This window comes from Opisthocomus hoazin, chromosome 1, assembly GCF_030867145.1.
Source record: "Opisthocomus hoazin isolate bOpiHoa1 chromosome 1, bOpiHoa1.hap1, whole genome shotgun sequence".
In the NCBI taxonomy this organism is placed as follows: Eukaryota; Metazoa; Chordata; class Aves; order Opisthocomiformes; family Opisthocomidae; genus Opisthocomus; species Opisthocomus hoazin.
The window spans coordinates 413,100-483,552 of record NC_134414.1 but is presented as its reverse complement, the minus strand read 5'-3'; the positions used below and the strand labels follow the sequence as shown (position 1 = coordinate 483,552).

Sequence of the window (70,453 nt, the reverse complement as noted above, 5' to 3'; positions counted from 1 at the left end):
AGGGCAGCATGGTGCCTGCGGGAGGGCTGCGCCCGGCTCTGGAGATGCCTCAAGGCCTGGTGGAGACACCGCTGCCGGCCCCGACACATCTGATGCTGCAAGCCCCCGTGTTGGCAGCGATGGTCCCACAAGGACAACGGGTGCCCCTACCACTGAGCGGCCGGGGCTTGCGAAGCTCGGAACCCGGAGAGAATCCGCTCCGGAGGACTCCAAAGGAGCAGCTCCATGGCGTCGGGCAGGAGCAGCCCCCGGGCAGGGGCAGGAGGAGCCCGGTGGAGCTGGAGAGGAGGAGCCCAATGGAAGTGAAGAGGAGCAGCTCCATGGGGCCGGGCTGGACCAGTCCCACGGGGCTGAAGAAGAGCAGCCAAAACTGGACATGAGGAGCCCCATAGGGCCAGGCAGGAGCAGGTCCATGGGACCGGCCAGCAGCACCCCGGCACAGACTGGACCCCGGCAACGACTGCCCACGGGCTGACCCTCTCCTCATGTCCTGCCCCTGCCCGCGCTGCCCAGACCTGCCCGCCGGCCGAGGTCAGGGTGCTGCCCGTGGGTCCCACTGGAGGGGCCAGGGTGCAGCGGGGTCTCTTCCCTCTCCTCTGCAGTGCCAGCACGAAGGCGTGGAGCAGGGAGCGCCTGTCCCCGCGGACCCCGCTGGCCTCCATGGACTCCCTGGCCACCCTGTCGCAGAGCAGCTCCATTTCCATGGGCTCGCTCTACTCCTTCCTGGACCCTGGCCCAGAGCGATGGCGGAGCTGGCAGCACTCAACCACTCAGAAGCCTCCTAGTCCCCCAGGACTGTTGGGGGGGTCAGCTGGGGAGCCGGATCCAGACCGTGGCCAGGACCCCCCACTGCAGCCAGTGTCAGGGACAGAGCAAGAGCAGATCTCCAGGGTCAAGGAGGACAGGGCACAGAGCTCCGCAGAAGTGAAGCCGCACCCCAGCAGCCCCTCAGCCATGACCATGGGCACGGGGCAGCTCGTCCCAGAGCTCATCCGGGCCAAGCAGGTGTCAACAGAGCAGCAATGCAAGCTGCTGCAGGCACTGCTGGCCCGGCATCGAGGGGGAGCAGGAGATGGTGTGGGAGCCTGCGGTGGGACCCCCCCTGGGGAGCTCCCATGTCCACCCACCAAGACAGAGGAGCAGGTCCAGCTGCAACAGCTGAGGGCCAGAGTGTGGCCCCAGAGCCCTGGAGCACAGCTGCCATGGATTGACGAGGACGTGGACGAAGCTTTGGATGGGGTCCTACACAAAGACAGAGAAGCGGGCCCAGAGACCCTCAGCTCCATGGAGGTGGAAAGGTGTGGCAGCATGCCACAATATGTTACGGCAGTCAAAAAGGAAGCAAGCACAGCAATAGAAAGCAGACAGAAGCAGAAGCACTTTACTGGGTATCCATAACATTTTTATATTCCCTTCTCCCTCACCCCTTGAATCTCATTGGTGAGGGTCTCTTGGCACGCGGTTCCTTTGTGCTTCTGATTGATCATCTTGTGTCGTTCACCCAATCTTCACGCTTGGCTAGCAGTTGGGGTCTGGCATCCTGTTTCTTTGTTCCTTTCCTCCTGTCCTTCAGCCACAGCTGCACCCCTCGAGGTACACCCTGGACTCCCCCATCCTTCCACATTACCCACCAGGTGCATGCAGGTGCTTGAGCAGAATCGATCCCGTGGATAGGTTTTCCCTGTCCCGAGGAGGGAAGAGCCCAGACTGTTTTTCCCGGCCAGTTCCTTAGATGTGTCCCAGGGACCTTCTCTCCTCCCACAGTGCGCAGGGGTTTGGGTCGAGCAGGTCCAGGCCGAGTGGCAGATTCCCTGGTGCTAGCGAGGCGAGTGGCTTCTGCTGAATGCGCCTCCCAGTGCTGGAATGTCCCGGCACCCTGTGCCTGTGCCCTGTACCCGGCACCCGTACCCTGTGCCTGCACAGCTCGGACTGCCCCGCGGTGTCACAAAGGGGGCCTGGCATGGCTCACGGTGTCATAAAGGGGGGTGTGCCTGCCTGCTATAAAAGGGCTCTGCGAGAGCAGGCAGCTGGCTGGGTGCTTCAGTCTGCCGTTATCTCCTGGTTGCCCTGCAGCGTTTCTGGAAGCACCTGGAACGTCGGGATGAACGTGGTGAGAGCCTGGGAACAGAACCGGAGAGGTGAGTGGCCCCAGCACCAAGCGCCCTGCAAACAGCCAACACCCCACGGCAGCGCTGAGCCGGGGCTGTGCCGGGGGCTGACGGCCGCTCACTCCATCTCCTCCCTCTGTAGATTCTCCCACTGCTAATGGAGGAGCGGTGAAGGCCATGCCGAGCGTGGAGACAGTGTGAGTGCTGGGGGAGTCCCCAAATCCTGCCCCAGACCCCTCTCCCCATGCCCTGCCCCTGCCCGCACTGCCCAGCCCTGCCCGCCGGCCGAGGTCGGGCTGCTGCCCGTGGGTCCTGGTGGAGGGGCCGGGGTGCAGCGGGGTCTCTTCTCTCTCCTCCTCTGCAGGGACAGCACGGAGGAGTGGAGCACAGCCCCGCTGGCCTTGCTGACCTCCCTGGTCCCCCTGTCACACAGCAGCTCCATTTCCATGGGCTCGGTCTACGCCTTCTCACATTCCTGGCGTGGTGCGATGATGGAGCCGCCGGCACTCAACCGCTCAGCACCCTCCCAGTCCCGCAAGCCTCTTTGCATCTCGGTGGGGCAGGCGGAGCCAGACCGTGGCCAGGACCACCCACTGCAGCCAGTGTCGGGGGCAGAGGAAGACCAGGACCCCGGGGACAAGGAGGACAGGGTACAGAGCCCCAGACATGTGCAGCCACCCCCCACCAGCTCCCCACACATGCCCATGACCATGGCGCAGCTCATCCCAGAGTTCATCCGCGCCATCCGGGACAACCCGCTGTCAACGCAGCAGCGACGCGAGCTGCTGCAGGCACTGCAGGCTCAGGATCAAGGGGGAGAGGGGGGAAGCAGGGGAGCCTGTGGTGGGACCTCCCCTGGGGAGCTCCCACGTCCCCCCACCAAGACGGAGGAGGACGGCCCTCTGGCAGTGTGGCCCCAGAGCCTCGCAGAAGACGTGCCATGCACTGATGACAACGTGGACGAGGCTGTGGATGGGGTCCTACACTGGGACAGAGCAATGAGCCCGGAGACCCTCAGCTCCATGGAGCTGGAAAGGAGCAGCTCCATGGTGTCAGGAATCAGCACCTCCACAGGGCAGAGCGTGAGGAGCCCGACAGTGTCAAAGAGGATCAGCCCCATGGCACCAGAAAGGACCAGTCCCAAGGGGCTCGAGAGGAGCAGCCCCACGGGGCCAGAAAGAAGCAGCTCAGAGGTGGCAGACATCATTACCTCCCTGGGACGACCGGCCAGCAGCATCTCTGCTGCTTCCAACAGCAGCACCCAGGCAGAGACCAGACCCCAGCAACTGGAGCCCACAGGCAGGGCGCATGGCCGAGCGGCCTGGTCTCCATGCAGGGCAGGACGGTGCCTGCAGAAGGGCTGGCGACGCCTCAAGGCCTGGTGGAGATGCCACTTTCAGCCCCTACGTGACCGATGCTGCAAGTCCCAGTAGTGGCAGCGATGGTTCCACAAGGACAAGGGGATCCCCTACCACTGAGCGGCTGGGGCGTGCGGGGATGGGAACCCCCCTGGGCTGCCCTCCCATCTGAATTGTTCAAATATTAAATGTTTTCTCTGTCCCTGGAGTCGTGGTTCATCCACCCATCTCGCGGCTGGGGGTGCAACCCCCTCAGTGCCCGAGCCCAGCAGGGACGGGCTGGCACCAGGCACCGCTGGCACCCACCAAACTGGGGCAGGGGCTGGCCGGTACCCCAGTGGGTGTGCTGGTGTCCAGAGGGACCTGGGGGGGCTGCAGAAGTGGCCCAGCAGGAACCTCACCGAGTTCAGGCACATCTCTGCAGGGAGGTGCCAAGAGGATGGGGGCCGCAGGTGGTGGGCACAGCCACGAGCAGTGGCAGCAGTTTGGGGTGCTGCTGGGTTTCTTGGGTGGTTTTGGGGTGGCGTGGGACCCTTGAAGGGCTAATTCTGACTGTAACTGCTCCACAGGGGTCACTGGTCAGTGAGGATCCATCTGGCCTGAAGGGCAAGGACACCCAATGGCAAGAAGGGGTTAAACTGGCTGGAAGCTGGGGTGCCAGGGACAGGAGGACTCCTTGCGAGGCAGTGAACTTTCCCTGGGTGCTGAGATAAGGAACAGCCTCAGCACTGTCTTGTAGCCGTCCTGGAAAGGGAGCGCTCAGGACCCAAGCTCAGGGGCCACCTTAGGGCAGCAGAGCTGGGCAGGAGGATGGACCTGGGGCTGGGCTGAGGTGCCCCATGCCCGATCCTCCCCCCCTGTCCCTTGCTGCACATCTCCTGCTCTCCCTTGGCCTCGTGTGGGCCTCAGCCTTGTGCTCCTCAGTTTTATGTGGGACCAGAAGCCACATGTGCGTAGCGTCTGAAGAATTTTCACGTGGAGTGGATCGAGTCCAAGCTCTCTCTTCTCATGGATGCCCACGCCTCCCCTTCTATCCCTTTGGGTGCACAGGCCTGTAGCTTTGTTGTTCCTCACAGAGAAAAGCTAAACTCTGAATGCTTTTCACACAGAGGGGATCAGGTCACAGCTCTGTCTTGTTGGGGATGCTCAAACCTTCCCTCCTGCCCCTTGCTGCACACCTCCTGCTCTCCCTTTGCCATTTACAGGCCTCAGCGTCATGCTCCCTCAGTTTTATGTGGGTCCAGGGGCAGAATGGAGCCTCTGGCAGAAAGCGCCTGGAGAGACTCCAAGTTGCCCGTAGGGTGCTGGAGTCGGGGATCTGGAGGATCTGGAGAAACATTAGCAGCACATGGAGGAGCTGGACTGCTTCCCAAGTGGTTGCTCCTGAAGCACAGCTCTTCTTGGCACCTCGATTGCCGGTGCCAAGCTGGGTGTCCAACGCGAGGGTCCCATCTGTCTGCAGTGATCACGCATCGCTGGAGTTCACAGTCCTGAGGGATGTGGGAGAGGAGTATAGTCAGGACCCTGAACTTTTGGGAAGCCAACTTGCAGCTCTTCAAACAGTCAGCCAGTCGGACCCCACGGGAAAGTGCCTGCAGGGACAAGAGAGCAGAAAAGAGTTGGCACTTCTTGAAGGATGCTTTCCAGAGAGCGCAGGAGCTCTTAGTCCCCAGGTGTAAGAAGTCAGGCAAGGAAGGGAGGAGACCAGCACGGCTGAGTCGAGACCTGCTGCTCAAACGAAAGGGCACGAGGGAACTGCACAGGCAGTGGAAGCGGGGACAGGTAGCTTGGGAAGAGTACCGGGATGCTGCCCGGTTGTGTAGGGATGAGGTCAGGAGGGCCAAGGCGCAGCTGGAGCTCAACTTGGCAAGGGATGCTAAGAATAACAAGCAGGGCTTCTCCGGGCATGTCAGCCAGAAATGGAAGGCTAAAGAAAGAGTACCCACCCCGCTGAACAAGAACGGTGACCTCCTATCAAGAGACGAGGAGAAGGCTGAGGTGCTCAGCAACAGTTTTGCCTCAGTCTTCACTGGCAAACTCTCTGCTCGCCCCTCCCCCGTCGATGGACTGCAAGGTGGGGACCAGAGGGGCAAAGCCTCTCCCTGCCAGCTTGGACTCATCAAAGAGCATCCCATCATCATGAAAGCCAACACCCCGGTGACAGCACCAGCCACGCAGCCAAGTGCTGAGCCGCATCACACACCTGCTCCTGCCTGCACCCCTTCCTTCAGATGCTCAGAGCAGAGCAAAGGACATCGTGAGCACCCACCCCCTCCAGCCGCAGCCCCGCAGCTTCGCACTCTGGCTGGATCCTGCCCACCTTCCCACTGGCTGGGTGGACACCAACTGAAGGTGACTGTAGGGAATTTAGAATTTTGTGTCCATCTTGTTTCTTGTTTTACATATGTGTAAGATAATCGGTGTTTCTGTGTATGTCGAGAGACTCCCTCTTAAAATGGTTCGGACTTGAGTCGTAGGAAAGTCTGAGGGAGGGAAGCTATTGGATAAGAAATGGGCATTTTTCCTTAGGAGGAGTGTATGTCACTGCGGCAGGGTGGAAAGTAGCCCTAGATTGGGAACAGCCTCCGGTTACGGATATAGTCCTTAGAATCAGCAACCAGGCAAGGGAAATCCCCTGCCTGGAGTGTGGACTTGCCTCTGGACTGTAGGAAGCTTGCCATCAAGCATGGGTGTTGTTAACGTGTAGGCTGTGTGGAAGAAGGTGGTATTGTGCGTCCAGTAGGCGGGGAGCAAAATGTTTGAAATGTCTTTTACAAAATCCGCAGTTTGATGTTTGGGAGAGTCCCAACAAGAGCCTGAGACAGCGAAGTGGTGTGTGGGAAAAGGCACCTAATCCCAGGGATCTGGGACGCGTGGACAGAGGACTGGGAGAAAACTATTAAACAGTGTAGAGAAATTTGCATGGAAGTTCATCAGGAGAGGAAGTAAAAAGGAGATAAGAATGGGTAACTCTCAGGGAGGAATTTTATGGAAGAGCCCTTTAGGTTGTGTACTTGCTCACTGGAAAGATACTGCTGGTACGGGTGGTACAGAGAATAAGAAAACCCTTATCAAGTATTGCAAGCAATGGTGTCCATTGCACAAGCCAGATGATGGAGAACAGTGGCCCCTTAACAGAACCTTAAATTATAATGTGTTATTACAACTAATGTTATTTTTAAGGAGGGAGGGAAAATGGGATGAAGCACCATATGCTGATACGTTCTTTACCCTCTGAAACCATCCTGAGTGGTGGAGGGATTGTGAGATGACATTACCACAAGACCCGGTGGTCCTCGCGTTGGAACGGGAAAGTAACAGAGAACAGAGAGGAAAATTGAGGAGATGCTGTTCAGCACGTAGCACAGGGCAGAGATGCCTTAAATTAGACAGGGCAGAGGATACCGAAGGAAAGGACCTACCAGAACACTACAAACCACCGGCTGAGATACCACAGAGAGACGAACGTGATTTGCAAACTCCTCCGCGAAGCCCAATATCCTCTCGCACTCGGAGAAAGGGGGAACGTACAATAACACAAGCACCCTTAAGGGAAGCAGTGGGACCAGAGGGAGGCCGTACTTTGATAAAGGTCCCTTTCTCCTCGTCTGACTTAGAAACATGGAAAAATACTGTAAAGAATTATCGCAGCGACTCTGTAGGGGTAACCAAACATTTCCAGTTCCTTATCAAACAACATAACCCCGACTGGAATGATGTCCAGCTGTTGTTGGACCATATGACGGAGACTGAGAAGCAGCTGATACTAAAAACAGCCCAAGATTTAGCAAGTGATCAGCTCAAAAATACCGGAGAAGACATCAAGGATGGTTTTCCATTACAGGTCCCCCACTGGGACCCCAACAGGGGAGCCCACAGGAAATTGCTAAATACATATAGGAAATGGGTCGTCAAAGGGATGGAGAGAGCAATCCCAAGAACCATCACCTGGTGAGCTTTATATGCTGTCCAGCACGGTCCGAAAGAAACCCCCTCGGAGTTTTTCCATTAATCACGGGACACTATGAGGCGACACACCCCTTTGGAGCCAGGATCAGAAATAGGGATCCAGCAGCTAGCGTCTCGATTTTTAGGCCAGTCCATGAGGGACATCCGAAGAAAGTCACAAAAGCTAAGGACAACGGACAGCAGAAACTGAAGAGAGCTTGCTGGACGAAACACAGAGAGTATTTAGCAATGGGGAAGAAGAAGATCGAAGGAGGGATAAGCCAATGTTGATGGCGGCGTTGCAGGACAGCAAGGGATTTAGAAATGAAGGGTTTAAGAGACCTCTGGAGAAAAATCCATGTGCATGGTGTAAGCAGAGAGGGCACTGGAAAAAGGATTGTCCAGAAAGGTTATAGAGGAGAAAAGGGATACAGGCGCAGATCAAGGAGGATTGACGGGGACCTGGGGAATCTACCCTAGCAGATCCACTGGTCGTATTAGAGCTAGGGAAGCCAAAACGGAACTTAGAATTTTTGGTCGATACCGGGGCAACGTTTTCAGTTTTAAATCAAACCTTGACACCTGTGGACGACGACTTTGTAACGGTAAAGGGAGCTACTGGCCAAAGTGAAAAGGCATACTTTCTAAAGCCTGTCAAATTCAAATTAGGCAAACAACTAGGGGTACATAAATTTTTATATATGCCCGATTTGCCAAGGCCACTGTTAGGACCAGATCTGTTGGAACAATTCAAAGCAGAAATCCGATTTGACAAAGGGAAAGTAGAACTCCAGTGGGAAGCGAACAGCTAATTGAAGTTTTGAGTTTAGCCCTTATAGATGCCCCTGTTGACGCAGGGGTGCCTGAGAAAATTCAAAATCGGGTATATCCAGGAGTATGGGCTACGGAAATGCCAGGAAGAGCGAAAAGCGCTTCCCTGATTGTAGTCAAAGTTCAGCAGGGAACACAGTCTGTAAGAATTAGGCAATACCCCCTCAGAATGGAAGACAGGGAAGGAATTCGACCAGTAATTGAACGATTCATCAAATACGGACTATTTATTGAGTGTGAATCGGAATATAACACTGCCATTTTACCAGTTAGAAAACCGGATGGTAGTTACCGAATAGGACAAGATCTTAGGGCCATCAATATGATTGTGGAGGACTTACATCCTGTCGTAGCAAACCCTTACACGTTATTAACCAAACTGACACCTGAATTGGCCTGGTTTACCATCCTGGACCTAAAAGATGCTTCCTTTTGCCTCCCATTAAGTCCAGAAAGTCAGTTGTTATTTGCATTTCAATGGGAAAACCCTCACTCTGGGAGAAAGACGACATGGACGGTGGTGCCACAGGGCTTTAAAAATAGCCCCACTCTTTCTGGAAATCAATTAGCCAAAGACTTGGAACAGTGGGAATGACCTCATGAGGCGGGAACAGTATTGCAGTATGTAGATGATTTATTAATAGCCACTGAAACGAAGGAGTTTTGTATAATATGGACAGTCAGCCTGTTCAATTTCCTCGGACTTCATGGCTATCAAGTCTCTCCACAGAAGGCCCAAATCGCTCAACAACCGCTGAACTACCTTGGATACCAGATAAATGCGGGCCAACGAACATTGGGAACAGCAAGAAAAGAGGCCATCTGCCAGACCCCACCACCACAGACAGCGAAGGAGCTCCGCACCTTCTTGGGAATGACGGGGTGGTGTTGCTTCTGGATCTAGAACTATGGACTCTTGGTAAAACCGCTCTATGAACTATTAAAATCTGATAAAAAGATCCTCATTTGGAATGAGGAAGCAGAAAAGGCATTCCAACAGCTAAAGAAAAAGCTAATGGATGCCCCGGCTTTAGGACTGCCAGACACTACTAAGCCCCTCTGGTTATTTTCTCATGAGAAGCAGGGACTTGCCCTGGGAATCCTAGCGCAGAATCTGGGACCACATCAATGGGCAGTCGTGTACTTCTCTAAGCAGCTGGATGAAGTAAGCAAAGGCTGGCCTAGCTGCCTAAGGGCAACAGCAGCAGTGCTATTAAATATCCAAGAAGCACCTAAGTTTACCCTAGGCCAGAAGACCACGGTGTTGCTATCTCCTGCTGCGTCGGCAGTATTACAAGTGAAGGGGGGACATTGGCTCTCACCACAAAGGTTCCTTAAGTATCAAGCTATCCTGGTAGAGCAAGATGACATAGAAATAGTGGTTACTGACATTGTCGAGCCAGCATCTTTCCTCAGCGGGACCACAGGGGAACCAGTATCGCATGACTGCTTGGAAGCGATCGAAGCAGTCTATTCCAGCCCACCTGACCTAAAAGCGAAGCCGCTGGAAGATGCTGAAGATTCCTGGTACACGGATGGAAGCAGCTTTGTTCAACAAGGTGTCCACAAGGCAGGATACGCGGTAACCACTACGGATCAGGTAATCGAGTCAAAAGCCCTTGCCCTGAGCACCTCAGCTCAAAAGGCAGAAATAATAGCTCCAACTCGAGCATTAGAACTAGCCAAAGGCAAGAAAATTAATATCTGGACAGATTCTAAATACGCTTTTGGGGTAACACACGCCCATGGGGCTGTAGAGAAGGAAAGAGGACTCCCATTTACCCAAGGAGAACATATCAAACATGCCAAAGAAATTCTTCAGCTCCTGGAAGCTGTACAACTACCTGAGAAAGTAGCTATCATGCACTGTAAAGCTCACCAGAGAGGGGACACTGCTCAACAGCTGGGCAATGCCATGGCAGATCCTGAGGCTGGAAGAGTGGCTGAACAGAGCGGATTGGGGGTGCAACCTTTAGTCCCAGGCGGTAAAATACAAATTGATTGTGAACCCAAATACTCTAAGGAGGACCAAAAATTAATTGAAGATTTGGGAGGAAAAACAGAGAAAGACAGGGGGGCTAAGACTCCTCAGGGTAAGATAAGAATACCATTTTCTCTCTTATGGGCTGTAGTTATGGCAGAACATAAGAAATCTCATTGGGGAACGGAAGCCCTGCATAAATATTTGAATCGGCTCATGGTTGCCCGAAATCTAGATACAACTATTAAACAAGTGACCCAACAGTGTGAGGTGTGTCTACAAAGCAACCCAAAGGTCGGACCTAAGGCCCCACTAGGGCAGATAGGGAAAGGAAACTATCCAGGGCAGCAGTGGCAAATTGAGTACCCACCCCGCTGAAAGAGAACGGTGACCTCCTATCAAGGGACAAGGAGAAGGCTGAGGTGCTCAACAACAGTTTTGCCTCAGTCTTCACTGGCAACCTCAGAGCAGAGGAAAGGACATCGTGAGCACCCACCCCCTCCAGCCGCAGCCCCGCAGCTTCGCACTCTGGCTGGATCCTGCCCACCTTCCCGCTGGCCGTGCCATTCGTGCCCAGGGGAAGCAGCCACAGCGGCTGACAGTGCCTGTTCCTCACAAGCTGGGGCCTCCTCCAGCCACCCCCCGGCCCTCAGCACCCGGAAGGCAGCCGGCGTCACGGCATTCCCGGCCGGGCCCACAGGCGCCTGCCTCGCTGCCCCTCAGCACAGAGTCCCCCTCGACGAGCCCTCGCCGCTCCCTCCCAGGGCTCCTGGTGTGGGCGGCCGCTACCGTTCCCCATGGCAGAGCTTGCTCGCAGGTGGGACCCCCACAACCCTGGGGAGCCCCTGTGCCGACCCCCCTCAGGACAGAGGTGCAGGTCCATCAGGGGTTGCTGGGGGTCACAGCGTGGCCGTGGAGCCGGGGAGTGGAGCTGCCGGGGGTGGACGTACACAAGGCTGCAGATGAGACATGGACAAGGACAGCAGCAGACTGCAGCAGCTCCGCGGAGCCGTGAAAAAACAGCCGGACGGGACCAACAGCGCAGAGCTGAGCAGGAGCAGCTCTGCACGCCTGCACAGAAGGTGCTTCATGGACCCAGGCAGGAGTAGCCCCACGGGGCTGGGCAGGACGATCCCAGTCGAAGAGACCAGCACCCCCAGCTACTTTTCTCTCGACTCAGCCAGGCCAGTCTCTTGCCTCCCTTTCTGGATTTCATGCAGCTGGGGATTGAGAGCTCTTCTCTATGGAAAGCGTCCCTAAAGATCTGCCAGCTCTGTTCTGCTCCCTTGTCCCTCAGGGCAGTGTTCCAGGGCTCCCATTGACTCACTCCTTGAAGAGCTGGAAGTTTGCTTTCCTAAAATTCAGGCTCCTTGACTGTACACTTTGCCTGACCCTCATCCCTCAGGACTGCGAACTGCACCAGTCCACTCTTCCCTAAGCCTGTGCCATTGCATGGGGTCGTTGTGACCATCCACCCAGTGAAGAGTACGCCTGTCCATGCCATGAGCTTGGACTCCTAGTTTGGGCAGCTGCCCAGCCCTGCCCGGCAGCCGAGGACGGGGTGTTGACCATAGGTCCCACCGGAGGGGCCGGGGTGCAGCGGGGTCTCTTCCCTCTCCTCCTCTACAGGGCCAGCACGGAGGCGTGGAGCAGGGAGCGCCTGTGCCCGCAGGCCCCGCTGGCCTCCATGGACTCCCTGGCCTCCCTGTCGCAGAGCAGCTCCATTTCCATGGGCTCCCTCTGCTCCTTCCCGGAGCCCTGGCCCAGTGCGATGGCAAAGCTGGCAGTGCTCAACCGCTCAGCACCCTCCCGGCCCCCCAAGTCTATTGGGGGGCCAGTGGCGAGCCGCAGACGGACTGTGACCAGGACCCACCCACCACTGGAGCCAGTGGCGGGGACAGCACAAGAGCAGGTCCCCGGGGACAAGGAGCACAGGGCACAGAGACCCATACATCTGAAGCCGACCTCCAGCATCCCCACAGCCATGGCCACAGCCACAGGGGAACTCATCCCAGAGCTCATCCAAGTCATCCGGGCCAACCAGGCGTCAATGGAGCAGCGCTGCAACCTGCTGCGGGAGCTGCAGGCCCAGCATCAAGGGGGAGAAGATGGTGGCACGGGAGCCTGTGGTGGGACCTCTCCTGGCGAGCTCCCATGTCCACACATGAGGAAGGAGGAGCAGGTCCATCTGAGAGTGTGGCCCCAGAGCCTTGGAGCAGACCTCCCGTGATGGACGAGGATGTGGACGAGGCTGTGGATGGTGTCGTAGACAAGGACAGGGAAAAGGGCCCGCAGACACTCAGCTCCATGGAGCTGGGAAGCAGCAGCTGCACGGGGCTGGGCAGGAGGCCTATGGGGACGGGCAGGTGCAGCCCCATGGAGCTGGAGAAGAGGAGCCCGACAGAACTGAAGAAGAGCAGCCCCACAGAGCACCAAAAAACAGCTCCATGGGACCAAGCAGCAGCAGCTTCATGGCACCTGACAGAAGAGGCTCTTGGCCAAGGACAGGAGAAGCCCCAAGGGGATCAAAAGGAGCAGCTCCATGGCACCGTTAGAAGCAGCGCAGTGGGGCTGGGCAGGAGGAGTCCAATGGAAGTGAAGAGCAGCGGCCTCATGGGGCCAGACAGAAGCCGCTCCATGGGACCAGGTAGGAGCAGCTTCATGGGACTGGGAAGCAGCAGGTCCGTGGGACCAGGCACGAGCATCACTATTGCCATGGAGAGTAGAAGCTCCAAGGGGCTCGAAAGGAGCAGCTCCATGGCTCAGTGCAGAAGCTTGGGCCTGGGCAGGATCAGCCTGATGGAACTGAAGAGAAGAAGCCCAACATGGCCTGGCAGGAGCAGCTCCATGGGACCAGCCAGCAGCATCCCCGCTGCTCTGGGCAGCAGCACCCAGGCAGAGACCGGGCCCCGGCAGCGGGTGCCCACAGGAAAGGCGTGTGGCTGGGCAGCCCTGGGGCTGTGCAAGGCAGGACGGTGCCTGCGGGAGGGCTGGTGAAGCCTCAAGGCCTGGTGGAGACGCCGCTGACGGCCCCAACGCAGCCGATACTGCAAGGCCCCGTGGTGGCAGCGATGGTTCCACAAGACCAACAGGTTCCCCTGCGACTGAACGGCCTGGGCGTGTGGGGCTGGGAACCCCCCTGGGCTTCCCTCCCACCTGAATTGTTCACAAATTAAATGTTTTCCCTGTCCCTGGTGTTGTGGTTCATCCACCCATCACGCAGGTGGGGGTGCCACGCCCTCAGTGCCCAAGCCCAGCAGGGACGGGTTGGCACCAGGCACCGCTGGCACCCACCAAACTGGGGCTGGGGCTGGCCGGTACCCCAGTGGGTGTGCTGGTGTCCAGAGGGACCTGGGTGGGCTGCAGAAATGGGCCAGCAGGAACTGGCCGACGACCTGCTGGCCACGCTCCTCCTAATGCACCCCAGAATCCCACTGGCCTTCTTGGCAGCCAGGGCACACTGCTGGCTCATGGTCAACCTGTCATCCACCAGGACACCCAGGTCCCTCTCTGCACAGCTGCTCTCCAGCAGGTCCGCCCCAAGCCTCTACTGGTGTATTGGGTTGTTCCTCCCCAGGTGCAGGACCCTGCATTTGCCTTTGTTGAACCTCATCAGGTTCCTCTCTGCCCAACTCTCCAGCCTGTCCAGGTCACGCTGAATGGCAGCACAGCCTGCTGGTGTGTCCACCACACCTCCCAGTTTGGTGTCATCAGCAAACTGGCTGAGGGTACACTCTAACTCTTCATCCAGGTCGTTGATGAAGAAGTTGAACAAGACTGGACCCAGTACTGACCCCTGCGGGACACCACTTTTTACCGGCCTCCAACCAGACTCAGCGCCGCTGATGCCAACCCTCTGAGCTCTGCCATTCAGCCAGTTGTCAATCCACCTCACTGACCACTCATCCAGCCCACACTTCCTCAGCTTCCCTAGGGGGGTGTGATGGGAGACCGTGTCGAAAGCCTCGCTGAAGTCAAGGTAGACAACATCCACGGCTCTCCCTTCGTCTACCCAGCCAGTCATGTCATCGTAGAAAGCTATCAGATTGGTCAGGCATGATTTCCCCTTGGTGAATCCATGCTGACTACTCCTGATAACCTTCTTTTCCTCCACTTGCTCGTTGATGGCCTCCAGGATAAGCTGCTCTATCACCTTTCCCGGGATGGAGGTGAGGCTGACCGGCCTGTAGTTCCCTGGGTCCTCCTTCTTGCCCTTTTTGAAGATTGGAGTGACATTGGCCTTTCTCCAGTCCTCCGGCACCTCTCCTGTCCTCCAGGACCTCTCAAAGATGATGGAGAGTGGCTCAGCAATGACATCCGCCAGCTCCCTCAGCACTCGTGGGTGCATTCCATCAGGGCCCATGGATTTGTGGACATCCAAATCACTTAAGCGATCCCTCACACAGTCCTCCTCGACCAAGGGAAAGTCGTCCTCTTTGTAGGCTTATTCTCCTACCTCCGGGGCCTGGGATTCCTGAGGGCCAGTCTTAGCACTGAAGACTGAAGCAAAGAAGGCATTCAGTAGCTCTGCCTTCTCCGCATCCTCCGTCACCAGGACACCCGCCTCATTCAGCAGCGGCCCCACATTGTCCCTAGCCTGCCTTTTGCTGCTGATGTAGTTGAAGAAGCCCTTCTTGTTGTTTTTGACATCCCTTGACAGCTTCAATTCCAGGTGGGCCCTGGCCTTCCTCGTCGCATCCCTGCATGCTCTCACCACGTTTCTGTACTCTTCCCAAGTGGCCTGTCCCTCTTTCCACATTCCATGGACCTTTCTCTTCTGCCTGATCTCCGCTAGAAGCTCCTTGTTTAACCATGCAGGTCTCCTGCCTCCTTTGCTCAATTTCTTTCTCAGGGGGATGCATTGCTCCTGTGCATGGAAGAAGTGCTGTTTAAAGAGCGACCAGCACTCATGGACCCCCCTGCCTTCGAGAGCCCTGGCCCACGGGATTCCTCCCAGTAGCTCCTTGAAGAGGGCAAAGTCAGCCCTCCTGAGGTCCAGGGTTTTGATCCTGCTTATCGCCCTGCTTCCTCCACGCAGGATCCTGAACTCGACCATTTCATGGTCACTGCAGCCGAGTCTACCTCCAGCCTTCACATCCTCCACCAGTCCCTCCTTGTTTGTTAACACAAGGTCCAGCAGCGCGCCTTTCCTTGTTGGTTCCTCCACCACTTGCATCAGAAAGTTATCGTCGATGCTCTGTAGGAACCTCCTGGATTGCGCCTGCCTAGCTGTATGGTCTTCCCAGCTGATGTCAGGGTGGTTGAAGTCCCCCACGAGAACCAGGGCCTGTGACTGTGAGGCTGCTTGCAGCTGCCTGTAGAAGGCCTCATCAACCTCCTCCTCCTGGTCAGGTGGCCTGTAGTACACACCCACCGTAATGTCACCCTTATGAGCCTGTCCCTTCATTCTAACCCACAAGCTTTCAACTTGTTCCTCATTTGCCCCCAGGCCAAGCTCAATGCATTCCAGTTGCTCCCTCACATATAGAGCAACTCCCCCACCTCTCCTTGTTGGCCTGTCTTTCCTAAAGAGTCTGTAGCCATCTATGACAGCATGCCAGTCATGCGAGTTGTCCCACCACGTTTCTGTGATGGCGACCAAGTCGTAGCCGTCCTGCTGTATAATGGCTTCCAGCTCCTCCTGTTTGTTGCCCATGCTACGTGCGTTGGTGTAAACACACTTGAGCTGGGCTGTCAATCTCACCCCTGGCCTTGGCACTCCAAGCCTAGGCTCATCCCTAGTGAGCTGGGCGATGTCCCCTTCCCCCTTCGAACCTAGTTTAAAGCCCTCTCAATGAGCCCCGCCAGCTCGTGGCCAAGAATCCTTTTTCCCCTTTGAGATAGCTGAGTTCCACCTGTCGCCAGCAGGCCCGGTGCTGTGTACACCTCCCCGTGATCAAAGAAGCCAAAATTTGACCGATGGCACCAGTCCCTGAGACACCTGTTAACCAGGTGAGTTTTCCTGCCGCTTTCAGTGCTGTTCCCTGCCACTGATGGGATGGAGGAAAACACCACCTGCGCCCCTGATCCCTCAACCAATCGCCCCAGTGCCCTGAAGTCCCTTTTGATGGCCTTGGAACTTCTTTCTGCGATCTCGTCCCCGCCAACCTGCATTACCAAGAGGGGGTAGTAATCAGAAGGCTGCACCAGACCAGGGAGTTTCTTCGCAACATCCCTAACCCGGGCCCCAGGGAGGCAGCAGACTTCCCTGTGGGATGGGTCCGGTCAGCAGATCGGGCCCTCTGTTCCCCTCAGAAGGGAATCACCTATGACAATGACCCTCCTTTTTTTCTTAGTTGAGGCAGTCGTAATTCTTGGGGCTGTCTGACTCGTTCTAGGCAACCCCCTGGATGGAGCCTCACCTTCACCCACATCCTCTGTGGCCGGTCCCTCACATTCCAGAGCCCCATATCTGTTGCTTAAGCTCCATGGTGTCAGGCAGGAGCAGCCCCGTGGAGCAGGAGAAGAGGAGCCCGACAGAACTGAAGAGGAGCAGCCCCATGCAGTCAGAAAAAAGCTCCTTGGGACAGGGCAGCAGCACGTCCATGGGACCAGACACGAGCAGCCCTATGGCCATGGACAGGAGGAGGCCCAAGGGGATGGAAAGGAGCAGCTCCATGGCACCGTCCAGAAGCAGCCCCGTGGGGCTGGGCAGGAAGAGCCTAATGGAACTGAAGAGGAGCAACCCCACAGAGCCGGGCTAGAGCAGTCCCAAGTCACTTGACCGGAGCAGCCCCATGGGGCCACAAAGGACCAGTCCCAAGTGGCTCGAGAGGAGCAGCCCCACGGGGCCAGACAGAAGAAGCTCCGTCGCAGCAGACATCATGACCTCCATGGGAGGACCAGCCAGCACCATCCCTGCTGCTCCGGGCAGGAGCACCCTGGCAGAGACCAGAGCCCAGCAGCAAATGCCCACAGGCAGGGCGCGTGGCCAGGCTACCCAGGGACGTGCAAGGCAGCATGGTGCCTGCGGGAGGGCTGCGCCCGGCTCTGGAGATGCCAAAGAGGAAGCCCATGCCGAGCGTGGACACAGGGTGAGTGCTGGGGGAGTCCCCAAATCCTGCCCCAGACCATGACACCGTGCCTGGCCCTGCCCGCACTGCCCAGCCCTGCCTGCCGGCCGAGGTCGGGGTGCTGCTCGTGGGTCCCGGTGGAGGGGCCGGGGTGCAGCGGGGTCTCTTCTCTCTCCTCCTCTGCACGGACAGCACGGAGGCGTGGAGCAAGGCCCCGCGGGCTTCGCTGGCTTCCGTGGACTCCCTGGGCTCCCTGGCCTCCCTGTTGCACAGCAGCTCCATTTCCATGGGCTCGCTCTACTCCCTCCTGGAGTCTTGGCCCAGTCCGATGGCGGAGCTGGCAGCACTCAACCGCTCAGCACCCTCCCAGTCCCCCAGTGCTGTCTGCGACTCGGTGGGGGAGCCGGAGCCAGACCGTGGCCAGGACCCATCACAGCCGCCAGTGTCGGGGGCAGAGCAAGACCAGGTCCCTGGGGACAAGGAGGACAGGGTACAGAGCCCCAAACGTGCAGCCACCCCCCACCAGCTCCCCACACATGCCCATGACCGTGGCGCAGCTCATCCCAGAGTTCATCCGCGCCATCCGGGACAACCCGCTGTCAACGCAGCAGCGACGCGAGCTGCTGCAGGCACTGCAGGCTCAGGATCAAGGGGGAGAGGGGGGAAGCAGGGGAGCCTGTGGTGGGACCTCCCCTGGGGAGCTCCCATGTCCACTCACCAAGACAGAGGAGCAGGTCCAGCTGCAACAGCTGAGGGCCAGAGTGTGGCCCCAGAGCCCTGGAGCACAGCTGCCATGGATTGACGAGGACGTGGACGAAGCTTTGGATGGGGTCCTACACAAGGACAGAGAAGTGGGCCCAGAGACCCTCAGCTCCATGGAGGTGGAAAGGTGTGGCAGCATGCCACAATATGTTACGGCAGTCAAAAAGGAAGCAAGCACAGCAATAGAAAGCAGACAGAAGCAGAAGCACTTTACTGGGTATCCATAACATTTTTATATTCCCTTCTCCCCCACCCCCTGAATCTCATTGGTGAGGGTCTCTTGGCATGCGGTTCATTCGTGCTTCTGATTGATCATCTTGTGTCGTTCACCCAATCTTCACGCTTGGCTAGCAGTTGGGGTCTGGCATCCTGTTTCTTTGTTCCTTTCCTCCTGTCCTTCAGCCACAGCTGCACCCCTCAAGGTACACCCTGGACTCCCCCATCCTTCCACATTACCCACCAGGTGCATGCAGGTGCTTGAGCAGAATCGATCCCGTGGATAGGTTTTCCCTGTCCCGAGGAGGGAAGAGCCCAGACTGTTTTTCCCGGCCAGTTCCTTAGATGTGTCCCAGGGACCTTCTCTCCTCCCACAGTGCGCAGGGGTTTGGCTCGAGCAGGTCCAGGCCGAGTGGCAGATTCCCTGGTGCTAGCGAGGCGAGTGGCTTCTGCTGAATGCGCCTCCCAGTGCTGGAATGTCCCGGCACCCTGTGCCTGTGCCCTGTACCCGGCACCCGTACCCTGTGCCTGCACAGCTCGGACTGCCCCGCGGTGTCACAAAGGGGGCCCTGGCATGGCTCACGGTGTCATAAAGGGGGGTGTGCCTGCCTGCTATAAAAGGGCTCTGCGAGAGCAGGCAGCTGGCTGGGGGCTTCAGTCTGGCGTTATCTCCTGGTTGCCCTGCAGCGTTTCTGGAAGCACCTGGAACGTCGGGATGAACGTGGTGAGAGCCTGGCAACAGAACCGGAGAGGTGAGCGGCCCCAGCACCAAGCGCCCTGCAAACAGCCAACACCCCACGGCAGCGCTGAGCCGGGGCTGTGCCGGGGGCTGACGGCCGCTCACTCCATCTCCTCCCTCTGTAGATTCTCCCACTGCTAATGTAAGAGCGGTGAAGGCCTTGCCGAGCGTGGAGACAGTGTGAGTGCTGGGGGAGTCCCCAAATCCTGCCCCAGACCCCTCTCCCCATGCCCTGCCCCTGCCCGCACTGCCCAGCCCTGCCCGCCGGCCGAGGTCGGGCTGCTGCCCGTGGGTCCCGGTGGAGGGGCCGGGGTGCAGCGGGGTCTCTTCTCTCTCCTCCTCTGCAGGGACAGCACGGAGGAGTGGAGCACAGCCCCGCTGGCCTTGCTGACCTCCCTGGTCCCCCTGTCACACAGCAGCTCCATTTCCATGGGCTCGGTCTACGCCTTCTCACATTCCTGGCGTGGTGCGATGATGGAGCCGCCGGCACTCAACCGCTCAGCACCCTCCCAGTCCCGCAAGCCTCTTTGCATCTCGGTGGGGCAGGCGGAGCCAGACCGTGGCCAGGACCACCCACTGCAGCCAGTGTCGGGGGCAGAGGAAGACCAGGACCCCGGGGACAAGGAGGACAGGGTACAGAGCCCCAGACATGTGCAGCCACCCCCCCCCAGCTCCCCACACATGCCCATGACCATGGCGCAGCTCATCCCAGAGTTCATCCGCGCCATCCGGGACAACCCGCTGTCAACGCAGCAGCGACGCGAGCTGCTGCAGGCACTGCAGGCTCAGGATCAAGGGGGAGAGGGGGGAAGCAGGGGAGCCTGTGGTGGGACCTCCCCTGGGGAGCTCCCACGTCCCCCCACCAAGACGGAGGAGGACGGCCCTCTGGCAGTGTGGCCCCAGAGCCTCGCAGAAGACGTGCCATGCACTGATGACAACGTGGACGAGGCTGTGGATGGGGTCCTACACTGGGACAGAGCAATGAGCCCGGAGACCCTCAGCTCCATGGAGCTGGAAAGGAGCAGCTCCATGGTGTCAGGAATCAGCACCTCCACAGGGCAGAGCGTGAGGAGCCCGACAGTGTCAAAGAGGATCAGCCCCATGGCACCAGAAAGGACCAGTCCCAAGGGGCTCGAGAGGAGCAGCCCCACGGGGCCAGAAAGAAGCAGCTCAGAGGTGGCAGACATCATTACCTCCCTGGGACGACCGGCCAGCAGCATCTCTGCTGCTTCCAACAGCAGCACCCAGGCAGAGACCAGACCCCAGCAACTGGAGCCCACAGGCAGGGCGCATGGCCGAGCGGCCTGGTCTCCATGCAGGGCAGGACGGTGCCTGCGGAAGGGCTGGCGACGCCTCAAGGCCTGGTGGAGATGCCACTTTCAGCCCCTACGTGACCGATGCTGCAAGTCCCAGTAGTGGCAGCGATGGTTCCACAAGGACAAGGGGATCCCCTACCACTGAGCGGCTGGGGCGTGCGGGGATGGGAACCCCCCTGGGCTGCCCTCCCATCTGAATTGTTCAAATATTAAATGTTTTCTCTGTCCCCGGTGTCGTGGTTCATCCAGCCATCACGCGGGTGGGGGTGCAACCCCCTCAGTGCCCGAGCCCAGCAGGGACGGGCTGGCACCAGGCACCGCTGGCACCCACCAAACTGGGGCAGGGGCTGGCCGGTACCCCAGTGGGTGTGCTGGTGTCCAGAGGGACCTGGATGGGCTGGAGAAATGGGTCAGCAGGACCCTCCTGGAGTTCACCAAGTGAAAGTCCTCGCCCTGGGGAGGAGAACAAGGCTGGGGAGGGACGGGGTGCTAGTACGGGCCCTCAGCCTGATGCCCAGAGGCTACTGGGGGCTCGGTGGGGAGCTGGAGATGGACTCTGGCTAGGGCCACCCACTGCAGCCAGGGTCGGGGACAGAGCAAGAGCAGGTTCCCGGGGACAAGGAGGACAGGGCACAGAGCCCCAGACATGTGAAGCCGCACCGCAGCGGCCACCTAGCCATGGCCAATACCATGGGGCGGCTCATCCCGGCGTTCATCTGTGCCATCCGGGCCAACCAGGTGTCAACTGAGCAGCAACGCGAGCTGCTGCGGGAGCTGCGGGCCCAGCGTCAAGGGGGATAGGGGGGTGACAGGGAAGCCTGGGGCGGGATCCCTCCCGGGGAGCCCTCACTTCCCCACACCAAGACGGAGGAGCAGGTCCATCTGGCAGTGTGGCCCCAGAGCCTCGCGGTAGACTTGCCATGGAAGGACGAGGACGTGGACGAGGCTGTGGATGGGGTCCTACACTGGGACAGAGCAGTGGGCCTGGAGACATTCAGCTCCATGGAGGTGGAAAGGAGCAGCTCCATGGCGTTAGCAAGCAGCAGGTCCATGGGGCAGAGCGTGAGGATCGCGATAGTATCGAAGAGGAGCAGCCCCATGGAGCCAGGCCGGAGAAGCCCGGGGATGCAGCTGGACAAGAGAAGCCCGATAGTACAGAAGAAGAACCGTCCCGTGGAGCGGAAGACAAGCCCGACAACACTGAAGAGGAGCAGCCCAATGGGGCCGGGAACGACCAGTCTCAAGGGGCTCGAGAGGAGCAGCCCCACGGGGCCAGACAGAAGCAGCTCCATGGGACCAGACATGATTACCTCCATGGGAGGACCGGCCAGCACCATCCCTGCTGCTCTGGGCAGGAGCACCCCGGCAGAGAACAGAGCCCAGCAGCGGGTGCCCACAGGCAGGGCGCGTGGCCAGGCATCCCCAGGGCCATGCAGGGCAGCATGGTGCCTGCGGGAGGGCTGCGCCCGGCTCTGGAGATGCCTCAAGGCCTGGTGGAGACACCGCTGCCGGCCCCGACACATCTGATGCTGCAAGCCCCCGTGTTGGCAGCGATGGTCCCACAAGGACAACGGGTGCCCCTACCACTGAGCGGCCGGGGCTTGCGAAGCTCGGAACCCGGAGAGAATCCGCTCCGGAGGACTCCAAAGGAGCAGCTCCATGGCGTCGGGCAGGAGCAGCCCCCGGGCAGGGGCAGGAGGAGCCCGGTGGAGCTGGAGAGGAGGAGCCCAATGGAAGTGAAGAGGAGCAGCTCCATGGGGCCGGGCTGGACCAGTCCCACGGGGCTGAAGAAGAGCAGCCAAAACTGGACATGAGGAGCCCCATAGGGCCAGGCAGGAGCAGGTCCATGGGACCGGCCAGCAGCACCCCGGCACAGACTGGACCCCGGCAACGACTGCCCACGGGCTGACCCTCTCCTCATGTCCTGCCCCTGCCCGCGCTGCCCAGACCTGCCCGCCGGCCGAGGTCAGGGTGCTGCCCGTGGGTCCCACTGGAGGGGCCAGGGTGCAGCGGGGTCTCTTCCCTCTCCTCTGCAGTGCCAGCACGAAGGCGTGGAGCAGGGAGCGCCTGTCCCCGCGGACCCCGCTGGCCTCCATGGACTCCCTGGCCACCCTGTCGCAGAGCAGCTCCATTTCCATGGGCTCGCTCTACTCCTTCCTGGACCCTGGCCCAGAGCGATGGCGGAGCTGGCAGCACTCAACCACTCAGAAGCCTCCTAGTCCCCCAGGACTGTTGGGGGGGTCAGCTGGGGAGCCGGATCCAGACCGTGGCCAGGACCCCCCACTGCAGCCAGTGTCAGGGACAGAGCAAGAGCAGATCTCCAGGGTCAAGGAGGACAGGGCACAGAGCTCCGCAGAAGTGAAGCCGCACCCCAGCAGCCCCTCAGCCATGACCATGGGCACGGGGCAGCTCGTCCCAGAGCTCATCCGGGCCAAGCAGGTGTCAACAGAGCAGCAATGCAAGCTGCTGCAGGCACTGCTGGCCCGGCATCGAGGGGGAGCAGGAGATGGTGTGGGAGCCTGCGGTGGGACCCCCCCTGGGGAGCTCCCATGTCCACCCACCAAGACAGAGGAGCAGGTCCAGCTGCAACAGCTGAGGGCCAGAGTGTGGCCCCAGAGCCCTGGAGCACAGCTGCCATGGATTGACGAGGACGTGGACGAAGCTTTGGATGGGGTCCTACACAAGGACAGAGAAGTGGGCCCAGAGCCCCTCAGCTCCATGGAGGTGGAAAGGTGTGGCAGCATGCCACAATATGTTACGGCAGTCAAAAAGGAAGCAAGCACAGCAATAGAAAGCAGACAGAAGCAGAAGCACTTTACTGGGTATCCATAACATTTTTATATTCCCTTCTCCCTCACCCCTTGAATCTCATTGGTGAGGGTCTCTTGGCACGCGGTTCCTTTGTGCTTCTGATTGATCATCTTGTGTCGTTCACCCAATCTTCACGCTTGGCTAGCAGTTGGGGTCTGGCATCCTGTTTCTTTGTTCCTTTCCTCCTGTCCTTCAGCCACAGCTGCACCCCTCGAGGTACACCCTGGACTCCCCCATCCTTCCACATTACCCACCAGGTGCATGCAGGTGCTTGAGCAGAATCGATCCCGTGGATAGGTTTTCCCTGTCCCGAGGAGGGAAGAGCCCAGACTGTTTTTCCCGGCCAGTTCCTTAGATGTGTCCCAGGGACCTTCTCTCCTCCCACAGTGCGCAGGGGTTTGGGTCGAGCAGGTCCAGGCCGAGTGGCAGATTCCCTGGTGCTAGCGAGGCGAGTGGCTTCTGCTGAATGCGCCTCCCAGTGCTGGAATGTCCCGGCACCCTGTGCCTGTGCCCTGTACCCGGCACCCGTACCCTGTGCCTGCACAGCTCGGACTGCCCCGCGGTGTCACAAAGGGGGCCCTGGCATGGCTCACGGTGTCATAAAGGGGGGTGTGCCTGCCTGCTATAAAAGGGCTCTGCGAGAGCAGGCAGCTGGCTGGGTGCTTCAGTCTGCCGTTATCTCCTGGTTGCCCTGCAGCGTTTCTGGAAGCACCTGGAACGTAGGATGAACGTGGTGAGAGCCTGGGAACAGAACCGGAGAGGTGAGTGGCCCCAGCACCAAGCGCCCTGCAAACAGCCAACACCCCACGGCAGCGCTGAGCCGGGGCTGTGCCGGGGGCTGACGGCCGCTCACTCCATCTCCTCCCTCTGTAGATTCTCCCACTGCTAATGGAGGAGCGGTGAAGGCCATGCCGAGCGTGGAGACAGTGTGAGTGCTGGGGGAGTCCCCAAATCCTGCCCCAGACCCCTCTCCCCATGCCCTGCCCCTGCCCGCACTGCCCAGCCCTGCCCGCCGGCCGAGGTCGGGCTGCTGCCCGTGGGTCCTGGTGGAGGGGCCGGGGTGCAGCGGGGTCTCTTCTCTCTCCTCCTCTGCAGGGACAGCACGGAGGAGTGGAGCACAGCCCCGCTGGCCTTGCTGACCTCCCTGGTCCCCCTGTCACACAGCAGCTCCATTTCCATGGGCTCGGTCTACGCCTTCTCACATTCCTGGCGTGGTGCGATGATGGAGCCGCCGGCACTCAACCGCTCAGCACCCTCCCAGTCCCGCAAGCCTCTTTGCATCTCGGTGGGGCAGGCGGAGCCAGACCGTGGCCAGGACCACCCACTGCAGCCAGTGTCGTGGGCAGAGGAAGACCAGGACCCCGGGGACAAGGAGGACAGGGTACAGAGCCCCAGACATGTGCAGCCACCCCCCACCAGCTCCCCACACATGCCCATGACCATGGCGCAGCTCATCCCAGAGTTCATCCGCGCCATCCGGGACAACCCGCTGTCAACGCAGCAGCGACGCGAGCTGCTGCAGGCACTGCAGGCTCAGGATCAAGGGGGAGAGGGGGGAAGCAGGGGAGCCTGTGGTGGGACCTCCCCTGGGGAGCTCCCACGTCCCCCCACCAAGACGGAGGAGGACGGCCCTCTGGCAGTGTGGCCCCAGAGCCTCGCAGAAGACGTGCCATGCACTGATGACAACGTGGACGAGGCTGTGGATGGGGTCCTACACTGGGACAGAGCAATGAGCCCGGAGACCCTCAGCTCCATGGAGCTGGAAAGGAGCAGCTCCATGGTGTCAGGAATCAGCACCTCCACAGGGCAGAGCGTGAGGAGCCCGACAGTGTCAAAGAGGATCAGCCCCATGGCACCAGAAAGGACCAGTCCCAAGGGGCTCGAGAGGAGCAGCCCCACGGGGCCAGAAAGAAGCAGCTCAGAGGTGGCAGACATCATTACCTCCCTGGGACGACCGGCCAGCAGCATCTCTGCTGCTTCCAACAGCAGCACCCAGGCAGAGACCAGACCCCAGCAACTGGAGCCCACAGGCAGGGCGCATGGCCGAGCGGCCTGGTCTCCATGCAGGGCAGGACGGTGCCTGCAGAAGGGCTGGCGACGCCTCAAGGCCTGGTGGAGATGCCACTTTCAGCCCCTACGTGACCGATGCTGCAAGTCCCAGTAGTGGCAGCGATGGTTCCACAAGGACAAGGGGATCCCCTACCACTGAGCGGCTGGGGCGTGCGGGGATGGGAACCCCCCTGGGCTGCCCTCCCATCTGAATTGTTCAAATATTAAATGTTTTCTCTGTCCCTGGAGTCGTGGTTCATCCACCCATCTCGCGGCTGGGGGTGCAACCCCCTCAGTGCCCGAGCCCAGCAGGGACGGGCTGGCACCAGGCACCGCTGGCACCCACCAAACTGGGGCAGGGGCTGGCCGGTACCCCAGTGGGTGTGCTGGTGTCCAGAGGGACCTGGGGGGGCTGCAGAAGTGGCCCAGCAGGAACCTCACCGAGTTCAGGCACATCTCTGCAGGGAGGTGCCAAGAGGATGGGGGCCGCAGGTGGTGGGCACAGCCACGAGCAGTGGCAGCAGTTTGGGGTGCTGCTGGGTTTCTTGGGTGGTTTTGGGGTGGCGTGGGACCCTTGAAGGGCTAATTCTGACTGTAACTGCTCCAAAGGGGTCACTGGTCAGTGAGGATCCATCTGGCCTGAAGGGCAAGGACACCCAATGGCAAGAAGGGGTTAAACTGGCTGGAAGCTGGGGTGCCAGGGACAGGAGGACTCCTTGCGAGGCAGTGAACTTTCCCTGGGTGCTGAGATAAGGAACAGCCTCAGCACTGTCTTGTAGCCGTCCTGGAAAGGGAGCGCTCAGGACCCAAGCTCAGGGGCCACCTTAGGGCAGCAGAGCTGGGCAGGAGGATGGACCTGGGGCTGGGCTGAGGTGCCCCATGCCCGATCCTCCCCCCCTGTCCCTTGCTGCACATCTCCTGCTCTCCCTTGGCCTCGTGTGGGCCTCAGCCTTGTGCTCCTCAGTTTTATGTGGGACCAGAAGCCACATGTGCGTAGCGTCTGAAGAATTTTCACGTGGAGTGGATCGAGTCCAAGCTCTCTCTTCTCATGGATGCCCACGCCTCCCCTTCTATCCCTTTGGGTGCACAGGCCTGTAGCTTTGTTGTTCCTCACAGAGAAAAGCTAAACTCTGAATGCTTTTCACACAGAGGGGATCAGGTCACAGCTCTGTCTTGTTGGGGATGCTCAAACCTTCCCTCCTGCCCCTTGCTGCACACCTCCTGCTCTCCCTTTGCCATTTACAGGCCTCAGCGTCATGCTCCCTCAGTTTTATGTGGGTCCAGGGGCAGAATGGAGCCTCTGGCAGAAAGCGCCTGGAGAGACTCCAAGTTGCCCGTAGGGTGCTGGAGTCGGGGATCTGGAGGATCTGGAGAAACATTAGCAGCACATGGAGGAGCTGGACTGCTTCCCAAGTGGTTGCTCCTGAAGCACAGCTCTTCTTGGCACCTCGATTGCCGGTGCCAAGCTGGGTGTCCAACGCGAGGGTCCCATCTGTCTGTAGTGATCACGCATCGCTGGAGTTCACAGTCCTGAGGGATGTGGGAGAGGAGTATAGTCAGGACCCTGAACTTTTGGGAAGCCAACTTGCAGCTCTTCAAACAGTCAGCCAGTCGGACCCCACGGGAAAGTGCCTGCAGGGACAAGAGAGCAGAAAAGAGTTGGCACTTCTTGAAGGATGCTTTCCAGAGAGCGCAGGAGCTCTTAGTCCCCAGGTGTAAGAAGTCAGGCAAGGAAGGGAGGAGACCAGCACGGCTGAGTCGAGACCTGCTGCTCAAACGAAAGGGCACGAGGGAACTGCACAGGCAGTGGAAGCGGGGACAGGTAGCTTGGGAAGAGTACCGGGATGCTGCCCGGTTGTGTAGGGATGAGGTCAGGAGGGCCAAGGCGCAGCTGGAGCTCAACTTGGCAAGGGATGCTAAGAATAACAAGCAGGGCTTCTCCGGGCATGTCAGCCAGAAATGGAAGGCTAAAGAAAGAGTACCCACCCCGCTGAACAAGAACGGTGACCTCCTATCAAGAGACGAGGAGAAGGCTGAGGTGCTCAGCAACAGTTTTGCCTCAGTCTTCACTGGCAAACTCTCTGCTCGCCCCTCCCCCGTCGATGGACTGCAAGGTGGGGACCAGAGGGGCAAAGCCTCTCCCTGCCAGCTTGGACTCATCAAAGAGCATCCCATCATCATGAAAGCCAACACCCCGGTGACAGCACCAGCCACGCAGCCAAGTGCTGAGCCGCATCACACACCTGCTCCTGCCTGCACCCCTTCCTTCAGATGCTCAGAGCAGAGCAAAGGACATCGTGAGCACCCACCCCCTCCAGCCGCAGCCCCGCAGCTTCGCACTCTGGCTGGATCCTGCCCACCTTCCCGCTGGCTGGGTGGACACCAACTGAAGGTGACTGTAGGGAATTTAGAATTTTGTGTCCATCTTGTTTCTTGTTTTACATATGTGTAAGATAATCGGTGTTTCTGTGTATGTCGAGAGACTCCCTCTTAAAATGGTTCGGACTTGAGTCGTAGGAAAGTCTGAGGGAGGGAAGCTATTGGATAAGAAATGGGCATTTTTCCTTAGGAGGAGTGTATGTCACTGCGGCAGGGTGGAAAGTAGCCCTAGATTGGGAACAGCCTCCGGTTACGGATATAGTCCTTAGAATCAGCAACCAGGCAAGGGAAATCCCCTGCCTGGAGTGTGGACTTGCCTCTGGACTGTAGGAAGCTTGCCATCAAGCATGGGTGTTGTTAACGTGTAGGCTGTGTGGAAGAAGGTGGTATTGTGCGTCCAGTAGGCGGGGAGCAAAATGTTTGAAATGTCTTTTACAAAATCCGCAGTTTGATGTTTGGGAGAGTCCCAACAAGAGCCTGAGACAGCGAAGTGGTGTGTGGGAAAAGGCACCTAATCCCAGGGATCTGGGACGCGTGGACAGAGGACTGGGAGAAAACTATTAAACAGTGTAGAGAAATTTGCATGGAAGTTCATCAGGAGAGGAAGTAAAAAGGAGATAAGAATGGGTAACTCTCAGGGAGGAATTTTATGGAAGAGCCCTTTAGGTTGTGTACTTGCTCACTGGAAAGATACTGCTGGTACGGGTGGTACAGAGAATAAGAAAACCCTTATCAAGTATTGCAAGCAATGGTGTCCATTGCACAAGCCAGATGATGGAGAACAGTGGCCCCTTAACAGAACCTTAAATTATAATGTGTTATTACAACTAATGTTATTTTTAAGGAGGGAGGGAAAATGGGATGAAGCACCATATGCTGATACGTTCTTTACCCTCTGAAACCATCCTGAGTGGTGGAGGGATTGTGAGATGACATTACCACAAGACCCGGTGGTCCTCGCGTTGGAACGGGAAAGTAACAGAGAACAGAGAGGAAAATTGAGGAGATGCTGTTCAGCACGTAGCACAGGGCAGAGATGCCTTAAATTAGACAGGGCAGAGGATACCGAAGGAAAGGACCTACCAGAACACTACAAACCACCGGCTGAGATACCACAGAGAGACGAACGTGATTTGCAAACTCCTCCGCGAAGCCCAATATCCTCTCGCACTCGGAGAAAGGGGGAACGTACAATAACACAAGCACCCTTAAGGGAAGCAGTGGGACCAGAGGGAGGCCGTATTTTGATAAAGGTCCCTTTCTCCTCGTCTGACTTAGAAACATGGAAAAATACTGTAAAGAATTATCGCAGCGACTCTGTAGGGGTAACCAAACATTTCCAGTTCCTTATCAAACAACATAACCCCGACTGGAATGATGTCCAGCTGTTGTTGGACCATATGACGGAGACTGAGAAGCAGCTGATACTAAAAACAGCCCAAGATTTAGCAAGTGATCAGCTCAAAAATACCGGAGAAGACATCAAGGATGGTTTTCCATTACAGGTCCCCCACTGGGACCCCAACAGGGGAGCCCACAGGAAATTGCTAAATACATATAGGAAATGGGTCGTCAAAGGGATGGAGAGAGCAATCCCAAGAACCATCACCTGGTGAGCTTTATATGCTGTCCAGCACGGTCCGAAAGAAACCCCCTCGGAGTTTTTCCATTAATCACGGGACACTATGAGGCGACACACCCCTTTGGAGCCAGGATCAGAAATAGGGATCCAGCAGCTAGCGTCTCGATTTTTAGGCCAGTCCATGAGGGACATCCGAAGAAAGTCACAAAAGCTAAGGACAACGGACAGCAGAAACTTAAGAGAGCTTGCTGGACGAAACACAGAGAGTATTTAGCAATGGGGAAGAAGAAGATTGAAGGAGGGATAAGCCAATGTTGATGGCGGCGTTGCAGGACAGCAAGGGATTTAGAAATGAAGGGTTTAAGAGACCTCTGGAGAAAAATCCATGTGCATGGTGTAAGCAGAGAGGGCACTGGAAAAAGGATTGTCCAGAAAGGTTATAGAGGAGAAAAGGGATACAGGCGCAGATCAAGGAGGATTGACGGGGACCTGGGGAATCTACCCTAGCAGATCCACTGGTCATATTAGAGCTAGGGAAGCCAAAACGGAACTTAGAATTTTTGGTCGATACCGGGGCAACGTTTTCAGTTTTAAATCAAACCTTGACACCTGTGGACGACGACTTTGTAACGGTAAAGGGAGCTACTGGCCAAAGTGAAAAGGCATACTTTCTAAAGCCTGTCAAATTCAAATTAGGCAAACAACTAGGGGTACATAAATTTTTATATATGCCCGATTTGCCAAGGCCACTGTTAGGACCAGATCTGTTGGAACAATTCAAAGCAGAAATCCGATTTGACAAAGGGAAAGTAGAACTCCAGTGGGAAGCGAACAGCTAATTGAAGTTTTGAGTTTAGCCCTTATAGATGCCCCTGTTGACGCAGGGGTGCCTGAGAAAATTCAAAATCGGGTATATCCAGGAGTATGGGCTACGGAAATGCCAGGAAGAGCGAAAAGCGCTTCCCTGATTGTAGTCAAAGTTCAGCAGGGAACACAGTCTGTAAGAATTAGGCAATACCCCCTCAGAATGGAAGACAGGGAAGGAATTCGACCAGTAATTGAACGATTCATCAAATACGGACTATTAATTGAGTGTGAATCGGAATATAACACTGCCATTTTACCAGTTAGAAAACCGGATGGTAGTTACCGAATAGGACAAGATCTTAGGGCCATCAATATGATTGTGGAGGACTTACATCCTGTCGTAGCAAACCCTTACACGTTATTAACCAAACTGACACCTGAATTGGCCTGGTTTACCATCCTGGACCTAAAAGATGCTTCCTTTTGCCTCCCATTAAGTCCAGAAAGTCAGTTGTTATTTGCATTTCAATGGGAAAACCCTCACTCTGGGAGAAAGACGACATGGACGGTGGTGCCACAGGGCTTTAAAAATAGCCCCACTCTTTCTGGAAATCAATTAGCCAAAGACTTGGAACAGTGGGAATGACCTCATGAGGCGGGAACAGTATTGCAGTATGTAGATGATTTATTAATAGCCACTGAAACGAAGGAGTTTTGTATAATATGGACAGTCAGCCTGTTCAATTTCCTCGGACTTCATGGCTATCAAGTCTCTCCACAGAAGGCCCAAATCGCTCAACAACCGCTGAACTACCTTGGATACCAGATAAATGCGGGCAACGAACATTGGGAACAGCAAGAAAAGAGGCCATCTGCCAGACCCCACCACCACAGACAGCGAAGGAGCTCCGCACCTTCTTGGGAATGACGGGGTGGTGTTGCTTCTGGATCTAGAACTATGGACTCTTGGTAAAACCGCTCTATGAACTATTAAAATCTGATAAAAAGATCCTCATTTGGAATGAGGAAGCAGAAAAGGCATTCCAACAGCTAAAGAAAAAGCTAATGGATGCCCCGGCTTTAGGACTGCCAGACACTACTAAGCCCCTCTGGTTATTTTCTCATGAGAAGCAGGGACTTGCCCTGGGAATCCTAGCGCAGAATCTGGGACCACATCAATGGGCAGTCGTGTACTTCTCTAAGCAGCTGGATGAAGTAAGCAAAGGCTGGCCTAGCTGCCTAAGGGCAACAGCAGCAGTGCTATTAAATATCCAAGAAGCACCTAAGTTTACCCTAGGCCAGAAGACCACGGTGTTGCTATCTCCTGCTGCGTCGGCAGTATTACAAGTGAAGGGGGGACATTGGCTCTCACCACAAAGGTTCCTTAAGTATCAAGCTATCCTGGTAGAGCAAGATGACATAGAAATAGTGGTTACTGACATTGTCGAGCCAGCATCTTTCCTCAGCGGGACCACAGGGGAACCAGTATCGCATGACTGCTTGGAAGCGATCGAAGCAGTCTATTCCAGCCCACCTGACCTAAAAGCGAAGCCGCTGGAAGATGCTGAAGATTCCTGGTACACGGATGGAAGCAGCTTTGTTCAACAAGGTGTCCACAAGGCAGGATACGCGGTAACCACTACGGATCAGGTAATCGAGTCAAAAGCCCTTGCCCTGAGCACCTCAGCTCAAAAGGCAGAAATAATAGCTCCAACTCGAGCATTAGAACTAGCCAAAGGCAAGAAAATTAATATCTGGACAGATTCTAAATACGCTTTTGGGGTAACACACGCCCATGGGGCTGTAGAGAAGGAAAGAGGACTCCCATTTACCCAAGGAGAACATATCAAACATGCCAAAGAAATTCTTCAGCTCCTGGAAGCTGTACAACTACCTGAGAAAGTAGCTATCATGCACTGTAAAGCTCACCAGAGAGGGGACACTGCTCAACAGCTGGGCAATGCCATGGCAGATCCTGAGGCTGGAAGAGTGGCTGAACAGAGCGGATTGGGGGTGCAACCTTTAGTCCCAGGCGGTAAAATACAAATTGATTGTGAACCCAAATACTCTAAGGAGGACCAAAAATTAATTGAAGATTTGGGAGGAAAAACAGAGAAAGACAGGGGGGCTAAGACTCCTCAGGGTAAGATAAGAATACCATTTTCTCTCTTATGGGCTGTAGTTATGGCAGAACATAAGAAATCTCATTGGGGAACGGAAGCCCTGCATAAATATTTGAATCGGCTCATGGTTGCCCGAAATCTAGATACAACTATTAAACAAGTGACCCAACAGTGTGAGGTGTGTCTACAAAGCAACCCAAAGGTCGGACCTAAGGCCCCACTAGGGCAGATAGGGAAAGGAAACTATCCAGGGCAGCAGTGGCAAATTGAGTACCCACCCCGCTGAAAGAGAACGGTGACCTCCTATCAAGGGACAAGGAGAAGGCTGAGGTGCTCAACAACAGTTTTGCCTCAGTCTTCACTGGCAACCTCAGAGCAGAGGAAAGGACATCGTGAGCACCCACCCCCTCCAGCCGCAGCCCCGCAGCTTCGCACTCTGGCTGGATCCTGCCCACCTTCCCGCTGGCCGTGCCATTCGTGCCCAGGGGAAGCAGCCACAGCGGCTGACAGTGCCTGTTCCTCACAAGCTGGGGCCTCCTCCAGCCACCCCCCGGCCCTCAGCACCCGGAAGGCAGCCGGCGTCACGGCATTCCCGGCCGGGCCCACAGGCGCCTGCCTCGCTGCCCCTCAGCACAGAGTCCCCCTCGACGAGCCCTCGCCGCTCCCTTCTGGGGCTCCTGGTGTGGGCGGCCGCTACCGTTCCCCATGGCAGAGCTTGCTCGCAGGTGGGACCCCCACAACCCTGGGGAGCCCCTGTGCCGACCCCCCTCAGGACAGAGGTGCAGGTCCATCAGGGGTTGCTGGGGGTCACAGCGTGGCCGTGGAGCCGGGGAGTGGAGCTGCCGGGGGTGGACGTACACAAGGCTGCAGATGAGACATGGACAAGGACAAGGACAGCAGCAGACTGCAGCAGCTCCGCGGAGCCGTGAAAAAACAGCCGGACGGGACCAACAGCGCAGAGCTGAGCAGGAGCAGCTCTGCACGCCTGCACAGAAGGTGCTTCATGGACCCAGGCAGGAGTAGCCCCACGGGGCTGGGCAGGACGATCCCAGTCGAAGAGACCAGCACCCCCAGCTACTTTTCTCTCGACTCAGCCAGGCCAGTCTCTTGCCTCCCTTTCTGGATTTCATGCAGCTGGGGATTGAGAGCTCTTCTCTATGGAAAGCGTCCCTAAAGATCTGCCAGCTCTGTTCTGCTCCCTTGTCCCTCAGGGCAGTGTTCCAGGGCTCCCATTGACTCACTCCTTGAAGAGCTGGAAGTTTGCTTTCCTAAAATTCAGGCTCCTTGACTGTACACTTTGCCTGACCCTCATCCCTCAGGACTGCGAACTGCACCAGTCCACTCTTCCCTAAGCCTGTGCCATTGCATGGGGTCGTTGTGACCACCCACCCAGTGAAGAGTACGCCTGTCCATGCCATGAGCTTGGAATCCTAGTTTGGGCAGCTGCCCAGCCCTGCCCGGCAGCCGAGGACGGGGTGCTGACCATAGGTCCCACCGGAGGGGCCGGGGTGCAGCGGGGTCTCTTCCCTCTCCTCCTCTACAGGGCCAGCACGGAGGCGTGGAGCAGGGAGCGCCTGTGCCCGCAGGCCCCGCTGGCCTCCATGGACTCCCTGGCCTCCCTGTCGCAGAGCAGCTCCATTTCCATGGGCTCCCTCTGCTCCTTCCCGGAGCCCTGGCCCAGTGCGATGGCAAAGCTGGCAGTGCTCAACCGCTCAGCACCCTCCCGGCCCCCCAAGTCTATTGGGGGGCCAGTGGCGAGCCGCAGACGGACTGTGACCAGGACCCACCCACCACTGGAGCCAGTGGCGGGGACAGCACAAGAGCAGGTCCCCGGGGACAAGGAGCACAGGGCACAGAGACCCATACATCTGAAGCCGACCTCCAGCATCCCCACAGCCATGGCCACAGCCACAGGGGAACTCATCCCAGAGCTCATCCAAGTCATCCGGGCCAACCAGGCGTCAATGGAGCAGCGCTGCAACCTGCTGCGGGAGCTGCAGGCCCAGCATCAAGGGGGAGAAGATGGTGGCACGGGAGCCTGTGGTGGGACCTCTCCTGGCGAGCTCCCATGTCCACACATGAGGAAGGAGGAGCAGGTCCATCTGAGAGTGTGGCCCCAGAGCCTTGGAGCAGACCTCCCGTGATGGACGAGGATGTGGACGAGGCTGTGGATGGTGTCGTAGACAAGGACAGGGAAAAGGGCCTGGAGACACTCAGCTCCATGGAGCTGGGAAGCAGCAGCTGCACGGGGCTGGGCAGGAGGCCTATGGGGACGGGCAGGTGCAGCCCCATGGAGCTGGAGAAGAGGAGCCCGACAGAACTGAAGAAGAGCAGCCCCACAGAGCACCAAAAAACAGCTCCATGGGACCAAGCAGCAGCAGCTTCATGGCACCTGACAGAAGAGGCTCTTGGCCAAGGACAGGAGAAGCCCCAAGGGGATCAAAAGGAGCAGCTCCATGGCACCGTTAGAAGCAGCGCAGTGGGGCTGGGCAGGAGGAGTCCAATGGAAGTGAAGAGCAGCGGCCTCATGGGGCCAGACAGAAGCCGCTCCATGGGACCAGGTAGGAGCAGCTTCATGGGACTGGGAAGCAGCAGGTCCGTGGGACCAGGCACGAGCATCACTATTGCCATGGAGAGTAGAAGCTCCAAGGGGCTCGAAAGGAGCAGCTCCATGGCTCAGTGCAGAAGCTTGGGCCTGGGCAGGATCAGCCTGATGGAACTGAAGAGAAGAAGCCCAACATGGCCTGGCAGGAGCAGCTCCATGGGACCAGCCAGCAGCATCCCCGCTGCTCTGGGCAGCAGCACCCAGGCAGAGACCGGGCCCTGGCAGCGGGTGCCCACAGGAAAGGCGTGTGGCCGGGCAGCCCTGGGGCTGTGCAAGGCAGGACGGTGCCTGCGGGAGGGCTGGTGACGCCTCAAGGCCTGGTGGAGACGCCGCTGACGGCCCCAACGCAGCCGATACTGCAAGGCCCCGTGGTGGCAGCGATGGTTCCACAAGACCAACAGGTTCCCCTGCGACTGAACGGCCTGGGCGTGTGGGGCTGGGAACCCCCCTGGGCTTCCCTCCCACCTGAATTGTTCACAAATTAAATGTTTTCCCTGTCCCTGGTGTTGTGGTTCATCCACCCATCACGCAGGTGGGGGTGCCACGCCCTCAGTGCCCAAGCCCAGCAGGGACGGGTTGGCACCAGGCACCGCTGGCACCCACCAAACTGGGGCTGGGGCTGGCCGGTACCCCAGTGGGTGTGCTGGTGTCCAGAGGGACCTGGGTGGGCTGCAGAAATGGGCCAGCAGGAACTGGCCGACGACCTGCTGGCCACGCTCCTCCTAATGCACCCCAGAATCCCACTGGCCTTCTTGGCAGCCAGGGCACACTGCTGGCTCATGGTCAACCTGTCGTCCACCAGGACACCCAGGTCCCTCTCTGCACAGCTGCTCTCCAGCAGGTCCGCCCCAAGCCTCTACTGGTGTATTGGGTTGTTCCTCCCCAGGTGCAGGACCCTGCATTTGCCTTTGTTGAACCTCATCAGGTTCCTCTCTGCCCAACTCTCCAGCCTGTCCAGGTCACGCTGAATGGCAGCACAGCCTGCTGGTGTGTCCACCACACCTCCCAGTTTGGTGTCATCAGCAAACTGGCTGAGGGTACACTCTAACTCTTCATCCAGGTCGTTGATGAAGAAGTTGAACAAGACTGGACCCAGTACTGACCCCTGCGGGACACCACTTTTTACCGGCCTCCAACCAGACTCAGCGCCGCTGATGCCAACCCTCCGAGCTCTGCCATTCAGCCAGTTGTCAATCCACCTCACTGACCACTCATCCAGCCCACACTTCCTCAGCTTCCCTAGGGGGATGTGATGGGAGACCGTGTCGAAAGCCTCGCTGAAGTCAAGGTAGACAACATCCACGGCTCTCCCTTCGTCTACCCAGCCAGTCATGTCATCGTAGAAAGCTATCAGATTGGTCAGGCATGATTTCCCCTTGGTGAATCCATGCTGACTACTCCTGATAACCTTCTTTTCCTCCACTTGCTCGTTGATGGCCTCCAGGATAAGCTGCTCTATCACCTTTCCCGGGATGGAGGTGAGGCTGACCGGCCTGTAGTTCCCTGGGTCCTCCTTCTTGCCCTTTTTGAAGATTGGAGTGACATTGGCCTTTCTCCAGTCCTCCGGCACCTCTCCTGTCCTCCAGGACCTCTCAAAGATGATGGAGAGTGGCTCAGCAATGACATCCGCCAGCTCCCTCAGCACTCGTGGGTGCATTCCATCAGGGCCCATGGATTTGTGGACATCCAAATCACTTAAGCGATCCCTCACACAGTCCTCCTCGACCAAGGGAAAGTCGTCCTCTTTGTAGGCTTATTCTCCTACCTCCGGGGCCTGGGATTCCTGAGGGCCAGTCTTAGCACTGAAGACTGAAGCAAAGAAGGCATTCAGTAGCTCTGCCTTCTCCGCATCCTCCGTCACCAGGACACCCGCCTCATTCAGCAGCGGCCCCACATTGTCCCTAGCCTGCCTTTTGCTGCTGATGTAGTTGAAGAAGCCCTTCTTGTTGTTTTTGACATCCCTTGACAGCTTCAATTCCAGGTGGGCCCTGGCCTTCCTCGTCGCATCCCTGCATGCTCTCACCACGTTTCTGTACTCTTCCCAAGTGGCCTGTCCCTCTTTCCACATTCCATGGACCTTTCTCTTCTGCCTAATCTCCGCTAGAAGCTCCTTGTTTAACCATGCAGGTGTCCTGCCTCCTTTGCTCGATTTCTTTCTCAGGGGGATGCATTGCTCCTGTGCATGGAAGAAGTGCTGTTTAAAGAGCGACTAGCACTCATGGACCCCCCTGCCTTCGAGAGCCCTGGCCCACGGGATTCCTCCCAGTAGCTCCTTGAAGAGGGCAAAGTCAGCCCTCCTGAGGTCCAGGGTTTTGATCCTGCTTATCGCCCTGCTTCCTCCACGCAGGATCCTGAACTCGACCATTTCATGGTCACTGCAGCCGAGTCTACCTCCAGCCTTCACATCCTCCACCAGTCCCTCCTTGTTTGTTAACACAAGGTCCAGCAGCGCGCCTTTCCTTGTTGGTTCCTCCACCACTTGCATCAGAAAGTTATCGTCGATGCTCTGTAGGAACCTCCTGGATTGCGCCTGCCTAGCTGTATGGTCTTCCCAGCTGATGTCAGGGTGGTTGAAGTCCCCCATGAGAACCAGGGCCTGTGACTGTGAGGCTGCTTGCAGCTGCCTGTAGAAGGCCTCATCAACCTCCTCCTCCTGGTCAGGTGGCCTGTAGTACACACCCACCGTAATGTCACCCTTATGAGCCTGTCCCTTCATTCTAACCCACAAGCTTTCAACTTGTTCCTCATTTGCCCCCAGGCCAAGCTCAATGCATTCCAGTTGCTCCCTCACATATAGAGCAACTCCCCCACCTCTCCTTGTTGGCCTGTCTTTCCTAAAGAGTCTGTAGCCATCTATGACAGCATGCCAGTCATGCGAGTTGTCCCACCACGTTTCTGTGATGGCGACCAAGTCGTAGCCGTCCTGCTGTATAATGGCTTCCAGCTCCTCCTGTTTGTTGCCCATGCTACGTGCGTTGGTGTAAACACACTTGAGCTGGGCTGTCAATCTCACCCCTGGCCTTGGCACTCCAAGCCTAGGCTCATCCCTAGTGAGCTGGGCGATGTCCCCTTCCCCCTTCGAACCTAGTTTAAAGCCCTCTCAATGAGCCCCGCCAGCTCGTGGCCAAGAATCCTTTTTCCCCTTTGAGATAGCTGAGTTCAACCTGTCGCCAGCAGGCCCGGTGCTGTGTACACCTCCCCGTGATCAAAGAAGCCAAAATTTGACCGATGGCACCAGTCCCTGAGACACCTGTTAACCAGGTGAGTTTTCCTGCCGCTTTCAGTGCTGTTCCCTGCCACTGATGGGATGGAGGAAAACACCACCTGCGCCCCTGATCCCTCAACCAATCGCCCCAGTGCCCTGAAGTCCCTTTTGATGGCCTTGGAACTTCTTTCTGCGATCTCGTCCCCGCCAACCTGCATTACCAAGAGGGGGTAGTAATCAGAAGGCTGCACCAGACCAGGGAGTTTCTTCGCAACATCCCTAACCCGGGCCCCAGGGAGGCAGCAGACTTCCCTGTGGGATGGGTCCGGTCAGCAGATCGGGCCCTCTGTTCCCCTCAGAAGGGAATCACCTATGACAATGACCCTCCTTTTTTTCTTAGTTGAGGCAGTCGTAATTCTTGGGGCTGTCTGACTCGTTCTAGGCAACCCCCTGGATGGAGCCTCACCTTCACCCACATCCTCTGTGGCCGGTCCCTCACATTCCAGAGCCCCATATCTGTTGCTTAAGCTCCATGGTGTCAGGCAGGAGCAGCCCCGTGGAGCAGGAGAAGAGGAGCCCGACAGAACTGAAGAGGAGCAGCCCCATGCAGTCAGAAAAAAGCTCCTTGGGACAGGGCAGCAGCACGTCCATGGGACCAGACACGAGCAGCCCTATGGCCATGGACAGGAGGAGGCCCAAGGGGATGGAAAGGAGCAGCTCCATGGCACCGTCCAGAAGCAGCCCCGTGGGGCTGGGCAGGAAGAGCCTAATGGAACTGAAGAGGAGCAACCCCACAGAGCCGGGCTAGAGCAGTCCCAAGTCACTTGACCGGAGCAGCCCCATGGGGCCACAAAGGACCAGTCCCAAGTGGCTCGAGAGGAGCAGCCCCACGGGGCCAGACAGAAGAAGCTCCGTCGCAGCAGACATCATGACCTCCATGGGAGGACCAGCCAGCACCATCCCTGCTGCTCCGGGCAGGAGCACCCTGGCAGAGACCAGAGCCCAGCAGCAAATGCCCACAGGCAGGGCGCGTGGCCAGGCTACCCAGGGACGTGCAAGGCAGCATGGTGCCTGCGGGAGGGCTGCGCCCGGCTCTGGAGATGCCAAAGAGGAAGCCCATGCCGAGCGTGGACACAGGCTGAGTGCTGGGGGAGTCCCCAAATCCTGCCCCAGACCATGACACCGTGCCTGGCCCTGCCCGCACTGCCCAGCCCTGCCCGCCGGCCGAGGTCGGGGTGCTGCTCGTGGGTCCCGGTGGAGGGGCCGGGGTGCAGCGGGGTCTCTTCTCTCTCCTCCTCTGCACGGACAGCACGGAGGCGTGGAGCAAGGCCCCGCGGGCTTCGCTGGCTTCCGTGGACTCCCTGGGCTCCCTGGCCTCCCTGTTGCACAGCAGCTCCATTTCCATGGGCTCGCTCTACTCCCTCCTGGAGTCTTGGCCCAGTCCGATGGCGGAGCTGGCAGCACTCAACCGCTCAGCACCCTCCCAGTCCCCCAGTGCTGTCTGCGACTCGGTGGGGGAGCCGGAGCCAGACCGTGGCCAGGACCCATCACAGCCGCCAGTGTCGGGGGCAGAGCAAGACCAGGTCCCTGGGGACAAGGAGGACAGGGTACAGAGCCCCAAACGTGCAGCCACCCCCCCCCAGCTCCCCACACATGCCCATGACCGTGGCGCAGCTCATCCCAGAGTTCATCCGCGCCATCCGGGACAACCCGCTGTCAACGCAGCAGCGACGCGAGCTGCTGCAGGCACTGCAGGCTCAGGATCAAGGGGGAGAGGGGGGAAGCAGGGGAGCCTGTGGTGGGACCTCCCCTGGGGAGCTCCCATGTCCACTCACCAAGACAGAGGAGCAGGTCCAGCTGCAACAGCTGAGGGCCAGAGTGTGGCCCCAGAGCCCTGGAGCACAGCTGCCATGGATTGACGAGGACGTGGACGAAGCTTTGGATGGGGTCCTACACAAGGACAGAGAAGTGGGCCCAGAGACCCTCAGCTCCATGGAGGTGGAAAGGTGTGGCAGCATGCCACAATATGTTACGGCAGTCAAAAACGAAGCAAGCACAGCAATAGAAAGCAGACAGAAGCAGAAGCACTTTACTGGGTATCCATAACATTTTTATATTCCCTTCTCCCCCACCCCCTGAATCTCATTGGTGAGGGTCTCTTGGCATGCGGTTCATTCGTGCTTCTGATTGATCATCTTGTGTCGTTCACCCAATCTTCACGCTTGGCTAGCAGTTGGGGTCTGGCATCCTGTTTCTTTGTTCCTTTCCTCCTGTCCTTCAGCCACAGCTGCACCCCTCAAGGTACACCCTGGACTCCCCCATCCTTCCACATTACCCACCAGGTGCGTGCAGGTGCTTGAGCAGAATCGATCCCGTGGATAGGTTTTCCCTGTCCCGAGGAGGGAAGAGCCCAGACTGTTTTTCCCGGCCAGTTCCTTAGATGTGTCCCAGGGACCTTCTCTCCTCCCACAGTGCGCAGGGGTTTGGGTCGAGCAGGTCCAGGCCGAGTGGCAGATTCCCTGGTGCTAGCGAGGCGAGTGGCTTCTGCTGAATGCGCCTCCCAGTGCTGGAATGTCCCGGCACCCTGTGCCTGTGCCCTGTACCCGGCACCCGTACCCTGTGCCTGCACAGCTCGGACTGCCCCGCGGTGTCACAAAGGGGGCCCTGGCATGGCTCACGGTGTCATAAAGGGGGGTGTGCCTGCCTGCTATAAAAGGGCTCTGCGAGAGCAGGCAGCTGGCTGGGGGCTTCAGTCTGCCGTTATCTCCTGGTTGCCCTGCAGCGTTTCTGGAAGCACCTGGAACGTAGGATGAACGTGGTGAGAGCCTGGCAACAGAACCGGAGAGGTGAGTGGCCCCAGCACCAAGCGCCCTGCAAACAGCCAACACCCCACGGCAGCGCTGAGCCGGGGCTGTGCCGGGGGCTGACGGCCGCTCACTCCATCTCCTCCCTCTGTAGATTCTCCCACTGCTAATGGAAGAGCGGTGAAGGCCTTGCCGAGCGTGGAGACAGTGTGAGTGCTGGGGGAGTCCCCAAATCCTGCCCCAGACCCTCTCCCCATGCCCTGCCCCTGCCCACATTGCCCAGCCCTGCCCGCCGGCCGAGGTCGGGCTGCTGCCCGTGGGTCCCGGTGGAGGGGCCGGGGTGCAGCGGGGTCTCTTCTCTCTCCTCCTCTGCAGGGACAGCACGGAGGAGTGGAGCACAGCCCCGCTGGCCTTGCTGACCTCCCTGGTCCCCCTGTCACACAGCAGCTCCATTTCCATGGGCTCGGTCTACGCCTTCTCACATTCCTGGCGTGGTGCGATGATGGAGCCGCCGGCACTCAACCGCTCAGCACCCTCCCAGTCCCGCAAGCCTCTTTGCATCTCGGTGGGGCAGGCGGAGCCAGACCGTGGCCAGGACCACCCACTGCAGCCAGTGTCGGGGGCAGAGGAAGACCAGGACCCCGGGGACAAGGAGGACAGGGTACAGAGCCCCAGACATGTGCAGCCACCCCCCACCAGCTCCCCACACATGCCCATGACCATGGCGCAGCTCATCCCAGAGTTCATCCGCGCCATCCGGGACAACCCGCTGTCAACGCAGCAGCGACGCGAGCTGCTGCAGGCACTGCAGGCTCAGGATCAAGGGGGAGAGGGGGGAAGCAGGGGAGCCTGTGGTGGGACCTCCCCTGGGGAGCTCCCACGTCCCCCCACCAAGACGGAGGAGGACGTCCCTCTGGCAGTGTGGCCCCAGAGCCTCAGAGAAGACGTGCCATGCATTGATGACAACGTGGACGAGGCTGTGGATGGGGTCCTACACAAGGACAGAGCAATGAGCCCGGAGACCCTCAGCTCCATGGAGCTGGAAAGGAGCAGCTCCATGGAGCTGCAAAGGAGCAGCCCCACGGGGCAGAGCGTGAGGAGCCCGACAGTGTCAAAGAGGAGCAGCCCCATGGCACCACAAAGGACCAGTCCCAAGGGGCTCGAGAGGAGCAGCCCCACGGGGCCAGCAAGAAGCAGCTCAGAGGTGGCAGACATCATTACCTCCATGGGACGACCGGCCAGCAGCATCTCTGCTGCTTCCAACAGCAGCACCCAGGCAGAGACCGGACCCCAGCAACTGGAGCCCACAGGCAGGGCGCATGGCCGAGCGGCCTGGTCTCCACGCAGGGCAGGACGGTGCCTGCGGAAGGGCTGGCGACGCCTCAAGGCCTGGTGGAGATGCCACTTTCAGCCCCTACGTGACCGATGCTGCAAGTCCCAGTAGTGGCAGCAATGGTTCCACAAGGACAAGGGGATCCCCTACCACTGAGCGGCCGGGGCGTGCGGGGATGGGAACCCCCCTGGGCTGCCCTCCCATCTGAATTGTTCAAATATTAAATGTTTTCTCTGTCCCTGGTGTCGTGGTTCATCCACCCATCTCGCGGCTGGGGGTGCAACCCCCTCAGTGCCCGAGCCCAGCGGGGACAGGCTGGCACCAGGCACCGCTGGCACGCACCAAACTGGGGCTGGGGCTGGCCGGTACCCCAGTGGGTGTGCTGGTGTCCAGAGGGACCTGGGGGGGCTGCAGAAATGGGCCAGCAGGACCCTCCTGGAGTTCAGGCACATCTCTGCAGGGAGGTGCCAAGAGGATGGGGGCCGCAGGTGGTGGGCACAGCCACGAGCAGTGGCAGCAGTTTGGGGTGCTGCTGGGTTTCTTGGGTGGTTTTGGGGTGGCGTGGGACCCTTGAAGGGCTAATTCTGACTGTAACTGCTCCACAGGGGTCACTGGTCAGCGAGGATCCATCTGGCCTGAAGGGCAAGGACACCCAATGGCAAGAAGGGGTTAAACTGGCTGGAAGCTGGGGTGCCAGGGACAGGAGGACTCCTTGCGAGGCAGTGAACTTTCCCTGGGTGCTGAGATAAGGAACAGCCTCAGCACTGTCTTGTAGCCCTCCTGGAAGGGGAGCGCTCAGGGCCCAAGATCAGGGACCACCTTAGGGCAGCAGAGCTGGGCAGGAGGATGGACCTGGGGCGGGGCTGAGGTGCCCCATGCCCGATCCTCCCTTCCTGTCCCTTGCTGCACATCTCCTGCTCTCCCTTGGCTACGTGTGGGCCTCAGCTTTGTGCTCCCTCAGTCTTATGTGGGCCTGGAACCTGAATGTGCGTAGCGTCTGAAGGCTTTCTGCGTGGAGGGGATCGAGTCCAAGCTCTGTCTTCTCATGGATGCCCACGCCTCCCCTTCTATCCCTTTGGGTGCACAGGCCTGTAGTTCTGTATTTCCTCACAGAGAAAAGCTAAACTCTGAAGGCTTTTCACACAGAGGGGATCAGGTCACAGCTCTGTCTTGTTGGGGATGCTCAAACCTTCCCTCCTGCCCCTTGCTGCACATCTCCTGCTCTCCCTTTGCCATTTACAGGCCTCAGCGTCATGCTCCCTCAGTTTTATGTGGGCCCAGGAGCAGAATGGAGCCTCTGGCAGAAAGCGCCTGGAGAGACTCCAGGTTGCCCACAGGGTGCTGGAGTCGGGGATCTGGAGGATCTGGAGAAACATTAGCAGCACATGGAGGAGCTGGACTGCTTCCCAAGTGGTTGCTCCTGAAGCACAGCTCTTCTTGGCACCTCGATTGCCGGTGCCAAGCCGGGTGTCCAACGCGAGGGTCCCATCTGTCTGCAGTGATCACGCATCGCTGGAGTTCACAGTCCTGAGGGATGTGGGAGAGGAGTATAGTCAGGATCCTGAACTTCTGGGAAGCCAACTTGCAGCTCTTCAAACAGTCAGTCAGTCAGACCCCACGGGAAAGTGCCTGCAGGGACAAGAGAGCAGAAAAGAGTTGGCACTTCTTGAAGGATGCTTTCCAGAGAGCGCAGGAGCTCTTAGTCCCCAGGTGTAAGAAGTCAGGCAAGGAAGGGAAGAGACCAGCACGGCTGAGTCGAGACCTGCTGCTCAAACGAAAGGGCACGAGGGAACTGCACAGGCAGTGGAAACGGGGACAGGTAGCTTGGGAAGAGTACCGGGATGCTGCCCGGTTGTGTAGGGAGGAGGTCAGGAGGGCCAAGGCGCAGCTGGAGCTCAACTTGGCAAGGGATGCTAACAAGCAGGGCTTCTCCGGGTATGTCAGCCAGAAATGGAAGGCTAAAGAAAGAGTACCCGCCCCGCTGAACAAGAATGGTGACCTCCTATCAAGAGACGAGGAGAAGGCTGAGGTGCTCAGCAACAGTTTTGCCTCAGTCTTCACTGGCAACCTCTCTGCTCGCCCCTCCCCCGTCGATGGACTGCAAGGTGGGGACCAGAGGGGCAAAGCCTCTCCCTGCCAGCTTGGACTCATCAAAGAGCGTCCCATCATCACGAAAGCCAACACCCTGGTGACAGCACCAGCCACGCAGCCAAGTGCTGAGCCGCATCACACACCTGCTCCTGCCTGCACCCCTTCCTTCAGATGCTCAGAGCAGAGCAAAGGACATCGTGAGCACCCACCCCCTCCAGCCGCAGCCCCGCAGCTTCGCACTCTGGCTGGATCCTGCCCACCTTCCCGCTGGCAGTGCCATTTGTGCCCAGGGGAAGCAGCCACAGCAGCTGACAGTGCGTGTTCCTCACAAGCTGGGGCCTCCTCCTGATGAAGAGAAATAAAGAAATAAATAAGCTTAGACAGTGCTTATGAAGACTTAGGGAATGCTAGTCTAGCTCAGCTCCCCAAATTCCTGAGCTTGGCAAATTCCTGAGCTCCCCAAATTCTGTATCCGTTTGAGTGATAAGGCTGGAAAGAAGAGTTACACAACAACAAGCCTACACTTCAAGCCAGCCGTAGCCAGTTCTGGAGTTTGGGAAAAGGCCCAGAAGTAACTGAGCCTGCGTGAAGTTCAAAGGTTACTAGCGGTGACCAAGAGGAGTCACCTATCTTCATCCCCAAGACCCTGACGACCACCCCAAGGAGGCACCGCGCAAGCGCAGTCGGGAGGAGTTCATGGAAACGACTCCTTGGAACTAATCTTAATAGAGAGCAGGAAAGGCTGTGCCTGTGTCTGTGAATACGCAGAACAGAGCTGTCCAAGTTACAGACGGCCTGGCGATATCGGCGCGCCCGCCTCTGGCGGTGCTGCCCCCGTGCCCAGCGCTGAACAAAACAGACCTACTTGAAATCGGAGCGCGGTGGAGTCTCACCTTGTCCGCAAGTCCCTCCTCCAGCCACGGCCCGGCCCTCAGCACCCGGAAGGCAGCCGGCGGCACGGCATTCCCGGCCGGGCCCACAGCCGCCTGCCTCGCTGCCCCTCAGCACAGAGTCCCCCTCGCCGAGCCCTCGCCGCTCCCTCCCGGGGCTCCCCCCGGCACAGCTCGCTCGCAGCCGCCCGGCGCTGCCCGCACCCCGGCCCTGCCCCGGCCCCCGCCGCAGGACGCTGCCCCGCCCAGCGCAGCCCCGCTCGCCCGCCGCACCCGGCCCCGACTCGCCGCCCGCCAAGCTCCCAACATGGCGCCGCCCGCCCCGCCGGGACACGACGGCCCCGGCCCCGGCCCCGGCCCGCGGCGCGCGCAGCGGCCGTTGACCGGCGGGGGCGCGGCCGCGGCGGCTCCGGCCCCGCCCAGGTGCCGCCAGCCGCTCTCGCGAGAGCGGGCGGGGCGCGCGGCTCCCTCGCTCGCCTGAGGGCTCGCTGCCGGGGCGGGAAGGGGCGCGCGCCGGAGCCGCTGAGGGGAGCGGGCGGGAGCGGGACCCCGGGGGGGGGCACCGGGCGCGGTGAGCCGTCCCGCAGCAGCCCCGCGCCGGGCCAGGGCCGGGGATGGGGCGTGGGGGGCTCGTGCCGGAGCGCTGCGAGCTGCTGCGGGGCCGGCGGGGAGGGGAGACTGCGGCGGGACAGCCCCCCCCCCCCCATTAGGGCGGCCGCGGGCCGAGTTGCCTCAGGACGGAGGCGCGGGGGGGTCCGAGGCTGCGGGGGCCGGAGAGCGGCCCTGGAGCTGGGGAGTGTCACTGCAATCTTCAAAAAGGGCAAGAAGGAGGACCCAGGGAACTACAGGCCGGGCAGCCTCACCTCCATCCCGGGAAAGGTGATGGAGCAGCTTATCGTGGAGGCCATCAACGAGCAAGTGGAGGAAAAGAAGGTTATCAGGAGTAGTCAGCATGGATTCACCAAGGGGAAATCATGCCTGACCAATCTGATACCTTTCTGTGATGACATGACTGGCTGGGTAAACGAAGGGAGAGCCGTGGATGTTGTCTACCTCGACTTCAGCAAGGCTTTCGACACAGTCTGCCATCACATCCTCCTAGGGAAGCTCAGTAATTATGGGCTGGATGAGTGGTCAGTGAGGTGGGTTGAGAACTGGCTGAATGGCAGGGCTCAGAGGGCTGTCATCAGCAGCGCTGAGTCTGGTTGGAGGCCGGGAACTGGTGGTGTCCCCCAGGGGTCAGTACTGGGCCCAGTCTTGTTCCACTTCTTCATCAACGACCTGGATGAAGAGTTAGAGTGTACCCTCAGCCAGTTTGCTGATGACACCAAACTGGGAGGAGTGGTGGGCACACCAGCAGGCTGTGCTGCCATTCAGCGTGACCTGGACAGGCTGGAGAGTTGGGCAGAGAGGAACCTGATGAGGTTCAACAAGGGCAAGGGCAGGGTCCTGCCCCTGGGGAGGAACAACCCCAGGCACCAGGACAGGCTGGGGCTGAGCTGCTGGAGAGCAGCTCTGCGGAGAGGGACTGGGAGTGCTGGGGGACTGATTCGAAGATCCGGTAAGAAAAACCTAACAGCACAATGTACACTGTTCAGCAGGGATTCTTTATTGCGGCGCCGGGCACACGGGGGATTTCTCCTCCAAACGTGCGCGCCAGACACCCTGTTGCTTCAGGTTAAATACAATCACACAGGTCATTATTCATTATATTTCTAGGAACTAATTAGCATATGTAAATATCTTTCACGCATGTCAGTTAGTATCTTTGAGTGGTCTTCGGGGGTCCCAGGATGAAGGCCCATCCTCTTCATCACGCTGTTCACTGACTGACATTTGTTTCTGCGCAGACTCAGTTCTAGCATCACGTCCATCGTGTCCTTCAGGTTGTTTTGCTCCAGTCTTGTTGCTCTCTTGGTGCCTCCTTATCTCTGTAGCTTGGCGCATTTGCCCTCCCAAGGCTGAGCTGTCTGGAGTAGAGTTATTTAGGAGTCTCTTTTATCCCACAATTATCCCAATTATTTGCTGAGAATCAAGACCACTTTTGTTTCACTTAATTATTTTGTCTAACGACTAAGTGATAGCTTGTGCCCATGTCCTTCCACTACATTCCTTAATGAGAAAACAGGGATTAGTGTAACAGTTATATTGTTAGATCACTATGCATGCAGAAATACAAGTTACAGTACTAAAGACTACTAAAAACTAGAAAATATTAAGGCTTTTTGTTATAGTTTAACATTTCTTACAATCCCCTCTATCATTCCCCCCTTTTCTTTTAAGACTTTTTCTTCTTTTAGATCAAAAAGTCTTAGTAATCATCAGATCAGTCCATTCTTACATTGCCAACATAATCGATTACAGCATTTGCAGCATTGAATCATTATGCAGGCCAAAACACATACACCTACTATCACAAGAGCTAGGAAAAATAGGTTCTTGAACCAGGATAAATTTGGTAGCCATGAGGTGAGTTTATTCCACATTTCCTCAAATCCGTAGGAAGTATCATCTTCAACTACTTCGTGTAATATTCTGGTTTGTTTCCAAATTTCCTCTAGATCCGTCGAGACTCTACCACTTTGGTCTATATACACACGGCAGCTTGTGTTTGTGACTGTGCAGACACCACCCTGTGAGGCTAGTAGTAAATCAAGGGCCATTCTGTTTTGGATCACTACCTTTGATGGCTCGATACTTCAGTTTGCAGGGCACTTATGGCATCTGTGGTTTTATTTTCGATGTTTTCTATCACTGCTGATATGTTTACGATGGCTTTTTCTAATTCACTTACTCCAAGCTATGGAAGGAACCATCTAACAAAGCTGTGAAAGCTAGTAGGCCTTTCTACGATGGGATTGGGAGTATTTGGGGTCCTTTTAATTTGCCTGAAGAAAGTCTTGATCCATCCCTCCTGTTGATGTATTTTCTCAGTAATTGTAATATTGGGGATTACAGCTCCCAGAGTCATACCCCTTTCCACCCAAAAGGCAGAACCTTCCAAGCTCGATTTCCGCACAGCCGGTACCATCCTGTTTTCTCAGGACTTTTAGGCACCGGCCACCCAACGTCAGGTTTAGTATTAGTTGCCTTAAAGCCCGCTAGTAAATCTTCGTCCCAACTCCCCAAACAAATCTTTATATCTGCTACACCCTGTTGTTTTCCCCACATCTGTGGTAGTATTACTCTTGCAGGATGGGGTGTTGATCTCTCCCTGTATGTGGCATCGTTGTATGCAGGTATAATTGTACCATGTTTTGGGTTCCTCTATTTGAATTTCTTGCTGAGTGCTCATGTTACCCGATTCCCATTTTTGGTCTCCCTTTAAATGTAAGCTGCCGGGGATGGGTATCCCTATGAGGGTTCCCCTGCTCTCTCCTGAAGTTGGCATTTGAGTACAAATCCAACAATCATTTTTGTGTAGTATCTGAGTGATGTTCTGGACTAGGATCAGATGCAAATTCCTGTCCCATTGTATTGTCCAAATAGCTGGACTCATGGCTACCATCATTACCCCCGGAGTTAGATCCGTCATGGTCGTCTTGTTACTTTTATCTTGAGAGGTGACTGTTGTTCTACAGTCCAGGGAACAGAGGCTTTCTTGACCCTTGAATAATGAATCCAAGCTGGTTGTTCTCGGATTTTGATTGCAGTAGAAGTGGTTAGCAGCACTTGATAAGGTCCGTTCCACTTCTCTCCAAGGGGATCACCTGAAAGAGTCTTAACAAAAACCCAATCTCCAGGTTTAATCAAGTGTATTGGTTGGTCTAGGCCCCTACCCCGTGCTTCTAGAACTAATTTCTGAACATTATTTATCTGCTTTCCCAAAGCTATCAGATATTCTTGTAAGTATCCCTCCCCAATTTGCACCATATCCTCCCCTTGATATGACAATTGATAAGGCCTTCCAAACCAAATTTCAAATGGACTAATGCCCTCTTTGCTCCTGGGTTTTACTCTGATTCTCAGTAAAGCTAAGGGTAGAGCTTTGTCCCAAGACAAATTTGCCTCCTGACCGATTTTTGCCAGTTGTTGTTTGATCAAATGATTCATTTTTTCTACTTGGCCACTTGCCTGTGGTCTGTAGGGGGTGTGTAGCTGCCAATCAATACCCAAAATTTTACTGATGTGTTGTACTATTTGTGCACAAAAATGTGACCCTCTATCTGAGGATATGATTGCTGGCACCCCAAACCGTGGTATGATTTCATTTAACAGAATTCGTACCACTTCCCGAGCCTTATTTGTTCTACAGGGAAACGCTGCAGGCCATCCGGCAAACGTGTCTGTTATAACCAATAAGTATCTATACCCCCCTTTTCGTGGAAGTTCTGAAAAATCTATTTGCCAATGTTGTCCTGGTATGTTCCCCTTTCCAATTTTCCCCAAGTGTACTTTGCATGTTGTATTTGGATTATTTCTCAGACAAATTTCACACATTTGTGTTGCTTGTTTTACAGTAGTGTACAGGTTTCTGCCTACTATTCTCTTGTTCAGATCTTTATATAGTGCATCTGCTCCCCAGTGAGTTTTGTTGTGTTCTTTTCTGACTGCTTCCCATAATAGATTTGAAGGTATAACTGTACGATTATCTGGTGTTAAATACATCTTACCTTTTTCACTTGCTCCCAAATCTTTTACTAATTTCATATCTTCTTTTGAATATTTAAATTCCATTTCTGTATCTACGAGTTTACCGTCTGGTACCAGTGCCAAGGTTTTTACAAAACTTCTTTCTGCTGCCCTTTTAGCCTCTTGATCTGCTAGTTTATTTCCCAGTTCCTGTTCCGTGTTACCTTTTTGATGCCCTCTGCAATGCATTATTGCCACTTGTTCTGGTAGATTTATAGCTTCCAAAAGCTGTAAGATTTCTTTTGCATGTTTGATCTGCTTACCTTGAGCTGTGAGCAGTCCTCGTTCTTTCCACAATGCTCCATGAGCATGGACGACCCCGAAGGCGTATTTGGAGTCTGTCCAAATATTTATTTTCTTTCCTTTCGCCAATTCTAAGCTCTGGTTAAAGCGATTATCTCTGCCTTTTGAGCAGACGTACCTGCAGGTAAAGGTTCTGCCTCGATTACCTTGTGTGCGGTGGTTACTGCATACCCTGCTTTACGAGCTCCGTCTTTTATGAAGCTGCTGCCATCGGTGAACCAGGAGTCCTCTGCGCTTTCCAGCGGTTCCTCCTTTAAATCAGGTCTGCTGGAACAGACTGTTTCAATAGTCTCCAAGCAGTCGTGCGTTAGAGGTTCCATAGTGGCGGAATCTTTACTAAGAAAAGATGCTGGATTTACAATGTTAGCTGTCACAATATTAACATCATCTTGTTCCACCAAAACAGCCTGGTGCTTTAGGAATCGGGATGGTGAGAGCCAATGGCCCCCTTTTTGTTCCAATACTGCAGAAACTGTGTGTGAGACTATGACTGTCATTTTCTGGCCCATCGTGAACTTAGGAGCTTCTTGAATGTTAAGGACAACTGCTGCAACAGCTCGCAGACACCCAGGCCATCCTCTGCTTACCTCATCCAATTGCTTGGAGAAATATGGCACTGCTCTCTTGTGCGGCCCCAGCTGTTGAGCCAGCACTCCCAGGGCAACGCCTTGTCTCTCGTGAGAAAATAGCCAAAAGGGTTTTAGAACATTTGGAAGTCCAAGAGCCGGGGCTCTCATAAGTTCCTTTTTTAACTGTTCAAAAGCCCTTTTTGCATCTCGGGTCCAAATCAGGTATCTGGCATTATTTTTCAACAGTTCATACAAGGGCTTTACCATTAGTCCATAATTATATATCCATAGTCTACACCATCCTGTCATTCCTAAAAAGGTTCTTAATTCTTTTACCGTTTGTGGTTCTGGAGTCCGGCAGATTGCTTCTTTCCTCTCTCTTCCCAGTTCTCGTTGTCCTCTTGAGATTTTGAGTCCGAGGTGAGTCACTTGTTGTTGAATCATCTGAGCTTTCTGTTGAGAAACTCGATAACCATTAAGTCCCAGAAAATTAAGAAGACTCACTGTCCATTTTTTACAATCCCCCTCTGTTTCTGCAGCGATGAGGAGATCATTGACAGATTGTAACCAAGTCCCCTTTTGTGTCGGAGGATTCCACTTTTCGAGATCCCGAGCTAGCTGATTTCCAAAGATGGTAGGGCTATTTTTGAAACCTTCGGGTAACACTGTCCAGGTTAACTGGGTTTTTCGTCCAGAATCTGGATTTTCCCATTCAAAAGCGAATAGGTTCTGACTGTTTGAGGCCAGAGGTAAACAGAAAAAGGCATCTTTTAAATCCAGTACGGTAAACCATCCCTGGCTATCTTCCAGTTTCTTCAACAAGGTATAGGGATTGGCTACTACTGGGTAGAGATCTTCCACGATTTTATTAATTGCCCTCAAATCTTGTACTACCCTGTAACTTTTCCCATCCGACTTTTTCACTGGCAAAATGGGGGTGTTGTATTCAGATTCACATTCTATTAACAATCCAAAATTTATAAAACTATCAATTGTTTTCTTAATTCCTCTTCGGTCCTCTAGCTTAAGGGGGTATTGTTTGATCTTAACTGGTCGAGCTCCAGGCTTCAATTTTATCTCTATTGGGTCTGCATTTTTGGCTCTGCCTGGAGTTCCCGAAGCCCATACACCTGCATACACTTGGTCCAGTATATCCTGAGGTATTTCTCCTTTTTCTGTAATTTGAATCAATGCCAGGCTCAGAATTTCGGTTAATTTAGTATCCTCAATTTTAAATTTTATTTGTCCCTTTCTGAAAATTATTGTGGCATTCAGTTGTTCCAATAGGTCTCGTCCTAGAAGGGACTTAGGGGCCCCAGGCAGGTACAAAAATCTGTGTATTCCAATGTGTTTACCTAATTTGTACTTTAATGGTTTTAGAAAAGATGCCTTTTCCGATTGGCCTGTAGCGCCCACAACGGTTATAAAATCCTTATCCAAAGGCATCAGTTGTTGATTTAAAACCGAAAACGACGCACCAGTGTCTACCAAAAATTCCACATTCTGTTTCCCAGCTTTATGTTAACCCGTGGATCCGCTAGGGTGGATTCCCCAGGTCCCCGTCATTCAGTGTCCTGTAGGTCAGCAGCTATTCTGGGGCAGGGTGCCTTTCTCTGCTGTGGACATTCCCTCTGCCAATGTCCAAATCCCTTACAACGAGCGCACTGACTGCTTTTTAGTCTCCTTTGGTCGTAATTCCTCTTACTGTTCTCATCCCTGTTACGATACACTCGCCACGCCTCTTCCACTAGTGTCTCCAAATTCCTTACATCTGGTTCTTTAAGTCTCTGCAGCTTCTTTCTAATATCATTAGCAGCCTGTCCTATCAATAGAGATATTAGCTGCTGTCTAGCTGCATCTGATGCCGGATCCATGGTAGTGTATTTCCGCACTGCTGTTCGTAATCTATCCAGGAATTCTGTCGGAGTTTCTGTCGGACCTTGTTTTACTTCATACAAGGCTGACCAGTTTACTGCTTTCGGGATCCCGTGTTCCAGCCCACACTGAACCCAAATACGGTATTGCTGTAACAGTCGATACTGGGTGTGATCATTAGGGTCCCACCCCGGGTCTCTGAGTGGAACATGTTGTTCCTCGGTCCCTTGTAAAGTACCTGCAGTAATTTGTGCCCTCACATGATCCCTTGCTGTTTTTAACACAATTCCTTTCTCAGTCTCTGTCATTGCCTCGAACATCAAATCCACATCTTTCCAATCCGGATCCAAATTCTTAACTATCCATTCAAATTTATTGGCTCCCCTGCTAGGATCTTCCCTGTACTCCCTTACAGTTTCTCTCCATTTGTCTATATCTTCCACTTGGAAGGGTGTTCTTATCAGAGTCGGCCCCCCCGGCCCCATCGCCTGTCTTAAAGGGGCTTGGATGATGGGTCCCACCCTACTACGAGTCCGAGCAGTGATGGGACTTGACCGCTAGGTGGCGCTCCGCCCTCATCAGAGGCCTCGTCCCCGTCTGCGCGGGCGGGGGTTCCCGCAGCCGACCCAGCATCAGGGAGAGGGGGGGTGACACAAAATCCTCCATACGCTCCTCTAATTTCTTCCGATTCCCTTTTGTTTTTAGACACCTTTGCCCTATGCTGCACGCAGAACAACACCGCTTAAGTTTTCCCGGCTCTTTCTTTCTATCCCTTTCCAATGCCAACACAAGGGGATCCTGCGGGGCTAGATTTATACCACTTTCTTTTTGCCACTCGGGGTGATTTCGCAAAGTGAAAAACATATAGGCATATGAGACCTCATCCCATTTTCCTTCTCTTCTCAAGAACAACATTAGCTGTAGCAAAGTATTATAATCCAGGGTCCCATTCTCAGGCCACTTTGCCTCCTCATCTAACTTGTATAACGGCCACCATTGATTACAATACTTAACTAACGTCCTTTTATTCACACTACCTCCCGGGGGTCCCCCTATCTCCTTCCAATGTTGCAAAATACAGCCCAAGGGGCTCTTCTTCAGAATCTCTTTGCTCTGTGAAGTTCCCATTGTGCAGCACGTCCACCTCTTTGTTCCCCAATCAATGTACAGCAAACCCTAACAAACAAACCTAAACAAATCCTTCTAACGCCGATAGCTCTAATTACTTAACCAAAATTCTATACTTTAAGCTAAGAGAAATAATTACTGAACCGCGATTTTACACCAGAACGTTATACGACACTTATAACAAAACAACTATCATAATTATCACTAGTAGTATTCCGTCGATAACAACAATGGGATAATTACTTTAAAATAAACAGTCACTGTTTTCTTACGCTTTGTTCTTTACCGGCTGCTTCCCTCGCGGGAGAACAGAACCGCAGGTCAAAACTCCACCCTCACCCTTGTTTCTATGTCTCATTCACACAGAGGCCTCACACACAGTCACACAATTTTAACCCGGAGTTACTGCAATCCGAACCGTTTGCCAGAACCGTAGGCAATTTCCAGAATAATGATCCATGTATCAGTCAAGACCGTGTCCAGTGGGGACTCAAACCCCTGCAGTGGGGACTCAAACCCCCCACAGTGGGGACTCAAACCCCTATATACCTCTAAGGTGCTAGCAGCCCGGTATACTCTCCCTGCATAATTAAATTACGACTTAGGGGACTCGAACCCCGTTGCTTAGTAAAAAGTAGTAAAAGAACACCTTTACTGACGGATGGTCCTTGTCTGTTCCCACGGTGATCCAGATAAGGCGAGGAGCCCCTTCGGGAAAAGGCTCCCGAGGGCCCGAGGGGGTCCTGTTCGTACCGGGTCCCGCAGCCGAACAGAGTGAGGCCCATCTGGGTCGCCAAATTGATTCGAAGATCCGGTAAGAAAAACCTAACAGTACAATGTACACTGTTCAGCAGGGATTCTTTATTGCGGCGCCGGGCACACGGGGGATTTCTCCTCCAAACGTGCACGCCAGACACCCTGTTGCTTCAGGTTAAATACAATCACACAGGTCATTATTCATTACATTTCTAGGAACTAATTAGCATATGTAAATATCTTTCACGCATGTCTGTTAGTATCTTTGAGTGGTCTTCGGGGGTCCCAAGATGAAGGCCCGTCCTCTTCATCACGCTGTTCACTGATTGACATTTGTTTCTGCGCAAACTCAGTTCTAGCATCACGTCCATCATGTCCTTCAGGTTGTTTTGCTCCAGTCTTGTTGCTCTCTTGGTGCCTCCTTATCTCTGTAGCTTGGCGCATTTGCCCTCCCAAGGCTGAGTTGTCTGGAGTAGAGTTATTTAGGAGTCTCTTTTATCCCACAATTATCCCAATTATTTGCTGAGAATCAAGACCACTTTTGTTTCACTTAATTATTTTGTCTAATGACTAAGTGATAGCTTGTGCCCATGTCCTTCCACTACACTCCTTAATGAGAAAACAGGGATTAGTGTAACAGTTATATTGTTAGATCACTATGCATGCAGAAATACAAGTTACAGTACTAAAGATTACTAAAAACTAGCAAATATTAAGGCTTTTTGTTATAGTTTAACATTTCTTACAATCCCCTCTATCACCGGCTGCCTTCTGGGTGCTGAGGGCCGGGCCGTGGCTGGAGGAGGGACTTGCGGACAAGGTGAGACTCCACCGCGCTCCGATTTCAAGTAGGTCTGTTTTGTTCAGCGCTGGGCACGGGGGCAGCACCGCCAGAGGCGGGCACGCCGATATCGCCAGGCCGTCTGTAACTTGGACAGCTCTGTTCTGCATATTCACAGACACAGGCACAGCCTTTCCTGCTCTCTATTAAGATTAGTTCCAAGGAGTCGTTTCCATGAACTCCTCCCGACTGCGCTTGCGCGGTGCCTCCTTGGGGTGGTCGTCAGGGTCTTGGGGATGAAGATAGGTGACTCCTCTTGGTCACCGCTAGTAACCTTTGAACTTCACGCAGGCTCAGTTCCTTCTGGGCCTTTTCCCAAACTCCAGAACTGGCTACGGCTGGCTTGAAGTGTAGGCTTCTTGTTGTGTAACTCTTCTTTCCAGCCTTATCACTCAGATACAGAATTTGGGGAGCTCAGGAATTTGGGGAGCTCAGGAATTTGCCGAGCTGAGCTAGACTAGCATTCCCTAAGTCTTCATAAGCACTGTCTAAGCTTATTTATTTCTTTATTTCTCTTCATCAGGAGGAGGCCCCAGCTTGTGAGGAACACGCACTGTCAGCTGCTGTGGCTGCTTCCCCTGGGCACGAATGGCACGGCCAGCGGGAAAGTGGGCAGGATCCAGCCAGAGTGCGAAGCTGCGGGGCTGCGGCTGGAGGGGGTGGGTGCTCACGATGTCCTTTGCTCTGCTCTGAGCATCTGAAGGAAGGGGTGCAGGCAGGAGCAGGTGTGTGATGCGGCTCAGCACTTGGCTGCGTGGCTGGTGCTGTCACCGGGGTTTTGGCTTTCGTGATGATGGGACGCTCTTTGATGAGTCCAAGCTGGCAGGGAGAGGCTTTGCCCCTCTGGTCCCCACCTTGCAGTCCATCGACGGGGGAGGGGCGAGCAGAGAGGTTGCCAGTGAAGACTGAGGCAAAACTGTAGCTGAGCACCTCAGCCTTCTCCTTGTCCCTTGATAGGAGGTCACCGTTCTCTTTCATCGGGGTGGGTACTCAATTTGCCACTGCTGCCCTGGATAGTTTCCTTTCCCTGTCTGCCCTAGTGGGGCCTTAGGTCCGACCTTTGGGTTGCTTTGTAGACACACCTCACACTGTTGGGTCACTTGTTTAATAGTTGTATCTAGATTTCGGGCAACCATGAGCCGATTCAAATATTTATGCAGGGCTTCCGTTCCCCAATGAGATTTCTTATGTTCTGCCATAACTACAGCCCATAAGAGAGAAAATGGTATTCTTATCTTACCCTGAGGAGTCTTAGCCCCCCTGTCTTTCTCTGTTTTTCCTCCCAAGTCTTCAATTAATTTCTGGTCCTCCTCAGAGTATTTGGGTTCACAATCAATTTGTATTTTACCGCCTGGGACTAAAGGTTGCACCCCCAATCCGCTCTGTTCAGCCACTCTTCCAGCCTCAGGATCTGCCATGGCATTGCCCAGCTGTTGAGCAGTGTCCCCTCTCTGGTGAGCTTTACAGTGCATGATAGCTACTTTCTCAGGTAGTTGTACAGCTTCCAGGAGCTGAAGAATTTCTTCGGCATGTTTGATATGTTCTCCTTGGGTAAATGGGAGTCCTCTTTCCTTCTCTACAGCCCCATGGGCGTGTGTTACACCAAAAGCGTATTTAGAATCTGTCCAGATATTAATTTTCTTGCCTTTGGCTAGTTCTAATGCTCGAGTTGGAGCTATTATTTCTGCCTTTTGAGCTGAGGTGCTCAGGGCAAGGGCTTTTGACTCGATTACCTGATCCGTAGTGGTTACCGCGTATCCTGCCTTGTGGACACCTTGTTGAACAAAGCTGCTTCCATCGGTGTACCAGGAATCTTCAGCATCTTCCAGCGGCTTCGCTTTTAGGTCAGGTGGGCTGGAATAGACTGCTTCAATCGCTTCCAAGCAGTCATGCGATACTGGTTCCCCTGTGGTCCCGCTGAGGAAAGATGCTGGCTCGACAATGTCAGTAACCACTATTTCTATGTCATCTTGCTCTACCAGGATAGCTTGGTACTTAAGGAACCTTTGTGGTGAGAGCCAATGTCCCCCCTTTACTTGTAATACTGCCGACGCAGCAGGAGATAGCAACACCGTGGTCTTCTGGCCTAGGGTAAACTTAGGTGCTTCTTGGATATTTAATAGCACTGCTGCTGTTGCCCTTAGGCAGCTAGGCCAGCCTTTGCTTCCTTCATCCAGCTGCTGAGAGAAGTACACGACTGCCCATTGATGTGGTCCCAGATTCTGCGCTAGGATTCCCAGGGCAAGTCCCTGCTTCTCATGAGAAAATAACCAGAGGGGCTTAGTAGTGTCTGGCAGTCCCAAAGCCGGGGCATCCATTAGCTTTTTCTTTAGCTGTTGGAATGCCTTTTCTGCTTCCTCATTCCAAATGAGGATCTTTTTATCAGATTTTAATAGTTCATAGAGCGGTTTTACCAAGAGTCCATGGTTCTAGATCCAGAAGCAACACCACCCCGTCATTCCCAAGAAGGTGCGGAGCTCCTTCGCTGTCTGTGGTGGTGGGGTCTGGCAGATGGCCTCTTTTCTTGCTGTTCCCAATGTTCGTTGGCCCGCATTTATCTGGTATCCAAGGTAGTTCAGCGGTTGTTGAGCGATTTGGGCCTTCTGTGGAGAGACTTGATAGCCATGAAGTCCGAGGAAATTGAACAGGCTGACTGTCCATATTATACAAAACTCCTTCGTTTCAGTGGCTATTAATAAATCATCTACATACTGCAATACTGTTCCCGCCTCATGAGGTCATTCCCACTGTTCCAAGTCTTTGGCTAATTGATTTCCAGAAAGAGTGGGGCTATTTTTAAAGCCCTGTGGCACCACCGTCCATGTCAGCTGCGTCTTTCTCCCAGAGTGAGGGTTTTCCCATTGAAATGCAAATAACAACTGACTTTCCGGACTTAATGGGAGGCACAAGGAAGCATCTTTTAGGTCCAGGATGGTAAACCAGGCCAATTCAGGTGTCAGTTTGGTTAATAACGTGTAAGGGTTTGCTACGACAGGATGTAAGTCCTCCACAGTCATATTGATGGCCCTAAGATCTTGTCCTATTCGGTAACTACCATCCGGTTTTCTAACTGGTAAAATGGCAGTGTTATATTCCGATTCACACTCAATTAATAGTCCGTATTTGATGAATCGTTCAATTACTGGTCGAATTCCTTCCCTGTCTTCCATTCTGAGGGGGTATTGCCTAATTCTTACAGACTGTGTTCCCTGCTGAAGTTTGACTACAATCAGGGAAGCGCTTTTCGCTCTTCCTGGCATTTCCGTAGCCCATACTCCTGGATATACCCGATTTTGAATTTTCTCAGGCACCCCTGCGTCAACAGGGGCATCTATAAGGGCTAAACTCAAAACTTCAATTAGCTGTTCGCTTCCCACCGGAGTTCTACTTTCCCTTTGTCAAAGGGTAGATTCCCCAGGTCCCCGTCAATCCTCCTTGATCTGCGCCTGTATCCCTTTTCTCCTCTATAACCTTTCTGGACAATCCTTTTTCCAGTGCCCTCTCTGCTTACACCATGCACATGGATTTTTCTCCAGAGGTCTCTTAAACCCTTCATTTCTAAATCCCTTGCTGTCCTGCAACGCCGCCACCAACATTGGCTTATCCCTCCTTCGATCTTCTTCTTCCCCATTGCTAAATACTCTCTGTGTTTCATCCAGCAAGCTCTCTTCAGTTTCTGCTGTCTGTTGTCCTTAGCTTTTGTGACTTTCTTCGGATGTCCCTCATGGACTGGCCTAAAAATCGAGACGCTAGCTGCTGGATCCCTATTTCTGATCCTGGCTCCAAAGGGGTGTGTCGCCTCATAGTGTCCCGTGATTAATGGAAAAACTCCGAGGGGGTTTCTTTCGGACCGTGCTGGACAGCATATAAAGCTGACCAGGTGATGGTTCTTGGGATTGCTCTCTCCATCCCTTTGGCGACCCATTTCCTATATGTATTTAGCAATTTCCTGTGGGCTCCCCTGTTGGGGTCCCAGTGGGGGACCTGTAATGGAAAACCATCCTTGATGTCTTCTCCGGTATTTTTGAGCTGATCACTTGCTAAATCTTGGGCTGTTTTTAGTATCAGCTGCTTCTCAGTCCCTCCACCGCTCAGGATGGTTTCAGAGGGTAAAGAACGTATCAGCATATGATGCTTCATCCCATTTTCCCTTCCTCCTTAAAAATAACATTAGTTGTAATAACACATTATAATTTAAGGTTCTGTTAAGGGGCCACTTTTCTCCATCATCTGGCTTCTGCAATGGACACCATTGCTTGCAATACTTTATAAGGGTTTTCTTATTCTCTGTACCACCCGTACCAGCAGTATCTTTCCAGTGAGCAAGTACACAACCTAAAGGGCTCTTCCACAAAATTCCTCCCTGAGAGTTACCCATTCTTATCTCCTTTTTACTTCCTCTCCTGATGAACTTCCATGCAAATTTCTCTACACTGTTTAATAGTTTTCTCCCAGTCCTCTGTCCACGCGTCCCAGATCCCTGGGATTAGGTGCCTTTTCCCACACACCACTTCGCTGTCTCAGGCTCTTGTTGGGACTCTCCCAAACATCAAACTGCGGATTTTGTAAAAGACATTTCAAACATTTTGCTCCCCGCCTACTGGACGCACAATACCACCTTCTTCCACACAGCCTACACGTTAACAACACCCATGCTTGATGGCAAGCTTCCTACAGTCCAGAGGCAAGTCCACACTCCAGGCAGGGGATTTCCCTTGCCTGGTTGCTGATTCTAAGGACTATATCCGTAACCGGAGGCTGTTCCCAATCTAGGGCCATTTCTTATCCAATAGCTTCCCTCCCTCAGACTTTCCTACGACTCAAGTCCAAACCATTTTAAGAGGGAGTCTCTCAACATACACAGGAACACCGATTATCTTACACATATGTAAAACAAGAAACAAGATCGACACAAAATTCTAAATTCTCTACAGTCACCTTCAGTTGGTGTCCGCCCAGCCAGTGGGAAGGTGGGCAGGATCCAGCCCGAGTGCGAAGCTGCGGGGCTGCGGCTGGAGGGGGTGGGTGCTCACGATGTCCTTTGCTCTGCTCTGAGCATCTGAAGGAAGGGGTGCAGGCAGGAGCAGGTGTGTGATGCGGCTCAGCACTTGGCTGCGTGGCTGGTGCTGTCACCGGGGTTTTGGCTTTCGTGATGATGGGACGCTCTTTGATGAGTCCAAGCTGGCAGGGAGAGGCTTTGCCCCTCTGGTCCCCACCTTGCAGTCCATCGACGGGGGAGGGGCGAGCAGAGAGTTTGCCAGTGAAGACTGAGGCAAAACTGTTGCTGAGCACCTCAGCCTTCTCCTCGTCTCTTGATAGGAGGTCACCGTTCTTGTTCAGCGGGGTGGGTACTCTTTCTTTAGCCTTCCATTTCTGGCTGACATGCCCGGAGAAGCCCTGCTTGTTATTCTTAGCATCCCTTGCCAAGTTGAGCTCCAGCTGCGCCTTGGCCCTCCTGACCTCATCCCTACACAACCGGGCAGCATCCCGGTACTCTTCCCAAGCTACCTGTCCCCGCTTCCACTGCCTGTGCAGTTCCCTCGTGCCCTTTCGTTTGAGCAGCAGGTCTCGACTCAGCCGTGCTGGTCTCCTCCCTTCCTTGCCTGACTTCTTACACCTGGGGACTAAGAGCTCCTGCGCTCTCTGGAAAGCATCCTTCAAGAAGTGCCAACTCTTTTCTGCTCTCTTGTCCCTGCAGGCACTTTCCCGTGGGGTCCGACTGGCTGACTGTTTGAAGAGCTGCAAGTTGGCTTCCCAAAAGTTCAGGGTCCTGACTATACTCCTCTCCCACATCCCTCAGGACTGTGAACTCCAGCGATGCGTGATCACTGCAGACAGATGGGACCCTCGCGTTGGACACCCAGCTTGGCACCGGCAATCGAGGTGCCAAGAAGAGCTGTGCTTCAGGAGCAACCACTTGGGAAGCAGTCCAGCTCCTCCATGTGCTGCTAATGTTTCTCCAGATCCTCCAGATCCCCGACTCCAGCACCCTACGGGCAACTTGGAGTCTCTCCAGGCGCTTTCTGCCAGAGGCTCCATTCTGCCCCTGGACCCACATAAAACTGAGGGAGCATGACGCTGAGGCCTGTAAATGGCAAAGGGAGAGCAGGAGGTGTGCAGCAAGGGGCAGGAGGGAAGGTTTGAGCATCCCCAACAAGACAGAGCTGTGACCTGATCCCCTCTGTGTGAAAAGCATTCAGAGTTTAGCTTTTCTCTGTGAGGAACAACAAAGCTACAGGCCTGTGCACCCAAAGGGATAGAAGGGGAGGCGTGGGCATCCATGAGAAGAGAGAGCTTGGACTCGATCCACTCCACGTGAAAATTCTTCAGACGCTACGCACATGTGGCTTCTGGTCCCACATAAAACTGAGGAGCACAAGGCTGAGGCCCACACGAGGCCAAGGGAGAGCAGGAGATGTGCAGCAAGGGACAGGGGGGGAGGATCGGGCATGGGGCACCTCAGCCCAGCCCCAGGTCCATCCTCCTGCCCAGCTCTGCTGCCCTAAGGTGGCCCCTGAGCTTGGGTCCTGAGCGCTCCCTTTCCAGGACGGCTACAAGACAGTGCTGAGGCTGTTCCTTATCTCAGCACCCAGGGAAAGTTCACTGCCTCGCAAGGAGTCCTCCTGTCCCTGGCACCCCAGCTTCCAGCCAGTTTAACCCCTTCTTGCCATTGGGTGTCCTTGCCCTTCAGGCCAGATGGATCCTCACTGACCAGTGACCCCTGTGGAGCAGTTACAGTCAGAATTAGCCCTTCAAGGGTCCCACGCCACCCCAAAACCACCCAAGAAACCCAGCAGCACCCCAAACTGCTGCCACTGCTCGTGGCTGTGCCCACCACCTGCGGCCCCCATCCTCTTGGCACCTCCCTGCAGAGATGTGCCTGAACTCGGTGAGGTTCCTGCTGGGCCACTTCTGCAGCCCCCCCAGGTCCCTCTGGACACCAGCACACCCACTGGGGTACCGGCCAGCCCCTGCCCCAGTTTGGTGGGTGCCAGCGGTGCCTGGTGCCAGCCCGTCCCTGCTGGGCTCGGGCACTGAGGGGGTTGCACCCCCACCCGCGTGATGGCTGGATGAACCATGACACCGGGGACAGAGAAAACATTTAATATTTGAACAATTCAGATGGGAGGGCAGCCCAGGGGGGTTCCCATCCCCGCACGCCCCAGCCGCTCAGTGGTAGGGGATCCCCTTGTCCTTGTGGAACCATCGCTGCCACTACTGGGACTTGCAGCATCGGTCACGTAGGGGCTGAAAGTGGCATCTCCACCAGGCCTTGAGGCGTCGCCAGCCCTTCCGCAGGCACCGTCCTGCCCTGCATGGAGACCAGGCCGCTCGGCCATGCGCCCTGCCTGTGGGCTCCAGTTGCTGGGGTCTGGTCTCTGCCTGGGTGCTGCTGTTGGAAGCAGCAGAGATGCTGCTGGCCGGTCGTCCCAGGGAGGTAATGATGTCTGCCACCTCTGAGCTGCTTCTTTCTGGCCCCGTGGGGCTGCTCCTCTCGAGCCCCTTGGGACTGGTCCTTTCTGGTGCCATGGGGCTGATCCTCTTTGACGCTGTCGGGCTCCTCACGCTCTGCCCTGTGGAGGTGCTGATTCCTGACACCATGGAGCTGCTCCTTTCCAGCTCCATGGAGCTGAGGGTCTCCGGGCTCATTGCTCTGTCCCAGTGTAGGACCCCATCCACAGCCTCGTCCACGTTGTCATCAATGCATGGCACGTCTTCTCTGAGGCTCTGGGGCCACACTGCCAGAGGGACGTCCTCCTCCGTCTTGGTGGGGGGACGTGGGAGCTCCCCAGGGGAGGTCCCACCACAGGCTCCCCTGCTTCCCCCCTCTCCCCCTTGATCCTGAGCCTGCAGTGCCTGCAGCAGCTCGCGTCGCTGCTGCGTTGACAGCGGGTTGTCCCGGATGGCGCGGATGAACTCTGGGATGAGCTGCGCCATGGTCATGGGCATGTGTGGGGAGCTGGTGGGGGGTGGCTGCACATGTCTGGGGCTCTGTACCCTGTCCTCCTTGTCCCCGGGGTCCTGGTCTTCCTCTGCCCCCGACACTGGCTGCAGTGGGTGGTCCTGGCCACGGTCTGGCTCCGCCTGCCCCACCGAGATGCAAAGAGGCTTGCGGGACTGGGAGGGTGCTGAGCGGTTGAGTGCCGGCGGCTCCATCATCGCACCACGCCAGGAATGTGAGAAGGCGTAGACCGAGCCCATGGAAATGGAGCTGCTGTGTGACAGGGGGACCAGGGAGGTCAGCAAGGCCAGCGGGGCTGTGCTCCACTCCTCCGTGCTGTCCCTGCAGAGGAGGAGAGAGAAGAGACCCCGCTGCACCCCGGCCCCTCCACCGGGACCCACGGGCAGCAGCCCGACCTCGGCCGGCGGGCAGGGCTGGGCAGTGCGGGCAGGGGCAGGGCATGGGGAGAGGGGTCTGGGGCAGGATTTGGGGACTCCCCCAGCACTCACACTGTCTCCACGCTCGGCAAGGCCTTCACCGCTCTTACATTAGCAGTGGGAGAATCTACAGAGGGAGGAGATGGAGTGAGCGGCCGTCAGCCCCCGGCACAGCCCCGGCTCAGCGCTGCCGTGGGGTGTTGGCTGTTTGCAGGGCGCTTGGTGCTGGGGCCACTCACCTCTCCGGTTCTGTTCCCAGGCTCTCACCACGTTCATCCCGACGTTCCAGGTGCTTCCAGAAACGCTGCAGGGCAACCAGGAGATAACGGCAGACTGAAGCCCCCAGCCAGCTGCCTGCTCTCGCAGAGCCCTTTTATAGCAGGCAGGCACACCCCCCTTTATGACACCGTGAGCCATGCCAGGCCCCCTTTGTGACACCGCGGGGCAGTCCGAGCTGTGCAGGCACAGGGTACGGGTGCCGGGTACAGGGCACAGGCACAGGGTGCCGGGACATTCCAGCACTGGGAGGCGCATTCAGCAGAAGCCACTCGCCTCGCTAGCACCAGGGAATCTGCCACTCGGCCTGGACCTGCTCGACCCAAACCCCTGCGCACTGTGGGAGGAGAGAAGGTCCCTGGGACACATCTAAGGAACTGGCCGGGAAAAACAGTCTGGGCTCTTCCCTCCTCGGGACAGGGAAAACCTATCCACGGGATCGATTCTGCTCAAGCACCTGCACGCATCTGGTGGGTAATGTGGAAGGATGGGGGAGTCCAGGGTGTACCTTGAGGGGTGCAGCTGTGGCTGAAGGACAGGAGGAAAGGAACAAAGAAACAGGATGCCAGACCCCAACTGCTAGCCAAGCGTGAAGATTGGGTGAACGACACAAGATGATCAATCAGAAGCACAAAGGAACCGCGTGCCAAGAGACCCTCACCAATGAGATTCAAGGGGTGAGGGAGAAGGGAATATAAAAATGTTATGGATACCCAGTAAAGTGCTTCTGCTTCTGTCTGCTTTCTATTGCTGTGCTTGCTTCGTTTTTGACTGCCGTAACATATTGTGGCATGCTGCCACACCTTTCCACCTCCATGGAGCTGAGGGTCTCTGGGCCCACTTCTCTGTCCTTGTGTAGGACCCCATCCAAAGCTTCGTCCACGTCCTCGTCAATCCATGGCAGCTGTGCTCCAGGGCTCTGGGGCCACACTCTGGCCCTCAGCTGTTGCAGCTGGACCTGCTCCTCTGTCTTGGTGAGTGGACATGGGAGCTCCCCAGGGGAGGTCCCACCACAGGCTCCCCTGCTTCCCCCCTCTCCCCCTTGATCCTGAGCCTGCAGTGCCTGCAGCAGCTCGCGTCGCTGCTGCGTTGACAGCGGGTTGTCCCGGATGGCGCGGATGAACTCTGGGATGAGCTGCGCCACGGTCATGGGCATGTGTGGGGAGCTGGTGGGGGGTGGCTGCACGTTTGGGGCTCTGTACCCTGTCCTCCTTGTCCCCAGGGACCTGGTCTTGCTCTGCCCCCGACACTGGCGGCTGTGATGGGTCCTGGCCACGGTCTGGCTCCGGCTCCCCCACCGAGTCGCAGACAGCACTGGGGGACTGGGAGGGTGCTGAGCGGTTGAGTGCTGCCAGCTCCGCCATCGGACTGGGCCAAGACTCCAGGAGGGAGTAGAGCGAGCCCATGGAAATGGAGCTGCTGTGCAACAGGGAGGCCAGGGAGCCCAGGGAGTCCACGGAAGCCAGCGAAGCCCGCGGGGCCTTGCTCCACGCCTCCGTGCTGTCCGTGCAGAGGAGGAGAGAGAAGAGACCCCGCTGCACCCCGGCCCCTCCACCGGGACCCACGAGCAGCACCCCGACCTCGGCCGGCGGGCAGGGCTGGGCAGTGCGGGCAGGGCCAGGCACGGTGTCATGGTCTGGGGCAGGATTTGGGGACTCCCCCAGCACTCACCCTGTGTCCACGCTCGGCATGGGCTTCCTCTTTGGCATCTCCAGAGCCGGGCGCAGCCCTCCCGCAGGCACCATGCTGCCTTGCACGTCCCTGGGTAGCCTGGCCACGCGCCCTGCCTGTGGGCATTTGCTGCTGGGCTCTGGTCTCTGCCAGGGTGCTCCTGCCCGGAGCAGCAGGGATGGTGCTGGCTGGTCCTCCCATGGAGGTCATGATGTCTGCTGCGACGGAGCTTCTTCTGTCTGGCCCCGTGGGGCTGCTCCTCTCGAGCCACTTGGGACTGGTCCTTTGTGGCCCCATGGGGCTGCTCCGGTCAAGTGACTTGGGACTGCTCTAGCCCGGCTCTGTGGGGTTGCTCCTCTTCAGTTCCATTAGGCTCTTCCTGCCCAGCCCCACGGGGCTGCTTCTGGACGGTGCCATGGAGCTGCTCCTTTCCATCCCCTTGGGCCTCCTCCTGTCCATGGCCATAGGGCTGCTCGTGTCTGGTCCCATGGACGTGCTGCTGCCCTGTCCCAAGGAGCTTTTTTCTGACTGCATGGGGCTGCTCCTCTTCAGTTCTGTCGGGCTCCTCTTCTCCTGCTCCACGGGGCTGCTCCTGCCTGACACCATGGAGCTTAAGCAACAGATATGGGGCTCTGGAATGTGAGGGACCGGCCACAGAGGATGTGGGTGAAGGTGAGGCTCCATCCAGGGGGTTGCCTAGAACGAGTCAGACAGCCCCAAGAATTACGACTGCCTCAACTAAGAAAAAAAGGAGGGTCATTGTCATAGGTGATTCCCTTCTGAGGGGAACAGAGGGCCCGATCTGCTGACCGGACCCATCCCACAGGGAAGTCTGCTGCCTCCCTGGGGCCCGGGTTAGGGATGTTGCGAAGAAACTCCCTGGTCTGGTGCAGCCTTCTGATTACTACCCCCTCTTGGTAATGCAGGTTGGCGGGGACGAGATCGCAGAAAGAAGTTCCAAGGCCATCAAAAGGGACTTCAGGGCACTGGGGCGATTGGTTGAGGGATCAGGGGCGCAGGTGGTGTTTTCCTCCATCCCATCAGTGGCAGGGAACAGCACTGAAAGCGGCAGGAAAACTCACCTGGTTAACAGGTGTCTCAGGGACTGGTGCCATCGGTCAAATTTTGGCTTCTTTGATCACGGGGAGGTGTACACAGCACCGGGCCTGCTGGCGACAGGTGGAACTCAGCTATCTCAAAGGGGAAAAAGGATTCTTGGCCACGAGCTGGCGGGGCTCATTGAGAGGGCTTTAAACTAGGTTCGAAGGGGGAAGGGGACATCGCCCAGCTCACTAGGGATGAGCCTAGGCTTGGAGTGCCAAGGCCAGGGGTGAGATTGACAGCCCAGCTCAAGTGTGTTTACACCAACGCACGTAGCATGGGCAACAAACAGGAGGAGCTGGAAGCCATTATACAGCAGGACGGCTACGACTTGGTCGCCATCACAGAAACGTGGTGGGACAACTCGCATGACTGGCATGCTGTCATAGATGGCTACAGACTCTTTAGGAAAGACAGGCCAACAAGGAGAGGTGGGGGAGTTGCTCTATATGTGAGGGAGCAACTGGAATGCATTGAGCTTGGCCTGGGGGCAAATGAGGAACAAGTTGAAAGCTTGTGGGTTAGAATGAAGGGACAGGCTCATAAGGGTGACATTACGGTGGGTGTGTACTACAGGCCACCTGACCAGGAGGAGGAGGTTGATGAGGCCTTCTACAGGCAGCTGCAAGCAGCCTCACAGTCACAGGCCCTGGTTCTCATGGGGGACTTCAACCACCCTGACATCAGCTGGGAAGACCATACAGCTAGGCAGGCGCAATCCAGGAGGTTCCTACAGAGCATCGACGATAACTTTCTGATGCAAGTGGTGGAGGAACCAACAAGGAAAGGCGCGCTGCTGGACCTTGTGTTAACAAACAAGGAGGGACTGGTGGAGGATGTGAAGGCTGGAGGTAGACTCGGCTGCAGTGACCATGAAATGGTCGAGTTCAGGATCCTGCGTGGAGGAAGCAGGGCGATAAGCAGGATCAAAACCCTGGACCTCAGGAGGGCTGACTTTGCCCTCTTCAAGGAGCTACTGGGAGGAATCCCGTGGGCCAGGGCTCTCGAAGGCAGGGGGGTCCATGAGTGCTGGTCGCTCTTTAAACAGCACTTCTTCCATGCACAGGAGCAATGCATCCCCCTGAGAAAGAAATCGAGCAAAGGAGGCAGGAGACCTGCATGGTTAAACAAGGAGCTTCTAGCGGAGATCAGGCAGAAGAGAAAGGTCCATGGAATGTGGAAAGAGGGACAGGCCACTTGGGAAGAGTACAGAAACGTGGTGAGAGCATGCAGGGATGCGACGAGGAAGGCCAGGGCCCACCTGGAATTGAAGCTGTCAAGGGATGTCAAAAACAACAAGAAGGGCTTCTTCAACTACATCAGCAGCAAAAGGCAGGCTAGGGACAATGTGGGGCCGCTGCTGAATGAGGCGGGTGTCCTGGTGACGGGGGATGCGGAGAAGGCAGAGCTACTGAATGCCTTCTTTGCTTCAGTCTTCAGTGCTAAGACTGGCCCTCAGGAATCCCAGGCCCCGGAGGTAGGAGAATAAGCCTACAAAGAGGACGACTTTCCCTTGGTCGAGGAGGACTGTGTGAGGGATCGCTTAAGTGATTTGGATGTCCACAAATCCATGGGCCCTGATGGAATGCACCCACGAGTGCTGAGGGAGCTGGCGGATGTCATTGCTGAGCCACTCTCCATCATCTTTGAGAGGTCCTGGAGGACAGGAGAGGTGCCGGAGGACTGGAGAAAGGCCAATGTCACTCCAATCTTCAAAAAGGGCAAGAAGGAGGACCCAGGGAACTACAGGCCGGTCAGCCTCACCTCCATCCCGGGAAAGGTGATAGAGCAGCTTATCCTGGAGGCCATCAACGAGCAAGTGGAGGAAAAGAAGGTTATCAGGAGTAGTCAGCATGGATTCACCAAGGGGAAATCATGCCTGACCAATCTGATAGCTTTCTACGATGACATGACTGGCTGGGTAGACGAAGGGAGAGCCGTGGATGTTGTCTACCTTGACTTCAGCGAGGCTTTCGACACGGTCTCCCATCACATCCCCCTAGGGAAGCTGAGAAAGTGTGGGCTGGATGAGTGGTCAGTGAGGTGGATTGACAACTGGCTGAATGGCAGAGCTCAGAGGGTTGGCATCAGCGGCGCTGAGTCTGGTTGGAGGCCGGTAAAAAGTGGTGTCCCGCAGGGGTCAGTACTGGGTCCAGTCTTGTTCAACTTCTTCATCAATGACCTGGATGAAGAGTTAGAGTGTACCCTCAGCCAGTTTGCTGATGACACCAAACTGGGAGGTGTGGTGGACACACCAGCAGGCTGTGCTGCCATTCAGCGTGACCTGGACAGGCTGGAGAGTTCGGCAGAGAGGAACCTGATGAGGTTCAACAAAGGCAAATGCAGGGTCCTGCACCTGGGGAGGAACAACCCAATACACCAGTAGAGGCTTGGGGCGGACCTGCTGGAGAGCAGCTGTGCAGAGAGGGACCTGGGTGTCCTGGTGGACGACAGGTTGACCATGAGCCAGCAGTGTGCCCTGGCTGCCAAGAAGGCCAGTGGGATTCTGGGGTGCATTAGGAGGAGCGTGGCCAGCAGGTCGTCGGCCAGTTCCTGCTGGCCCATTTCTGCAGCCCACCCAGGTCCCTCTGGACACCAGCACACCCACTGGGGTACCGGCCAGCCCCAGCCCCAGTTTGGTGGGTGCCAGCGGTGCCTGGTGCCAACCCGTCCCTGCTGGGCTTGGGCACTGAGGGCGTGGCACCCCCACCTGCGTGATGGGTGGATGAACCACAACACCAGGGACAGGGAAAACATTTAATTTGTGAACAATTCAGGTGGGAGGGAAGCCCAGGGGGGTTCCCAGCCCCACACGCCCAGGCCGTTCAGTCGCAGGGGAACCTGTTGGTCTTGTGGAACCATCGCTGCCACCACGGGGCCTTGCAGTATCGGCTGCGTTGGGGCCGTCAGCGGCGTCTCCACCAGGCCTTGAGGCGTCACCAGCCCTCCCGCAGGCACCGTCCTGCCTTGCACAGCCCCAGGGCTGCCCAGCCACACGCCTTTCCTGTGGGCACCCGCTGCTGGGGCCCGGTCTCTGCCTGGGTGCTGCTGCCCAGAGCAGCGGGGATGCTGCTGGCTGGTCCCATGGAGCTGCTCCTGCCAGGCCATGTTGGGCTTCTTCTCTTCAGTTCCATCAGGCTGATCCTGCCCAGGCCCAAGCTTCTGCACTGAGCCATGGAGCTGCTCCTTTCGAGCCCCTTGGAGCTTCTACTCTCCATGGCAATAGTGATGCTCGTGCCTGGTCCCACGGACCTGCTGCTTCCCAGTCCCATGAAGCTGCTCCTACCTGGTCCCATGGAGCGGCTTCTGTCTGGCCCCATGAGGCCGCTGCTCTTCACTTCCATTGGACTCCTCCTGCCCAGCCCCACTGCGCTGCTTCTAACGGTGCCATGGAGCTGCTCCTTTTGATCCCCTTGGGGCTTCTCCTGTCCTTGGCCAAGAGCCTCTTCTGTCAGGTGCCATGAAGCTGCTGCTGCTTGGTCCCATGGAGCTGTTTTTTGGTGCTCTGTGGGGCTGCTCTTCTTCAGTTCTGTCGGGCTCCTCTTCTCCAGCTCCATGGGGCTGCACCTGCCCGTCCCCATAGGCCTCCTGCCCAGCCCCGTGCAGCTGCTGCTTCCCAGCTCCATGGAGCTGAGTGTCTGCGGGCCCTTTTCCCTGTCCTTGTCTACGACACCATCCACAGCCTCGTCCACATCCTCGTCCATCACGGGAGGTCTGCTCCAAGGCTCTGGGGCCACACTCTCAGATGGACCTGCTCCTCCTTCCTCATGTGTGGACATGGGAGCTCGCCAGGAGAGGTCCCACCACAGGCTCCCGTGCCACCATCTTCTCCCCCTTGATGCTGGGCCTGCAGCTCCCGCAGCAGGTTGCAGCGCTGCTCCATTGACGCCTGGTTGGCCCGGATGACTTGGATGAGCTCTGGGATGAGTTCCCCTGTGGCTGTGGCCATGGCTGTGGGGATGCTGGAGGTC

General features: G+C 56.3%; 1 long non-coding RNA gene across 1 annotated transcript; it reads right to left on the bottom strand.

The window, feature by feature from the left end:
• Positions 1 to 43,220: 43,220 nt before the first annotated feature.
• LOC142360570 (uncharacterized) lies at positions 43,221 to 45,278 on the bottom strand. Its single transcript, XR_012763175.1, has 3 exons — positions 44,955 to 45,278; positions 44,271 to 44,406; positions 43,221 to 43,599 (listed from the first exon to the last, which is right to left on the bottom strand). It is a non-coding gene; the product is annotated as an uncharacterized LOC142360570 (long non-coding RNA).
• Between the last annotated feature and the right edge of the window lie 25,175 nt (positions 45,279 to 70,453).